Source organism: Magnolia sinica, chromosome 3 (assembly GCF_029962835.1).
Source record: "Magnolia sinica isolate HGM2019 chromosome 3, MsV1, whole genome shotgun sequence".
Classification (NCBI taxonomy): Eukaryota; Viridiplantae; Streptophyta; class Magnoliopsida; order Magnoliales; family Magnoliaceae; genus Magnolia; species Magnolia sinica.
Genome location: NC_080575.1, coordinates 124,082,451 through 124,154,539, shown reverse-complemented (window position 1 = coordinate 124,154,539; position 72,089 = coordinate 124,082,451). Strand labels below are relative to the sequence as shown.

General features: G+C 41.3%; 3 protein-coding genes across 5 annotated transcripts; 2 read left to right on the top strand and 1 right to left on the bottom strand.

Annotated features, from left to right (window-relative positions):
- The first annotated feature begins 12,045 nt into the window (after positions 1 to 12,045).
- LOC131241130 (protein transport protein SEC24 A-like) lies at positions 12,046 to 54,474 on the top strand. Of its 3 annotated transcripts, none has more exons than XM_058239805.1 (15): positions 12,046 to 12,126; positions 13,552 to 13,604; positions 26,533 to 27,556; positions 27,674 to 27,812; positions 46,556 to 46,746; positions 47,020 to 47,127; positions 47,291 to 47,494; positions 47,654 to 47,885; positions 48,137 to 48,286; positions 48,407 to 48,563; positions 51,795 to 51,922; positions 52,018 to 52,340; positions 52,487 to 52,684; positions 53,508 to 53,745; positions 54,081 to 54,474. In XM_058239805.1, the coding sequence occupies exons 3-14, from the start codon at positions 26,585 to 26,587 to the stop codon at positions 53,739 to 53,741; spliced, it is 3,036 nt and encodes a 1,011-aa protein (XP_058095788.1). In that variant the 5' UTR covers positions 12,046 to 12,126; positions 13,552 to 13,604; positions 26,533 to 26,584; the 3' UTR covers positions 53,742 to 53,745; positions 54,081 to 54,474. The 3 variants fall into 3 exon arrangements, with proteins under 3 accessions (XP_058095788.1, XP_058095786.1, XP_058095787.1); XM_058239803.1 differs by having other exon boundaries at positions 12,051 to 12,126; positions 26,533 to 27,586; XM_058239804.1 differs by lacking the exon at positions 12,046 to 12,126 and adding an exon at positions 12,215 to 12,302 and having other exon boundaries at positions 26,533 to 27,586.
- Positions 54,475 to 57,931: 3,457 nt separating this feature from the next.
- Positions 57,932 to 58,881, top strand: LOC131238752 (signaling peptide TAXIMIN 2). Its single transcript, XM_058236360.1, has 2 exons — positions 57,932 to 58,293; positions 58,509 to 58,881. The coding sequence occupies exons 1-2, from the start codon at positions 58,196 to 58,198 to the stop codon at positions 58,630 to 58,632; spliced, it is 222 nt and encodes a 73-aa protein (XP_058092343.1). The 5' UTR covers positions 57,932 to 58,195; the 3' UTR covers positions 58,633 to 58,881.
- A 2,126-nt stretch (positions 58,882 to 61,007) lies between these two features.
- On the bottom strand, positions 61,008 to 69,502 carry LOC131241128 (mediator of RNA polymerase II transcription subunit 15a). Its single transcript, XM_058239802.1, has 3 exons — positions 69,268 to 69,502; positions 62,763 to 62,874; positions 61,008 to 61,310 (listed from the first exon to the last, which is right to left on the bottom strand). The coding sequence occupies exons 1-3, from the start codon at positions 69,360 to 69,362 to the stop codon at positions 61,224 to 61,226; spliced, it is 294 nt and encodes a 97-aa protein (XP_058095785.1). The 5' UTR covers positions 69,363 to 69,502; the 3' UTR covers positions 61,008 to 61,223.
- Between the last annotated feature and the right edge of the window lie 2,587 nt (positions 69,503 to 72,089).

Genomic DNA, 72,089 nt, shown 5'->3' with positions numbered 1-72,089 from the left:
CTATATATGGACTTTGATTTAGGCCCTACACAAGAGCCAATGTCATACACAAGAACTTAGTCGAGTTTGGTCATTCAAACTCTTGTATCAATCTTACACAATGAAGGAGTGTATATGGACTCTTACACATGGTAACTTTCTTGTCGGATTGAGCTCCTTTTGTAGCACATTTTCAGGTTGCTTGATTGATGATCTTTCATGCTTTAATCAACTCTCATTTTCTCTACCGATCATGATGCTAATGTTTTACCAAGGCCTCAGCTTCAAGATCAAACACCTTGATGTGATGCTCCGATGTAGTGACCAAAGTAATTGAAGGTTGTTTATAATCTCTTGCAAATAATGGAAAGTTGTAAAGCTTAGAGGATTCTACTTGAAGGATATTTTAAATATTGCTAGACACATGGGTTTGTCGAAAGAAATGTTGTATAAACTCTAAAGATGGCTTGAGATCATGATTTTTTTACATAAGAGCTTTGAATGCTCATTAGAGTGAATAATCATTAAGAAGAGAGCATAGATCTCAATGGGATATAGACTAGGAGGTTTGGTAGAGCTTGAGATGTACTGAGATCTTTAAAATGCCAAAATCTATCATTTCCACAAAAATCGGTTGCTTGATTTATAAGAAAATGCTCCAATTAATTTATAATGACTAGTCTTTGGTCGCACTGAGTAGAGTTTCGGTTGAACTGAATTTTACAGGAAAGCTATTGGACAAATTTGAGCCATTCAATCGTACCGAGCATGGTATTCGGTGGGATCATAGGTAACACTTGGTTGCAATCGAATTACCCGAAATTCTCTCTTAACATGTTGTCTTGTTTTAACCATTTTCGGTGGGATCGAAGGTGGGTTCAGTGGGACCGAAGGTTGCTGAAATTGTGTAGTTTTCTCAGTAACATGAGATCTCTAAAGTCAATCTAATAATAGTTAATTTAAGCTCTCGTGGCTTAAGGGATGATCAGTAAAGTATTTACCCGCTAGGTTTAAGATCATTTAGAGGTTTGTATTATTTTGGATCAAGGGTTAAGGTCACCAAGGCACAATGTTTATTTGTCATTCGCTCCTTGATACTCTACATTTACCGGTGTCTTCTGTCTTCAACTTTCAAGGGCTTAACTGACTACATGATACGAGAACTCATGTGATTGATGAATATAATGCATAATTCCTTGCACTAGTAGGTTCTACTACAGAGATCTCTCTAGAAGAGCAACAACCATAACTCAGGGCACATATTCCCAGAGAATGTGGTAATCGAATTACCTCTATTTATTGTTCATCGTTGCAATTTAGCCAACTGGCTTGGCTTAAGTAATGGCTCGGGCATGGCTTGGCTAAAGTAATGGCTTGGACTTAGTAGGGTTTGGCTTGGGCTTAGAAGTGACTTAAGTTTTATATAGGATTTAGGGTTTATGTTTGGTTCCAAGGATAATTCATGCTTCATCAGATTGCTAGCTTAGGTGGGGTGTCTACAGAGACTTAGAATTAGAATAAGACACGTCTTTATCTCCAAGTTTGATAATAAAATAGCGTCAAGTTGCAAATCGATGCTCCTAAAGCCAATGACAAATAAGCAGGTGAGGTAGAAGTGGTTGACAACTGATAGATAGAAGTCACACTTGAAATTCAAACCACTCACTTACTTTCGACCATCTGTCTAATAGTCATCAATCAAATGCTTAAAATTTCTTGACAAATATGATTATAGAAATATGATCAGTCTACGTTATTTATAAAATTTAAACCGTCATGAATGCCACATGTAAAGATGATAAATCCCAATAACATTTTTTTTTTTTTATGGTAGGGAGCCCTTACATGAGAGGAGCCTGATAGGTTGACCCTACTGCAGATTGTGTATAAACCAAAATTTACACTTAGAAGGCAAAAGTTAGTAATCGTTTGATTATTTGCTTTGAATTTAGACCACTCACTATTTTACTTTTAACAATCCATTTGATAATGATCAATTGGACGGTTAGGGTTGCTTGATCTCTATTATCTATAAGATTTTTCCCATCTGCAATGCAACTCACAATTTGGATGGCCGAGATAGGTGTACATCACTGCCTACATGTGATAAGGATGGATTTGGGAACGTACCCAGTTAAGCTAGAGTGTCACCGTGTTTGGTCGGACCGTGATTGTGGGGCACACCTCGATGTGTGTTATATAGCCAGGTTGTCCATCCATTTTTCTAGCTCATTTAAGGCATGGGCTAAAAGTAAAGAAGATATAAATCTAAGGTGGATCACACCACGAGAAGGAAAAAAAAAAAGTGGTGATTGAAAGCTATGGGCCACAAAAGATGCTGGATCAAGCTTATATTCATGTTTTCTTTTCATATGAGTCTATGCTTATCAACAAGGTGGATGGCAAATAAACATTAAGGTGAACCTTAGGAAGGTTTTTATGATGGGAGTTTAGTCACCCTTGTTTCCCGTGATATGATTCACTTGAGATTTGGATTTACTTTCCTAAAATAAGCTGAAAAAATGGATGGATAACTTAGATATAAAAATGCATACATCAATGTGGGCCCCATGCCCATAGTCTGACCAAAGGAAGTGGATTGGGTGGTGACCCCAACACTAGTTAGGTGGTGTTTGGTGTTGTTGGGGCTTACCGTGACGTATGTGTTTTATCCAAGTTGTCCATCCATTTTGACAACTTATTTAGGGGTCGTTTAGCACCATGGATTGGAGGGGATTGGAGGGGGTTTTCAATCCCCCTGGTTGTTTGGCAGCATAAAGTAACCGGGGGTTTCAAATCCAGGGGGTTTCTAATCCCCTCTTTGAGGGGGTTTGCAATCCATGGTGAGAGCTTGGATTACACCTAAAATCATTTCAATAGTTGTAGTTGTAACATGTGTGTCACCATACACCATCTAACTATTGGGCACATGGCCCACAATGATGATCAGCACCGTCCAAATATTGTTCATGTAAATCAGCACCATCCAAACATTGTCCATATTAATCAATGATTAAAAATTATTGGTTAGTCACTCAGACATGATCTTGTGCTTGCAGTCCATCCAAGACTTAGAATTTCATCATTTTCAGGCAAAACATATATTTCAGCGGGCTTATCATAACTATAGTGTCAAAAATTATATATCTCACACTTATTAGGGATATTAAAGTTGATTTAGTAATTAAATTCAAATCCCTGTAAATATACCATGTATGGGTACTTTTGAATTAAAGTTGATTCACACTCTAAGGTGCCAAAACACACCAGGAGGATTGCCAATCAAGGGGGTTCCAAATCCAGGCTCCCAAATAGGCCCTTAAGGAAACGAGCTTAAACATGAGGGCCTGTTTGGGAGCGTGGATTCGGAACCCCCAGGATTGAAAACCCCCTGGATTTGCAATCCTCCCAGTGTGTTTAGCACCTAGGAGTGTAAATCAACTTTAATCCAAAAGTACCTATGCATGATATATTTATAGGGGTTTGAATTTAATTACTAAATCAACTTTAATATCTCTAATTAGTGAGATATGTAATTTTTGACACAATGGTTGTGATAAGCCCACTAAAATATAAGTTTTTCTTGAAAATGATGAAATTCTAAGTCTCAGATAGGCTGCATGTGAGGCCCGTATCTTAGCCCGTACTATTCCTTAGGCTTCCAAGGTCCTCTCAGTCAAATTCCGGCGACCCGCGATCTGTTATTGGTGTTTGTGCGCGATCCTGAGTCATGTCCCATATATCAAAGTCGGCTTGACTCGAAACTTGTACCCTAGCAATCGTGTCGTCGCCGCGGTTCCAATGCCGCGTCTCATGCGTCAATGCGACGCTTAGATCATAAGTTGTGGCCCATGCATTGTAATGACTGTAGACTGCACGTTGCAGGACCCACCTATTGCAATGACACAAATTTCTGAGCCATCATGGCGTGATGTGCTAAGTAATCATTTCCTCTCCTTTTCCTTAAAGTCAACACCCTTCCTTACCAAGAAATTAATGATAGCCTTACATCATTATTTCATGACATGACCTTTTCCTCTCTCTCCTATCTCTCTCTCTCTCACCCTCTTTCCTTTTCGTTCTCCATTGCAAGAACCACGGACGTCCAACCCATCCCAAAAATCCAGCCCTCTCCCACCTTAGATCCCCACCAATCCAACCTCTAGATCATCATCTTCACCGTTGAAAGAGCTTCATAGAAGCATTGGAGTATATGGGAAGAAGAAGAAGAGTAAAGTGGGTGCTCCTCTTCTTTTTTTTTTCTCTCTCCCTTTCTCTCTCTTTTTTTTCCTGGTTTGATAGCCCACCATGGATGTATATTTAAGATCCACGCTGTCCACAAATGGGATAGCCTTGCTGGACTGTCCAAGGCCACCTTGCTGTCGTTTTAGGCAGGCTTGGATGGTGGGGAAAACACCAACATTGGCTTGATCTCCAGCCGTGTGGACCCCACATGGACCCACCGTGATGTATGGGTTTTATCTACACCATCCACCGCTCTCCCTGATCGCCCAGACCATGGGATAGGTGGCCCATTTCTTGTTGACCCGCTGTTATCCAGCAGCAGGCGTTGATGGAGAGGGAAGCACAAATATCATCTTAATTCAAAACTGGTGGACTAGTGGGCCACACTGACATGGACCCCACCTTATTGGAAGTGTAGAGCATCCACATCATCCAGATCCATAGCCAGATGGGCAGATCCAATGGTCCAAAGTCAGGCAAATTCACTTGTTGCTAGACTGACGTCCAGCAGTTGTTGGATCTGCTGCGTGACTGTGGTTTTAATCCACTTTGTCCATCCATCGTGTGGCCCATCGCGTATATATGTGCTATATCCTAAGCTGTCCATCTGTACATCCAGATCCAGCCGTCTGGTGGGCCGCACCACAGCAGCAGTAGCAGGACCGTCCAACTGCTGACTAACTGCCTATTTAAAGGGAAACCATAAATATCAGCTTGATCCTTTTTGTGGGGTGGCCCATCGGTGCGGACCCTGCTATGAAGTATGTATTGTACCTCGCTGTCCATGTGGAGAGATCATTCAAAGCTTGGGCCCACGGTCTGGCCAGATCCAACAATGTAGACTGTCCAGCTTGATAGCCCTGTTTAAAGGGAAAGACACAAATATCAGCTCATATCCGAAGCTATGGGCCACACGTGTAGACCCACTTGATTTCCCATGTGTGACTTCACCGTCCAGCAGCCAGGACAGTGGGTCCCACATGGCAACCGTGTTATATCCAGACTGTCCATCAACGGACGTCCAGAGGCTGGGCGTTTGTAGAATAAAATACTCATACATATATAAAATATTATATAATTAAATATTATATTATATGTGGTGGCCCACACCACATGGGACCCACCTGAAGTGTGCATTGCATCCATGAAGCCCACCGTCCAGTAAGGGACGGTGGGGCCTGATGTGATGTATGTGAAAGCCTCACCGTCCATCTGTTTTTCTATGGAAAGGGGTGCACCATAATGTGTGTGTTGTACAGCCATGCCGTCCATCTGCTAGATGTGTGGACCCGACACGTGATGAATGGGTTGATCCCCACAGTCCACATCCTTTTGCTGACCAAGTGGTGGGACGCACCATGACGTGTGTGTTGTATCTACATCATCCAGGGGCCACCGTGATATTCATGATTTTCCCACACGTGGGACCCACCAAATACATGTATTTTATCCACTGTCCATTTGGACGTGGACCCACCTTTGTGTGTGGTATGAACCACACTGACCATCTGTTTGGACGATGCTGTGCAGAGGCTACCGTGATGTATTTGTTTCGTCCACACTGTCCCAATTATGCTGGACGGTGTTGGACTATGTTTGGAAAGTGCTGATCATCATTGGAGCGTCATGTGCCCCATAGAATGACATTGTACTGTGTTACACATGTTACACCTACAACTATTGAAATGATTTTTGGTGTGGTCCAAGCCCACTTGAGGCCCATTGGTAAGGCCCATCCATGAGGCCCATCATGACGTATATTTGAGGCCCATGTGTAGGGCCCACTTGTGATGTATGTAGGCCCGTGTGTAGGGCCTACCTATTGTGTATTTGAAGCCCATTGTAAAGTATTCGTGGCCTATGAGCAAGACCCAATGTGATCTCTTTATGGCCCATATGATGAGGCCCGTTGAGATGTACTTCTGGCCCATGTGATGCAGCCCATAATCATGTGTATTAGGCCCATGTATTGCAGCCAACTTGATGTACATGAGGCTCGTTGGTGCGGCCCATTGATACGGCCCATGGTGATTGTGGAGGCCGATTCCGATTGTTGAGGCCGATTTCGATTGTCGAGGCCGATTTCGATTGTCGGGGTTGATTATGATTGCAGAGGCCGATCATCGAGGCCGATTCCGATTGTCGAGACCGATTGTCGAGGTCGATCATCAAAGCCGACTCTGATTGTAGAGGCCGATTGTATAGCTGATTCCGATTGTGGAGGCCAATTTCGATTGTGGAGGCCGATTCCGATTGTCGAGGTCGATCATCGAGGCCGATTCCGATTGTCGAGGCCAATTCCGGTTGCAGATTCCAATCATCGAGGCCAATTTCGATTGTCGATGCCGATTGTATAGGCCGATTCCGATTGTCGAGGCTGATTCCCATTGTCGAGGCCGATTCCCATTGTTGAGGTCAATTTTGATTGTCGAGGCACATTCCGATTGTCGAGGCCGATTTTGATTAACGAGGCCGATTGCCGAGACCCATATGATGTATATGCGACCCGTAATTGAGGCCCATTATGATGTGTATTCAGCCCGTGTTGAAGGCCCAATGTGATGTATATGAGACCTATGTGATGAGGCTCATCGTGGTGCAATTGAGGGCCAGGCGATGGAGCCCATTATGATGTATATTAGGCCCATGTAAGAGGCCCATCATGATGTGTATTAAGCTCTTGAGTAAGGCCCATGGTGTTGTATATTAGGCTCTTGTGTAAGACCATGGGTCTACTATATGTTAGGCTCTATGTGAGTCATTTCTTGGCGACAATGTTCGTTAAATGTCCACATTGTCAAGGCCGATTGTTGATGCCAGTCATTGATATTGATTATGAGTATGAGATAGCATATCATCATGATATATGCCCATACGCATCATCTGCATGTATATTATGAGATATGATTGACCATTGCATATGTCATAGTACAGATGGTTTATGAGACTCCCTGATAGGTGGAGTTATCCCACATGAGCGGACGGTATGCGCAGGATTGATGCATGATTGGAATACATGACTCATGCATCTTGTATTGTGTGATTGTGATTACTGTACACCCTAGCGACATCAGGGCCATGACCTCCACAGGCATGTCGTGAATGATCAGATGAGACACCAAAAATGTTTAGGTTCGAGTATCTGGGCACTTTAGATGTCCGTGGGTGAAAGTCCCTAAACCTCCCAGGACAGAAGACGCCCCAATGTCTAGACCGGGGGATATATGAGCGCCCGAGTGCCGAATACCAGTAGGTCGCGTCTCCCACTAAGTCGTGGTCGGTTGGGAGGGAGTGTGGTCTTATCTGCCAGAGTGAGGAGGCTGCAAGCTAGGCTGAGTTTAACCAGCTCCCAAATGGGTCCGCTTTCGACGAGCCAGGTAGGCATTGGTATACTACTAGCAAGCGGGTAGTGAGGTCTTTTCCACTCGCTGGGCTACTCGGTCGGCTGGGGCGGTAGCCAGCTTGGAGTTTACTAGACCCTGGTAATGATCTCAGATATGTACAGTATTGATATGTGGACTTATTGAGCATGAGTTGCATACTCATTCATTCACTATCCACTCGGGTTGGTGGTGCGCAACTATTTGTTACATTTACTTTCGCAATGGTCAGGATTTTGGTTAGGGTGCGCGACTAACCTGAGATCAGGAGTTTACCACGTTGAGTCTGACTATCCAAATTTAGGTATGAGACTGGTTTGTATAGAAGCCCCTTGTGATGGACCTCATAGCCTGCGATACTACGTACTATCATCCCGACTTCACACGCAGCTTGGTCATTCCATTCGCACCACATATTAGATATTGTATTACATCCTCGACATATGACAATTTGGGTTGCTACATTTCTTCATTTATATGGCCTAAATACAGCTGACAATATTCCTGGACTCATCAGGATTTGCATATTGCATTGCATCATCGACATCTGATATTTAACTTACTGTCTTCATATTGCATAGGTAATCTACATTACTTTATCAGTATGCGATATTGTTTTTATTATATTTCTGCATCGCATAGCCTGGATAAGGCTGATGGTATTTATGGGCCTATCACTATGTTTGCGCAATACTCTGATATTGTATGATTTATGAACTTGCCAATATTTATGATATTGTATGATTTATGAGCTTGTCAGTATTTTCCGCTTACTCTGATTATTCTGACATTGCTTACTTAGCACTTAACCTGTGCATACACTTTCACCACCCACTAAGCTTTCTATAAGCTTATACATGATAGATGCATGCAAGTGGCGTTAGGTTGCAGCAGCTTTGAACTTTGAGCATGCAGCGGAGCTCTGGAGCTTTGATTTTCGATTTATGTATTTCCCTCTCAGCACTGTATTCAAATCTATTATATTAGTGGATATGTGATGATGATGCTACCTTTGTGAGTTGGGTAAACTCATGGTTATGCTTGTTACGAGTTAAATTGACATTGGAAAAAAATTCTCATTTTAGGATCCCATGATCGGAATATAGCGTATGGACGCTGGGAGCTAAGAATAGGGTACTACAGAGGCTGTCAGTACTGGATTCGATGATCGAAAATTTTGTGAGCTCGGTTTCCGAGTTCGGGGCGTGACACTGCAAGCATAAGATCGTGTCTAGTGACTAATTAACGGTTTTTAATCATTGATTAACATGGATAATGTTTGGACAGTGTTGATTTACATGGACAGTGTTTGAACGGTGCTGATCATTATTAGTGGGTCATGTGCCCAATAGATTGATAATGTATAGTGACACACATGTTACACCTGCAACTATTGAAATGATTTTAGGTGTAATCCAAGCTCTTAATGTGGATTGCAAACCCCCTCAAAGAGGGGATTGGAAACCCCCAGTTACTTTATGCTGCCAAACAACCAAGGGATTTGAAACCCCCTCCAATCCATGGTGCCAAATGACCACAAGCAAATCAAAAGCTAAAGTAGACCAAATAATGGTGATTGAATACCCACTATTTAAAACCTATTGGGACCACAAAAATTTTGTTAAGTTGATATTTGTATTTTCCTTTTGTCCATATTAGATCCATGTGACCTCATCAACAAGTTCGAAGGCAAACAGATACCGCAAAGGTTTCAGCGGTGACTCTCATTATCCCTTATAAGCTTCAAATGTGTCTCATTTTTTAGTGTCTTAAAATGAGTCTGCAAGACAGATTGATAACATGGATATAAACACATATGCATGCATTATGGTGGGCCTCATAATACCCAACGCCACCTAGCTGAGTGGTGGTGCTTGGATCAACACCCAATCAGCTTCCCTACTGAACTTGGCACTACCTCAGTTTGACCAAATCTGCTCAAGTCTAGCCTGGACTCAAATTGCATAGTACAATAGGTATCACCAATACCTAGGTAGTGGTCTATGCTGGAAAAGTTCTATCAGCCTCGTTGACTCGAGCTGATGAGTGGTGATTGAACGCCACAATTTAAAACTCTCATGGGCTATTACAGTTTTGGATCAAATTCATACTTATGTTTTCCTTTTATTCATATCTATGTGATATAATTAGCAGGGGGGATGTCAAATAAATAATACAGAAGCTCTTAGAAAGTTTTTAATGGTGTGCATTCAATTACCACTATTTTTTTATTGTGTGGTCCACCATAATTTTGAACCTACCTCATTTTTTACTGTCAAAATGGATGTATAGCATGGATAAAACATATACATGACTATAGAGTCTCTAAGGGGTCATTCGGCACCATGGATTTGGGGGGATTTCAAATCCCCTGGGTTGTTTGGCATCATAAAGTAATTGAGGGTTTCAAATCTCTTCAATCAGGGAGTTTGAAATCCAAGGTGAGACCTTGGATTACAGCTAAAATCATTCCCACAATTGCATGTGTAACATGTGTATCACTAGACTATTAATCTATTGGACACATGACCCACCAATAATATTTTAAAATAATTAGATTATCAATTGCATCACTATAATTACTTTAGTATGAAGATCAGCACTGTCCAAACATTGTCCATGTAAATCAATGGTTAGTCACTCGGACATAATCTTGTGCTTGTGGCCCATCCGAGACTTGGAATTTCATTATTTTTTGGCAAAGTATATATTTTAGTGGGCTTATTATGACCATTGTGTCAAAAATTACATAAGTTCACTAATTAGAGATATTAAAGTTGGTTTAGTAATTAAATTCAAACCCCTGCAAATATACTATGATAACTACTTTTGGATTAACACCCTAATCCATAGCTCAAGTGGTAGGCTGAGTGAAAGATACCTCATTTCAACACTGAGGTCTTAGCATCGATCCCTAGTGGGGGTGGCTAATAGTGAAGTGTGAATTGACAGTGGATGTACTAACAAGCTTAAAAAAAAAAAACCACTTTTGGATTAAAGTTGATTTTAGGTGCCAAACACAACAAGAGGATTTCAAATCTAGGGGGTTTCGAATCCAGGGGGTTTCGAATCCACGCTCACAAACAAGCCCTTATGAATGATTCACATGTACTTTCTTATAAGTTATTAAGAGATTGTATACTTGGAATACAAGTAATTCAGATTAAATTATCCAAATGATCTAACCTAATTTAGATGTGTTATTACCAAAAAAGTACGCTTTTTGGATCATCTATCTATTGGTGGACCATTATTGGACAGTCAAAATGAAATTTGAATGGTCCTGTTTCAAAAGTGCGAGATTAGGATTGTAATTTGAGTGTTTATTGTTTATAAGTACTGATGTATCAAGAGTCAATCGCATCCGCATTACTAAACCCATGCCTTTCCATGCATTCCGAAGAAAACCTTCCAAGAGAATAGTTCTCAGGACAAGGCGAGTTGATCACCAGGGGTGTACATCGAGTCGAACTGAGTCGAGCTGGTCTAAGCTCGACTCGGCTCGGTCACTAGCTGACCTCAGCTCGAACTTGGCTTGGCTTGGTCCTCGAGCCTGACTGGCCAGCTCGGCTCGGTTCGGTCAGCAGTTCAAGGCAGTTTGAGCCGAGTTCGAGCCATGATCGAGCCGAGTTCATCATTGCAACATTTTCACAAACACCTGGATAACACCTTCAAAATCTCAATGTATTTGAGACATCAACAATGGTTTTACAAATATTTTATCAAACATCTTCTAAGCAAGTTAAAAATCAAGAAAAAAAGGTGTTGGTTTCATATACCTACCTTCCTTGCTACCAGATATGCTTCCTTGAGTCATTTCATCGAATACTTGGTGAACAACATCGATATCAAAGTAACCATGTCACCGAACTAGCTCGATCTAAGTTCAATATGAGCCGAGCCGAGGTGGGGTCAGCTCGAACTCATTTTTGGGCTAAAAAAATCAGCTCGACTCGGCTCGAACTCGGCTTCAAACCAAGTCGCGTCGACCGAGCTAAACGAGCTAGCTCGGTTCGTGTACACCCTGATCACCAACAGGTAAGGTACATCAACTTGCGGTACCTTACCATATTTCCCGCCATCATGCTACTTGTGTAGGAAATCACTACCATTCAAGAGGTATGCTCCACCATGAAGATCATTTAGTACAAAAATCAGACGGATACGATCATCAGGTGCGCCATGCTGTTGGAATCGACGGACAACCGACGGCTCGACTCAACACAATCTCGGATCATCTAGTTAGCGCATCGTTGTGATTTTCAACTAAAATGATCGTCATTTTGGGGCCTATCTTCTTCATGGTACTGATTTCGTAAAAATTTTCCAAGCGGTCAGTAAAGATGGCGCGGTACCACAGTCGGCCTGTAGGTGATATTTCTCAAGTAGAGGAGCCGGCCCCCTTCTTTTCTTGATTTTAATAAAATGTCCACTGATAGGTGTGTGTCTGTATCTCTCTCTCGATTCCGTCCCTCGTTTCTTTGCCAATTCCATCTCTCTCTGACTCAGCTATTGGTGCCAGGTACTCTCTCTCTCTCTCTTGGCGTATCTTCCTTCATCCTCCCTCCCTCTCTCTCTCTCATGGCTTCCTCTCTTTGTGATTGGGGTTTTTGTGCATACGGTCTTACGTACGGTGGGACCCCTCAGATCTTCGCTTGGCCATGATGAGCTAGCGATCCAGATCGTCGATTTGATGAGGTTAGGAATTGCTGCATCCAGATCTTTGGTTGGGTGATTGGGCGGGGGGATCGTGATGTGGTGATTTGGTTCATAGATCCGATTGTGTATGGAAAAGGTGGCCCATCGATTCAGACTGGTGATCTGATGAGCCGCACCATGGTTTCGAGGAATTTTACAATATAAAGTTAGGAAGGTTGCACAGTTCGGTTCGTGTCTTCAGTCTCTGTAGGCCGGTGCTGGGGTTCTGTACTCCAAACTACTGATATGGCTAGTCGTCACTGTCGGTCGCTTCCTTGACCCTTGCTGTGTGATTCTGGGGGAAAAATCTTTTTTTTTTTTTTTAATTTGCAGATTTTGATTGTGGCCATTGGACGATCCTCGCCTTTTGGTTGATGCAGTTCTATCCCTTGTGATTATAAAGCTACTACTGCTTAGCTCAACTTGTTCTAACCGTCCACTCTCTGGCCACTAATGCAACCACCGTAGGGGATGCAACCTCAGGCCACATTTAGAAAAGCTCTAAGATCAGTGGCTGGGATCATCTGTTTTGGTTGATTTTTGGGTCCCCATTCTAGCATGTGGAGCCCTTGATTGACAGATGTCGCCCATTAAATCTCATCGATGGGACAATCTTAACCTCTGCAAGTGTACTGTTGAAAAGAGAAATACAACAACAGTCCACAGTCAAGTGAGGCAGGTTTAGCACTAAAGAGGATGATTTCAGTTGAATACCATGCAGTTGATTTAAAACTAAAACTAGGACCTAAATTCTCATATTTTGTTGCAATTTGTGGCCCTTAGTCTGGATTTGGATTTTGTGGCTGAAAATGAAAAATTGAAACCTATTCAAAGGCGCTGGTAGATTTTGATATCCCAAATGCTGGATTCGTCATTTTGATTCTGTCCTCTGTCTGGCTTCACATGCCGTAATTGCAGGTTACTGAAATTCGAAGGAGCTTGATTTATTTATTTATTTTTATAGAATGTTGATGTCCTGTTTTGTTGGACCTGTTTGAAAATGATCGAACCATTGGGATGATGGACATATGGTCCCTTGACCCCATCCATACAAATGTTAACATCCAGTCCTCACATAGAAATAGCAAAGGCTAGGGTTTTTTTTGGGGAAGCAGGTATTCCTTGTTGTGTGTTAGAAATTGTTACTTATATCCATGTAATGATGAATGCACCGCTTGTTGAATTTAGACTCGGTGATGCTATTGTCAGCTATTATTCTCTAATTTCAATTCGTGGTTTTCATTTTCAGGTTCCGGAAAGAAATTTTTGTGGTTATTAATAAAAAGAGAGAGAGAACTTTGGGTAATGGATGTATACTCCCTTTGCTGCTCTTATATTATACTATTTTATTGAGTTGACACTTACCGTTCTGTTTGGATTCTGAATCAAATTCAATTCAATTCAATTGTGAAAGTGAATAGTTGATTTAGAATTTTCACATTTTAATGTTAAACTGTGGAAGAAGGAAATTAATTGCTGTAGCTGCTTCCAACTTCAGCTTGTTTTCTTTACACAATAGAAGTAGCCGTAAGGCATCCTGCTTCTCTTCAGGATAACTTTTGACTGCAAGTCCTGCTTCTCTTCAGGATAACTTTCGACTGCAAGAAAAAAGGGAAAACAGAAAATAGATAAATGATTACCTCTAGTGGCAGCAGAATAACAGATTTGAAAGCAAAAACTTATAGAGAGTGAATCAAACCTGCCCGATTGTGCTTCAATAAAGATTTCAGAACTGTTCCAGGACCAACCAGTTGCATCTTGGATCTGTATTTTCAGCAGAAACAATCTAAAAGTAAACTTTTTCTATGCAGGAAACTCAAAATTCAGTTGCAGATACCCACTTTTGAAACCCATTCTTCCTCATTCACGGGCAAGAGGTGGTAATAATCAAATTCTCTGAAATTTGGTTATTTTATCATCTTGACCATCAAATGTACAGTGGCTCCACCGCAGAATCCCCTCCTTCATCACCGTCCAAACTTGTGGTCCTACAGAGAAACACATCCCTATCAAATGTGGAAAAATCTAAGAAAACATATGATTGGAAGGGGAAGATACGAAGAGAGAAGTTCGTAGGGATTACGATTTTCATGAGGGTAGCATTTGTGTAAAGAACTCTCTCTCTCTCTCACACATACACACACACACGCACGCACGCACACATGCATACTCCATTGATTCCAACACCTTTTGCCGTTCACGCTGGCAAGTGAGCAACATCGTCTGCCATTGAAGGGTTTGGTGTCAGAGAGACCATTCCTCCATTTCCCCAAATTCAAAGAGAAACAGTGGCAAAAGCTGATGCGGTCCCCCACCTCTAGTGTTATAATGATGGATGAGGCCTGAGGCAAAAACCATCATTCAAGATCCCAAGCCATTGCCTCATCCTCAATCCCGAGGCAGAAACTTCCATTCTAGGTCTAATGGTGGCTTGTCTCCCGGCCCTTCTCGAAAGATGACTCGAGAATCAACGAAGGACCATAGAAGCAACTCTCTAGGAAAAAAAAGATTCCGGTGAGTGTCTCTCTCTCCATCTCGCATAAGGAATTCCAGAAGCATAATCTCCCATGATCACCTCCATTTTCGAAGTGCTTGCCATAGTCTCTCTCTCTCTCTCTCTCTCTCTCTCTCTCTCTCTCTCTCCAGGACGATAATATATCGATGCTACTCCTAGGGAGGAAACAAAGGATGGTAAGCGTCGATCTCGAAAGTCTTCATCATTTAGGGAGTGGCATATTGTCAAGGGTAAAGGGGAAGCAGAGGAATCTTTCGTTTGTTCTCTTGTTCTAGAATAATCTTCTGGAAGAGGTGAGTAGTGGATTAAGTTGAAGAGTACAAAGAAGAAACCTCCTAACTATGCTCGAGGTTTGGCCTAAAATCCTCTCCGATCGTTCCCAGCTCTTCGTGTTAGCAACTTCCTTGAAGATTGGATGGATATCTGGTTTCCTAGGGTTTTCAGCCACTTTGGCTCTGTGAAAGAGGTGATCCTCGTAATTGTATGAGCTTGGGGGAGGAAATAAAAAGGCCATTGCAAGTGCTAATGGTCACAGTTTTGAAGGTAGGAAGATCAAAGTTCCGAAAGCTCATTTTGGCCTTGCATCCAACGGTGTCAAGGAGCATTCTGTGGTAGGTCCCAGACCACATATGAAGTTGACACCATCTCTAGCGTGTGCAATGGCGTCTGGGAAGACTATTCGGGGGTTGGATGTGACCGACAATTGGAGATCTTTCAAGGAGATTGTCCAATCATCTCCCCCCCTAGCCAACAGAGGGAGACCTTTCCTAATCCTGTGGGTAGCCTACCAATAATTGTTGCTTAGGCAGAGCATTGGGCCTAGTTGGAGGTTTCTCCACTAAGACCTGTGGTTGTGGTACATCCCCAGACGATCGATTCTGCCTGGCAAGGCTTGCAATGGAGCTTGGTTGCCAATCTTAAACCAAGTTCATCCCCGTTGGATCTACACAGGTGGCTCAAGTCTACTGCAATTTGGGGGAAGAAGATGAGGTCCCACGCCCATTTTCTCCATTGAAGTGTTGGATTTCCTTGAAGGAGATAGAGAATGTGGACAGAATCATCTTCACCAGCATTGTTCACAAAGATGGCCCGTTCATTTCTTTGGTCAAGTGGTTGAACCATTCCTTGTTTAGCAACTCAATGTTGGTTCGACTGGAAAATATTCCTTTCGAACTATGGTTAGTGGACCGCTAGATGGTGGTAGGCTCATGTTTGGGTGAACTCATTTCCATTGATTTGACTACGGAGAACTAGGAGGATCTCAGTGCCGCTTGTAGGGGAAGTTCTCATCCAAGACAAATTGGGAGGATCTCCATGCCATTCTCGAGGCTACCGGCTTCCATGGCTCTCAAGCTGCATTGAAGATTGTAGGTGAAGATATCTTGGGGGTTCTCCCGCAATGTACTAGATCCAGCGGTATCTACGTGTTCGACTATGATCCTTCCCCTCAACTTGAGTAGTATCCAAGGGTGGATATCATCTACAAGTGGCCCTTTGTCCAAGACAGTTGTATTGGTGCAAGTTAGTGCAAATACTTCTCGATGCATGTTAGAGTTTGCGTATGGTAGTAGGGGACCAGAGGCCAGGACACCTGGCTATTCCCATCGAATTAGAGTAGTCTTTTTTTTTTCATCCATCGTCAGAGTTGTAGGGTACGTGTTGGCTTAATAATGACTCCTTTGAGTCGCGTGAGACCCTAGCCTCTAAGGATCGAATGTGTGGGCCCTTTATTTTGAATTTGAATTCTCCCTCGAGTCCCGCTCTTGCTTCGATTCCCTTTCCCTTTGCAGAAAGAGACATGTATCCTATTGTCTGATTCGACTATGGAGAAATTGCCTTCTATGGTTGTGATGGTATCTAGGAATTGGGTAGGCGTTCCTTTTTCTAGCTCTGTGCTGGTGCCAGCTAAATGTTAGTCTCGTGCTATAATCGAAGCCCTTGAGAGTTTGTTGTTTTCTGGGTAGGATCTCGTTATCGGGCCTCGGTACATGACTCTTTTTCCCAAGGCTCTCGTACTAGTCTTTCTAGCGGAGCAACCGAGGGCCCCATGATCAAGTCCTGTGCAACGTCGAGCTCGACTTATGCTACAATTTTATCGCGGCGGAGGACCATCGAAAGATTCAAGGTAGGCCTTGGATCTTGGTGGGCTTGATTCCTGTATCTCTTTTGATGGGCCGGAGTCCTCTCCTTCTGGTGCTTTAGTTGCTGGTGTGGTCGAGATTCCCCTGAGTGACTCATCTTTGTCTGCTAGCTCGCTTGGAAGTTTCGATTTGGATCTAGCTTTTTATTGTCAATTTGCAGAATCGATAGACTCGGCATTCCTCTCGATGCTATGGGTGGGACCTTTGAGCCTTGAGCATCCCTTGACCACCCATCCCCTTGGCCCGTGTGATTCCTTCCACACCCCCCAAAGCTCAACTTGCCTAAACTGCATCCCCCCGTCAAACCCCTCTCCAACCCCTCATCCTTCTTTGGCCAATCTTTCTTCCCATCTTCTCCTTCATCCATCGTAGTTGCCCCCCTTTCCCAGGTTGACCCCAATCCTACCTCTCTTGCCTTGTTCTCAATCACTAAAGTTCAAAACATCTTAGTCGATTCCGAGTATATGGGTCTTTTGGATAAAAGTGTCAGGCACCTTCAACCACAAGATCTGGATATTCTATCTAACACGGTTTTTGTTCCTCCCGTCCATAGAGTTACCTCGGAGGATATGCTTAGGCCTAACCCCGGGATCACTCTGTCTTCCTCAAGGTGCAATCTTAAAGATAACGGGAACCTAGTATCTATTATCAAAGTTTAACATTGGATTAGAGATGCGATGGGTCATGTGGGTAGATAGTTGGGTATGATCTTCGGTGACAAAGATAGATTACATGGCCCTGTTTCAGCTTGTGGTTGAAAGAGGCTGGCAACAAGATCATTCACTCATCCCTAGGAAGAACGCAAGGAGCTCAAAAGGCTGTAGAGAACTCATTCGTCTGGACTCATTGCTTCAATCTGAACGTAAAACCAACTAGATGCGTGCGAAAAGTAATTGTTGGGGTAGATTAATTTACCAATGAAGCTGTTTTCATCTCATAGAACGTTAGAGGATTGGCTTGCTAGTAGAAACGGTTGCTTGTTTGGGATGTGTGTAAATGATTTAAAGCGAGCGTGATTATTATCCAAGAATCTAAGCTTCAAATGTTCGATTCGAAGATGGTTGATTCCACTTGGGGAAAAAGAAATGTCAAGTGGGTATTTGTGGATGCTCATGGCTCAGCAATGGGGCATCATTGTTATGTGGGATGCTGATGTTTGGGCCTATGAAGATAGAGCTGATGGTCAGTTCTTGGGTGCCTACTTGCCTAACTAGAGACCTTTGCTTTGGGAATCACTTTCACACAATATCAACAGGGGGGGCATCCCGGGTGTATTATAAGCGATTTTAATGTGGTTGGGTTCCCCCATGAGAAGTTGAATGACTAGGTTCCCCCATGAGAAGTTGAATGGCGATCGTATATCGAACGATATGATAGGATTTTCTGACTGGATTCTAAGTCACGACTTTGTTGACCTTCCACTTGCAAGAGCTCGGTTCACTTGGTCTAATGGACGAGAGCCCCTTTCTATGTTTAGAATAAATTGCTTCCTAGTTTCTCCTTCTTGGTAGGAGTGCTTCCTTCTTGTTATTTAGAGATGTCTCCCTCACCCCACCTCTGATCATAGTCCCATTCTATTAGGAGCTGATTTGGAGAATTGGGGTCTGAAACCCTTCCACAAGTAGAAGGTTTCCATGATATGGTGGTCCTCCTTCACTGTCGAGGGCCCACTAGGTGTTCGCCTGCTTCAAAAATTGAAGATGTTGAAGCATAATTTGAAGACATGGAACTGGGAAGTCTACGATCTTCGTCAGTAGGAGATCAACACCTTGTTCTAGCATATTTAGGTCCTTGACTTAGAAGAAGAACGGGCCCCTCTTCCTTTAGATGTCAAAGCTAAAAAAATCCTCTCATCCAAGATACAATAATCTGCTGAAGGAAGACGAAATCAAATGGCGTTAATGGTCTAGGGCTACATGGCTCAAGGAGGAAGACAAAAACTCCAAGTTCTTCCATGGCTTGGTGAGTGTGAGCGCTTGTTCAAACATAATTTGCTCTCTAATGGTGGATGGTCGCAGAATTGAAGACATTGCAGATTTCAGAAGCAACCACATCTACTTCTCTCTTCTATCTGGGAAAGATGTTGTAAGACCAAATCTGGATGACCTTCCTTTCGCTTCATTATCCGTATCTGAAGCGGAGAAATTTCAAAGGACAAGATTTGGGATGCCGTGCAGTAGATGGGTACCTGATCGCCTTCTTTCAAATCTTCTGGGAGGTAATCGAAATTGACTTGAAAGCTTTTTTAGAGTTCTTTTCCTTGGGGTCTTTGCCTTCCGAGTTGGGCCACACCTTAATAACTTTGATTCCGAAGACTGGAGGTGCTGAAAACGTTAAAGATTTCAGGTGTATTATCTTGATCAATAGCCCGTATAAGATCATTGCCAAGATTCTTGCCCAAAGATTTTGTGTCCTTCATCCGAAGTTTATATCCCCTCCCCAAAGTGCTTTCATAGTGGGCTGGCGGATTTTGGACTATGCATTGGTGGCCCACAAGTGTATCGATACTTGTCATCGAGCATGCTCTCTTGTCATAGTTTGCGAGCTAGACTTGGAGAGGTTGTATGACCATGTTGACTAGAAATTTATAGATTACATGCTAGATAGAGTTGGATGTGGGCCTATATAGAGGAATTGGATCCAGGTCTGTATTTGTTCAGCTCGTCTTTCGATCGTCCTTTATGGATTTCCATTCGGTTATTTCCCAGCTTCTAGAGGTCTCAGGCAAGGTGTGAAAATGCCCCTGCATTAATCACCCTTGGTGAGGAGTCTTGAACACAAGACCTCCCGATTTGATACCACTTTGATGCAGGACAATTAACCACTTGCTCTAAAAGCTCGAACTGATATAGCATGGCAAATCAATCCCCTTATCTCGTAGCCCAGGCCCCACATCACATGGGTTAGGTCCTCGACCGAACTCCCCTCGTGGGCTTCACTTCACATGGATTCCGCCTCACACGAGCCACCCGCCTTACACGAGCTGTTTACCTTGAGTGTGCCCCTACATCCCACAGGCCACCCCACTCAAGCCCGATGTGAAAATGCCCTTGTATTATAAACCCTTGTCCAAGGGCTAGGAAGTAGGGTTGTTCCAAGGATTTAAGGTGGAAAACGTCAAGTCTTGAGTATCTCATCTCCAATTTGCGGGCGATACGATTATTTTTTGCTAGGGAAATGATTATATGGTCGATAAACTTTGCAAGATTGTCACTTGCTTGAAGGTGAACATTTCTAAGGGCTTGTTTGGCATCTCTACTCTAATTCAATAAAAGCTTTTTCAATAAGAGCTACTCCAATAAGGTGTTTTTTGTTCTAGTTCTTGTTTTAAATAAGCAAAATTATGTTTTCAAGTCCAAAAAAAGCTCTTATTTGAAATAAGCATATTTGGTAAAACCTTGAAATAAGAGCTTTTTTAAGGGATAGTTGATGTCATTTTTAAAGATTACAACAACTTTATTATAAGAGCAATCCAAATGGTTGTTTTGGTGGATCTCACCATAGATAAACCATGCCCCTAATGACAAAAGAGTGAATGACTACAATTTTCATATTTTAAAACATTTTGGCCATCCATTATCTCATACATTAAATATGGATCAACCATCATATGGAGCTCACCTTTGATGTGGATCATCTATTGTGTGAGCCACACTTTAAAGCGGGCCGTCCATCATACAAGGCCTGTCTTGGATGTGGACCATTCATCATTAGGGGCCTACCTTGATGTAGGTCATCTATCATGTGGGGCCCACCATCATTGCTAATTGTCCTTTGTGGGCCCCTCAATGTCCACTACCCATCACCCATCACGTGGAGTCCACATTTGATGTGTCCATGTGTGGGCCCTACCTTCAAAGTGGATTGTCCATCATGTGGGACCCACTTTTGATATCCACCATTCATCATGTGGGTGCACCTTCAATGTGGATCATCCATTGTGTGGCCCACTTTGGATACGGGTCATCCATCATGCGAGACCTTGAATGCAGACCATCCATTAGGTGGGGCCCACTTGATGTGGACTATCCATTATTAAGGGCCACACTTTGATGTGGGCCATCCATCATGTGAAGCCCACTCCGTCCATTATGTGGTCCCACCTTGATGTGGACCGTTCATTGTGTGGGGCCCCACCTTCAATATGGGTTGATCATTATGTGGGCTCACCTTTGATGTCAACCGACCATCATGTGGGCCCACCTTCAATGACCATCATCTATCATGTGGGCCCCACCTTTGATGTGGACTGACCATCATCCATCATGTGGGTCCCACCTTTGATGTGGACTGCCCATCAAATGGGACCCACTTGATGTGCATGTTCCGTCATGTTGGGCCACACATTGATGCAGGCCATCTATCATGTGGGGCCCTCCTTTGATGTGAACCGTTCGTTATGTAGGCCCACCTTGATGTGGGGCCCCATGTTCTATATGAGTCGTTCATCATGAGAGGATGTCCACCATCCATCATGTGGGTCACACCTTTGTTGTGGATCTGTTATGTGGGGCTCACTTGATGTGGATAGTCCATCATGTGGGACCCACCTTTGATGTCCACCATCCTTCATGTATGTCCCACCTTTGTTGTGGACCATCCAACATGTGGGGCCCAACCTTCAATATGGGTCATTCATCATGTAATCCCACCTTTAATGTCAACCTTCCATCGTGTGGGTCCCACCTTTGATGTAGACCATTCATCAGGTAGGGCTTGCTTGATATGGATCGTCCATCATATGGAGCCACACTTTGATGCAGGCCATCCATCATGTGGGGCTCACCTTTGATGTGACCGTGCATTATGTAGGCCCACCTTCAATATGGGTTGTTCATCATGTGAGCCTACCTCGAAGGGAATGTAAAGAGAAGAGAAGAAGGTAAGATGGGAATTACTTGAAAAGTTTAAGGACAAACTTGTCTAAAAATTAGTCCAAAATGTCTACCCGCTTAAGCCAAATTAGCTTTGTTTAAAAAAGTAATCCCTTCCCAACTTATAAAATCGGATCTTAATTTGCTACTTTCTAAATAAATAAGCACTCTGATTAGACATTTACCAAACAGTCTAAAAGCTTATTTTTTTTCAAAGAAATAAGCGAATAAGCTCTTATTTGTAGCTGCGGTTTTTGTTGTTGGGCTGCCTCTATGTATAGGCAAACCTCCTGAGCATCTTTGGGACAAAGTTATAGAGAGAATGGTTTCGTTGTGGAAGAGTAGACACCTCTCCCTTGGGTGGAGGTTGACCTTGATCAAAACCACGCTTTTTAATCCTCCTGCTTTTTTAGTTCTCTCCATTTAAATGTCCTAAGGCTGTGCTTTCGAAGTTAGAAAAATTGAGGGATTTCCTCTGGTTGGGAGCTGTTTCCAAGAAAAAAAAGTCACATTCTTGATTGGAGTGAAGTCTGTGCTCCTATAAAGGACGGGGGAGCAGGTTTAAGACGGTTAGATGACATGAACCGGGCTCTTTAGGGCAAGTGGATATGGTGGTTTGGGTGTGAAGATGACAGTTTGTGGCGTTCCATTATTGGAGGTAAATACAGGACTTCGATCCACGGCTGGAGATCGAGACACTCCTCTTGATAGAGCGTCTTTCCTTTGGAAATCTATTATGCAATTGGATTGGAAAGTGTGGGGGACATTGGTTTTTCTTTGGGGAATGGTTCCAGAATCTGCTTCTGGGATGATCTTTGGATAAGGGACAGCTCATTGAGATCTATCTTCCCCAACCATGCGGCTTTATGCCCTATTGATAATATCTTGGTGAAGGGCTGTTTTTCTGGTTCTGCTTCTGAGGGAGTGTGGATCCCTTCTTTCAGGCGTAACTTGAATGATGTAGAGTTGGTGGAAATTTCCCAGCTTCTCTTTTTGCTTCAAGGCATCAGGCCAATCCAGGAGGAGTCTGATTCGTTGCATTGGCAGAGGGACAGTTCGGGTTTGTATGTGGTCAGATCACTGCATGATTCTTTTCACCCCAGAAGACCGAATTCGATCAGCTGCAACTGTGGTTATATCTGGTCTTATGGTGCTCCAACTAAGGTAGCTGCATTTGTGTGGTTAGTGGGACATAACAAAGTCCTCACTATCAACAATTTGCGCAAGCGAGGGATGATTCTTCCTGATGTTTACATCCTTTGCAAGATGGATGCAGAATCTGCTGATTGTCTTTTTGTCCGCCCTTTTGCCTCAGTTGTATGGTCCAATATTTTACAGTTTTTAAAGATCGCCTGGGTTAAGCTTTGTTCCACAGCAGGCCTTCTCTCCTATTGGCACGGCAGTATGTTAGTGGGCAGTGCCAGGACTTGGAGATTAGCCTTACTAGCTGCTTTATGGGCCATTTGGGGAGAGCGGAATAACTGCTGTTTCAGGAATATCAGCAGTTCTACTGCTTCGGCAGTTTCGAGTGTCTTTCTGTTGATTAGGGAGTTGGATCTTCAATTCTTCAGTGAAGGGTGCTCTGCTGTATATTCTTCTTTTTGTTTATCTCCTTGTTGTATTCTTTGCGGTTTGGCTTCTTTTAATTTGATTCTTTACCTTTCAAAAAAAAGAAGAATAAAAGCTGCAGATGAATCTGTTATGTGTATAGCAGAAACTATTCAGCCGAAAGTTAAGCAGAATACTGTGCCAGAAAACAGATTGCCTGAAGAAACCAACTACCCAGACTTGAAACAAGTTTCCAAAGAATGGAACTTGCTCTGATACCAAAACTGACAGGAAATGTGATGGGCAACCCCAACCACACATCCTAGACCAATTCAGCCACGTGAATTTTATTAACTTGGGTAGAAACAATTAGTTTCCTTTTCCCAAATTATTTGTAGGGCTCGTGAATAGAAATGAAATGATTTAGAGCAACTGATCTATACTATATAAAAGTTCAACTTTCATGTACTCTGTACCTTCTTACTATGACAACTGCTTGAGCGGAACTAAATCATCACCATTAGACTTTGAGTCAAAATAGTTCATGGGTTTTCTGTATGTGCTTTATTTGATATAGAGTCTTGAATGGCTATTTAATGTATCACTGCCTTTCTGTAAATTCGATCCTTTTTAGGGTACATGGATTTTGTATGTTACATCACTCTTACACAGCTTGTGTAATATCTAATTGGACTGTTTTCCTCCTTTTTGCATTGTTCTTTTGCAGGTTCTGTAGCTGCTAGTTCCTTTTTTTTTGTCCAAGTTAGTTCCTTGTAAAACTCAATGACACCATAAGCCTTGTACAGCTAATCAGTAATCTCTAAAATTCTCTTCATTAGGCCACACTAGCAATTGTACTCTGTATCGATGTGTTTGCACAAGTGGGATCTGCATGTGGCCCACCTGATGTTTGGATATATGTGTCCATCGACTGTTTGTTTTACAGATGTGGAGCCATAGCTTACACCAGTTGTCTGTTGTACATCTGTTGCTTATGGGTTACCACATGATTAGACATTGTTTTGAGGCACATTTCTCATACCCGCCATGGGTTACCGCATGATTAGATCTTGCTGTGAGGCGCATTTCTCAACCCAGCCACCTTCAATATTGCATGCATATGTGTTGACATGTGAACATGTATAGGCGAGCTCCCTGCTATTATGTACATCTATCTACTTGAGCACAACCCTTCATGTGTGTGGGCTTGTCTGGCATTGCACGCTTCTTGTTGTTTTGTGCTCAATGGGCTCGTCTTATATGGCATGCTCCTTGCCATTTTGTGCTTACTGGGCTCATCTGGCACAACATGGCCTAGACATCAATTATTCACAAATTCCCCTTTGTGGCTAGTGCATGCTAGTTGGCTAAGGTGCAGTATGGGGCTTGCCTGTGCTGGCTTGTGAATTGTCTTGGTATGCATATTGTTGACTTCCCTACGATTTTTTTGGTAGTCAACTCCTCGAGCATGACCTTTCATGTGCAGGGGTACCTAATGATTAGCTGTTTGCTTGGAAAACTGCCCCTATATGAACCGACTCTGCTTGCTCACCCTTAGAACATCTCATTTTTGGGTTGTGGTCAATACTGGATGAGACTGTTGTAGAACATCTCATTGTGAGTCTCTGCTATGCCTAGTTTTCAAAGCCCGATTAAAAAAAGAGGAAGGTTGGTGTCTAGAGGGAAGCTAATAAATGTACCATTTGAAAGCCAATGCCAGATTCCTTGCAGGGGTACCTAATGATTAGCTGTTTGCTTGGAAAACTGCCCCTATATGAACCGACTTTGCTTGCTCACCCTTAGAACATCTCATTTTTGGGTTGTGGTCAATACTGGATGAGACTGTTGTAGAACATCTCATTGTGAGTCTCTGCTATGCCTAGTTCTCAAAGCCTGATTAAAAAAAGAGGAAGGTTGGTGTCTAGAGGGAAGCTAATAAATGTACCATTTGAAAGCCAATGCCAGATTCCTTGGAAAAAGGCTAAGATGATGATGATTATTATTATTATGACGAGGAGGAGGATGGGTTGAAGTCACCACATTGTAGTTACCTTCCTCAATATTCATATTTAGGGAGTAGGCAGTAGATTGCAACCATGTTATTTGAATGTAATCAACCATCATTTCAATTTGTTTTTCCCTTGATTGAATGAAATGTTCAGACTTTAATTCAGTTATGCATGCAAACTCCTCCTTAAGTTTGGAAAAGAAATAAAAAATAAAATAAAAAGTTAATGTTGAACTAGAAACATATGACTGTTTGTTACACGTTTATTTGATCTGTAATGGTGTAACCTCGTAGGGGCAAAATGGAAAAAAAAATAATCATGTAGGACATTTATTGAATAAAATGTAGATTAGAAGCTGTTCACTACGGTGCGTTGAATGTACTTTTGACTTTCATTGCAATTATTAGTCTAGTGGAGTGGAAATAAACAAATTGTAGTTTCCTACCCGAGCATTCATACTGGGTTTCTAGCCTCCAAATTGCAATCAGGTTAAGACTTGAAAGGAATGCAACTGCAATTTGAAAGCAACCCTCTCATTATGAACACTAGGAAACATCATTAAGTTCTGTAATTTCCTCGTGGTAAACTGAATCTCTGTGATGCAATCCAGTATTGGTTTATCTTTGCAAAGTAACAAATATTTTAGTGAAAGGTTTGCACCTGATTACTGTTGGTACCATGGGACCCCTCCTGGTTGTTGGGGCTGGGGCATCCTTATAGGGGTGGATTGAAGGGGTGTAATGTGGAGCCATGGAGAATGGCTTTTATCTGTGACCAAGTCAGAGAATTCTTGTCAAGTATGAACATCTTGTACACTGCCCCCAACCAACCATTGTATCATTGACGAGAATGGTGATCACCCTAGCCAAAAGTGAAATGACTTGTGTTTGGTTTTCTATTGGGGATCCTCTGTGTCCTCTGTAATTTTGTGTTTCAGAGCTCTCTTCATTTACTCTAAATAAAATTTCATTATATAGCAAAAGAGAAAGAAGTAAATATTTTACTGAAATGTCTCTGGTATCATGCCCATTAAATTCATTTTATTTATTTTCTGATTTTTCTTATTTTATGCTCTTCCTCTTCATTATCCAAAAGTTGAATTTTTTTTTTTTCATTCTTTCTTTCTTTTGATGTTGCTTTCAGGTCTAACAGGTTTGGTACATGGAACTGTAACTAAGACTGATAAAAAAAAGACATGCAGCCCATGGGGAATGAAAGACCTGGACCTCCAAATTTTCCTGGAAGACCTGCATCTTCCCCCTTTGGGGCTGCTCCTCAAACTACAATGCCATCTCCTCAAACTACAATGCCATTTTTATCGTCTGGGCCAGTTGTTGGTTCAGATGCTTTTGGTTATAGAGCTGCAGCTGCCCCACCAGTTAGGTTTAATGGTCCATCAATGTCTTCCCCGCCAGCATCTTATCCTTCATCGAATTTAGGTGCTTATCAGCGCTTTCCATCACCAAATTATCTTTCAACTGCTCAATCCCCAGGTCCCTTGCGTGGTCCAGCATACACTGGCCAGCCAGGATTACCGCCACCGACACTACCTTCTATGGGCCAACAACCAGTTTTAGCCCCAACTGTTGCTGCTCGTCCATTCCAGATTCCCCCGGTGCCAATGGGACCTCCTACTCAAAATGTAAACCCTACACCACCTAGAGGTAATATACCTCCATCAGCGGAGTCATCGTTTCCTGCTTTGAGGCCAGTTTTGCAGTCATCTTTGCATGGATACCCCAGTAGGCAACCCATTCCTGTTGCACATGTTCCTCCACCACAGGCTTCCCCTTTCCATCCACAACAAGGCTTTGTACCACCCCCACCCGGAGGAACTCCTGTAAGTCTGAATTCCAGGGAACATGTGCCATATACCAGTGCAGGACCTCCTCTAGGTGCCCTTCAAGGCTTGGTTGAGGAGTTCAGCTCACTAACAGTTGGATCTGTTCCGGGATCAATTGATGCTGGAATTGATTCCCAAGCGCTGCCGAGGCCACTGGATGGCGATGTGGAGCCAAGTTCCTTTGTTGAGATGTACCCCTTGAATTGCCATCCTAGATATCTAAGGCTGACGACGAGTGCAATACCAAATTCTCAATCATTGCTGTCCAGGTGGCATTTGCCTCTTGGAGTAGTGGTTCATCCTCTGGCGGAACCTCCTGAAGGGGTCAGTAACACTGTTCTCAGAAGGGCCAAGGTTTATTGTTATTTACTGCCTGATGTACCCATTGTATGATGTCATCTAATCTGGTTGCTTATCTGCAGTTTGTCCTTTGTTTTTCAGGAAGAAGTGCCCATTGTCAATTTTGGACCGGCAGGCATTATTCGCTGTAGAAGATGTCGAACATATGTGAATCCATATGTGACATTTACGGATGGAGGAAGAAAGTGGCGTTGCAACATTTGCGCTTTGCTTAATGATGGTAAATCTTGAATCGAATATTCTTTTTGCTTGCAGCTCTTTATTTTGTCCCAGTGAATCATGGTTGCTTGGTTAGGCATGCATCTAAAATTTCCAGTTGTGTTTTACTTATTTCAAATATCATAATGGTCTGAATATTTATTCTTAATGAAACCATTTTCCAGCTAAAAGTAATTACTGCACCTTGGATGATTTCTCAACCAAATGCAATAATTGTCTTCCAAAAAATTCACATTGTGCGGAACGTTTGGTTTAAGATAGCAGCTTCTCTTTTATTTACTATGTTTGTCAGAATTTGTACTCTGATTTGTTAAAAGCATGTTGTTATGTATTACATTTATACTTTTATAGCAGCTAGTGAAATGGGACTGGGCTCCTTGAGCACAGGAGTGCTGGTTAGAGATGAGATTGGTACTATTTCGTACATGCTTTTTTTTTTTTTTTTTTTTGTGTTGTGGATGAGGAGAGTCCATTCTGCGGAAGCCAGAGAATTAAGAGGGGCTTAAAAACCTCTGCAATTTTATCATTGAAGGCGATTTCTTGGGCTAAGAAGAATGTTTGGGACCTTGGGAGCATGTGTTCGTCTTTGATGAAAACCCTCTCCTCTCCTCTGGTTAAAGATTCCATTGATGAGCGTCATTGCTGATATGCTTGTGAAGGAGTGTGACTATTGAGAGACTTTTTGCAGGGACGTTTGGCCACTCGTAGCTTGCTCCACTGTTTCTTGTTCTCTTTAATAAAGTTCTACAGATCCGCGAAAAAGAAAGTGTCAAATGGGACTGGGTTTTTTTTAATGTAATATGACTCAATTTTTACATTGATTGGGATGGCTGAATTGCTGTTTTTGCAGCCTATATGTGTAGCTCAGGATGGTTTGACCATGGTGTCAAATGATAGGCAGATAACAGATTTTCGGATGTTTATGTAAGCATGAAATAGTGGTTTAGGATCAACTCAGACTTCTTTAAGTTTGATTTATTAATATTATTTTTTTCATTTGCAATAAACTACTTACTGGGTGCATGTACTATGTCTGAAAATGAAATCAAGTTTAGGATGGTTGCATAGGTTTATGTCCCACCACCAATAAAAAAAGGGTTTAGGATGGTGCATATAAACAAATAAGGAGGTGGACTTGATAAAGTGAGTGATGTTGATAGTAGCGACCTCTAAAATCTTGGTTCTGGATTTTCCTTGATGTTTTGTAACCAAGATACTTGGTGATCCCGAGTTATACAACTCATAGTCCTCACTTTTCTTGTTTAGACAAATTAAAAGATGGAAAAATAGGAGAAAAGGGAATAAGATGTGGAATTAAGAAACACCTTTTCATTTGTTAGTGATTGGTGGTTATGTTAATAACTTACAAGCTACTTCAGTTTTAGATTTTATTTTTATTTTTATTTATTATTATTATCATTTAAAAAAAAAATAAAAATTTAAACAACATTCAGTTTTAGGTTAGATCTGTGAAAAATATAAATATGAAGTTAGAAACTTGCCAGAGAAAATACTTAGGTTACACTAATTACAAATAGAAAGTACTATCTGCTATTTAATGGCTGCATATGACTGTTCTGTTTTTTGCAGATTATAGGTTACTGTTCTGACTTGTGACATCAAAAACCAGGTTGGTAGTGCATTGGTAGGCCCAGGCACTGCAGCACTGGTGACCATTCAGATATCTGCAAAGTGCAGAATCTGCAAACCATAGGTGAAGTGATATCTGTGTACTTTTTTTGTTCTTTTTGGTTCATCATCACCATCAAAGCCTTATCCCAACAAAATGGGGTTGGCTACATTAATACCATTCCACCATTCCACACTATTTTTTTTGAAAGATAACAGAAACTTTCATTTAGAGGAAAAGAAGCGCAGAGATGGCGCTAACTACAGCCCAAGCAGAAACAAAGAAGACCCAGAAAAAAAGGATAAAGAAAATCACATCTTTTCAAAGCAGCCTAGGCCCACAACCCATTCAATTACAAGAAACATTACTCTATTAGCAACCCACTCCTCTCGACTGCTTTCATTTCAGAAGCGCCTTCCATTTCTTTCTTCCCAAATCATCAATAAGCCAGCCAGTAGCAAAGTCTCTATAAAGCCTTTACTGAAGAAAGCCCATGCCATGCCAAGCCAATAAAAGATCTCTGATGTTGAAAGGCATGAACCAAGCTACATCGAATCTTTTGAGGATAGCGGACCACACTCGGGTTGCGAAAGGACAACGGATGAATGGATTTGGGCGTTAGATATATACACAAGGCATATATTAGGGATGATCATTGATCTTTTTTGAAGATTATCAATAGTCAAAACTCTTTTTCTACCCACAAGCCACCTCATAAAGAATAACATCTAGTGAACATGGTATTGCAATAAATAGCAAAGTGGGCCATCATTGGAAATCTGATATGCAAAGGTAAGTCACCTCTCCAAACATCACCCAAAAGCTAATCTTCTCCCCATTTACTAAAGAGAATCCCATGTCTTTCTTGAATTTAGCTTTTCTGCTAGATTTCCCTTTCCATGCTGCCAAAGCTCTGTATAGTGATGAGTCCCTTGCTGATGGGGACATCAGGCGCACGCCAGTCCACATGTGCACGCACACCACCCCCCCTACGCTCGTACGCCAGAAGGAGGGCCCCACCATTGATTTGGATCGATGACAACGTTCAGGGAGGGCTTCCTAGCTAGAAAACGGCGTTTTGATTCAAAAGAGTGGGCCCATTAGTCAAGAAAAGCCCATCATGGGATCTCATGATCGTGACCCACTAGTCAGATTGATTTTATATTTTAGGTTTTGCTTATTAATGTTATTTAGAACATCATGGACGCTTTAGATTTATTTGATTAGTTTTTATTTTGGTTTCCTTCATTGCCAAGTAATAGGTTGCGCACATGGCGCGAGTTTTGGGGTATAGGGTTTTCTTATAAATAGGCATCCTTTTTATTTTTTTTTCCATTTATTGAAGATTAATAAAAATTCTGCGTTTTCCTACTCTCTGAGTTGTGAAGCCTAATTTGGTGCGAAGTCCTTCCTTCATCGAAGGGTTAAGTACTGTGGTACGAAACCACATCTATCCCGATTCGCCCCCATCCATCGCCATCTCTACTACCCATCTTCTACTCAGTGTTTGAGTTGTCGGTATCGCTACAAGTTTCGCTGGCTGGATATAAAGATATAATATCGTTATCGTCGATAATATCGTCGATAATCAGAAATGTAGGGAAAAAGGGAGAAACATGGAGAAAATGGCGGAATTTTTTAGTGAAACTTCAGGACATGCCTAAATACACATATTTATATATTCAAGAATGAAAAAATTGCAAAAAGAATGCATTAAATTAGAAGTTTCCATTTAATGGGAGCCAAAAAGCATGCGTTGTCGTAAAAAATAGCTCAAATAGTAACCAAAATGAGTTCATATAATACAAATGCAGCTGGTATACAATAATTAAGACATGTAAAAGTAAATGAACTCAAAGATGCCAAATCAAGGTGGATTAGATTATCCAATCAGTGTGGTATTTGATACTTTGGCTGTGTATGATGCTTGATACCTAAAATTTGAAAATGGTACATGTGGCAAATTTTAACATAATCTAAACCGTGTTTTCGCTTCATCAAGATCTGTGTAACCTAATCAAGAGGTTGGATGGCAAAAAAAAAAAAAAACCATTACAATGGCCCTATGAAGTTTTTAATGGTGAGCATTTAATCACCACTGTTTCCTTTAGTGTGGTCCACCTGAGATGCAGTCATGCAAATCTGTCTCATTTTAGACTCATGCCTTAAAATTATCTATCAAAATAAATGGACAACATTGATAAAATATTTGTCATTATGATGGCTCCACATAACATCGACCCATCAATCCACGGATACAAACAAGTGACACGTATAAATCAGTACGCTTATCACTGTGTGGGGCCCATTGTGATTTATGTATTTTATCCACCCCATCCATCCATTTTACAAGATAATTTTAAGGCTTGATCCCAAAGAAGAAGCATATCCAATGCTCAAATGGACCACACCACAGGAAACGATGTGAATTGAACATGCCTACCATTGAAAAATTATTAGGGGCTACAAAAGTTTTAGATCCATGTCATTTTTGTATCTTACCTTCATCCATCACCGTGTGATCTTATGAACAACTTGGATGACAAATAAACACCACTGTGGGCCATGGTGCCTAGGAAGGTTTCAACGGTAGGAATCATTGTCGCCATTGCCTTGGCGGTGTGGTCCACCCTAGCTTTGGATCTGCCTCATTTTTGGGTTCACTATCTAAAATGATCTCGCCAGGGTATCCCAAATCGGTTACGTATCGGCCGTTACGGTGGGACCCGTTACGCGATACGGGGTCGAAACGGCCGTTACGGAATTCTGTGACCGTAAAAAAAAAAAAAAAAAAAAAACAAAAAAAAAAACTCACCTTTTTTTCCTTTCTTTTCTTCTTCTTCTTCTCTTTCTTCTTCTTCTTCTTTTTCTTCTTCTTCTCGAGCAGCTGCGGCTGCGCCCTGCTGCGGCTGCAGCTGCTTCTTCCTCTTCTTCTTCTTCTTCTTCCTCTCTCTCTCTCACTCTCTCTCTCTCTCAATCTCTTCTCTTCCCCTTTCCCTCTTTTTTTCTTTTCTCTTCCTTCCCTCTTTTTTTCTTTTCGTTTCCCTCTCTGCCCTTTTTTTTTTTTTAATAATGATGTAGGAACGTGTCACGCAAAGACGAGCGCTGACACTCCTCGAGCTCCGAGTTGTACGAACGGTTAAAAGGAGATCAAAGTTATATGGGCTCCACAGTGATGTATTTATTACATCTACACCGTTCGTCTATTTTCAGAGATCATTTTAGAGCACCGCCCAAAAAATGACTTATATCCATAGATCATCTGGACCACACCAAAAATAGCAACAAAGATAATGATTTTCACGTTAAATAATTCGTACGCGCACGGTAACGTTTATTTTCCATCCAATGTGATCAGACCCGAGTGGGCCCACTATGATGTATATTTTCTATCCATATCGTCCATCCATTTTGCCACATCATTTTATGTTAGGATTCAAAAAATTAGTAATATTCAAATCTTAGGTGGACCACACCATAGGAAAAAATGGTTATAGAATGCTCACTATTAAAATTTTCTTAAAGTCCACTGTAACGTTTATTTTCAATCTAACTTATTAAGTGGGTCACATTGACGTGGATAAAGGGAAAACACACATGTCAGCTTGATCTAAAACTTTTCTAGCCTTCAATAAATTTTTAACGGTGAACATTTAATTATTGTTGTTTTTTATGGTGCAATCCACCTGAGCTTTGGATGTGCCTCATTTTTGGGCTCATGCCTTAAAATTATTTGGCAAAATGAATGGACGTTATGGATATAACACATTCATCACGGGTGGGGCCCAAAAAACTTTGACACCTGTTGCACTTTACATCTGAGTCCCTCCTAATTCAAGCCTTAAAAAATTGTACACGAGACATATATTAACTTAAAATTTGACAATTAAATTATGGACTGCAATTGCTAACTCACAATGCCAAAATCAAATTACTTAAATAGTTTTAATTATTAATTTGTGAGTTTTTATTTTTTAAAATAGGGCCTTTTGATTTTATTTTATTTTTTTATGATTCACTATCCAATAAATGTCCACCAATTTATAAGTGGGATAATGACAATAAATGACATGAATTTGAGGCTGATTTGGAGAATAGATTGGTCCTCCAAGTCAGCCCCAAATTGGTAACGCCATCTACCTGAATTTAATTTCATTTTTTTTTAAAGAACTATAGGGAGAAATAATATCAAGTTGTTAAGTATATAAATTACATATTTAAAAAAAAAATTAAATATATGAATTTTGTAGTCAAATTCAAGTTACCTGGTTAAAAAATTAATCAGACAGTCCGATACAACTTCTCACCAAATAGTGGACCGTTACACCACCATAAACATGTTCCAATTTATAAATGAATGCATATTTGGAATGCTTAGAATATTCCGGATTTAATATTTTTTCATATTTTTTTGGCAAAAAAAAAAATTTGCGCCGTTACGGGCCGTTACGCCTCCGTATCGCCGTTACGCCCCCGTATCCGTATCGGTTTCGGAGGGTACCGTTACGCCAACCGATACCGATACGGGACACCTTGGATCTCGCTAATTGGATGGACCATGTGGATATAACACATTCATCATGGTGGGGTCCACAAAACTTGGTGACGTCCACACACCACTTATGTTAAAAGGAAGCGGATTGCGTACCGAGTAACTCAATAGGTTAAGCGTACTGTGTAAACTCTGTGGGGTCCACCATGATTTATGTATTTTATCCACTCCGTCCAACCATTTTAATAGATAAATTTTGGGCTTGAGCATAGAAATGAACTATATCCAAACCTCAAGTGGAACACATAATTGGAAACCGTGTGAATTGAACATCTACTGTTGAAAATTTCTTGGGGGCCACAGAAGTTTTGGATCAAGCTTGTATTTGTGTTTTCCCTACATCCATGTCTTAGTGATCTTATGAACAGGTTGGATGACAAATAAACATCGATGTGGGCCCAAGAAATGTTTCAACGGTGGAAGTTATTATTCCAACTGTTTCCAATGATATGGTCCACTTGATCTTTGGGTATGCTTAAATTTTGGTCTCAACCCCTAAAATAATATGAAAAAACGGATGGACGGCGTGGATGGACCAGATGCATTGACGGTGGGCCTAATAGAGTTTACTCGATACGATAAGAGCGTATAACTCAGTACGCAATCTGCTTTCCATGTAAAAACCGGACGGGGATTAGATACTGACGTAGCGACACTCGCTACACGTCACCAGGTTCCGTGGACCCTACTAGGATGTATATGCTGTATCCATCATGTCCATTCATTTGGAGATATTATTTTAAGGCATTACCCAGAGAATGAGGCAGATCCAAAGCTTTAGTGGACCCCACCACACAAAGCTGCAGGAAGATTGATGTACACCGTTGAAATCTTCCTAGGGACCACCATAACGTTTATTTTCCATCCAATCTGTTCATAATGTCACAAAGACATGAATGAAGAGGAAAAACAAATTTCATATTGATCCAAAACTTCTGTGACCCAAAAACGTATTTCAATGGTAGACGTTCAATTTCCCACTGCTTTTTGTAGTGTGGTCCACTTGATAGTTAGATCTGCCTTATTTTTCTTCTAACTCCTTAAGACGAGCTCACCAATGGATTAACGGTCTAGATATAACACATACCTCATCATCAGACCCACTTAACTTGCTGACGTCAATACAACAGGTATACAGCTGGTGTAAGGTACACCAGCCAATCCGCGTCCTCATATCGAGCCTGAAATAAAGAAAAAAAAAAAAAACAGAAAAAAAAGAGGAACAAAGCCCTGAAACGTCGTTCGCGAAGGATTCTTGCGGAAGAAAGGGGGTTTTTGAGGGAGGGTTTCGAAACCCTATATCATTCCCAAATTGCGAGGAAATTCCCAAAATCGCTGATTTTTCGCCGAAATTTCAAGCTTCAAATGGAAAAGGGAAAGGGGATTTTGAGGTTTTTCTTACTTCTTTGCAATGTTCGAAGATCGACAGGAGGCATTCTTCCGAGCTGTGAGTTTCGATTAACCAGGTACGCTATCACTCACGTATTTACAAAAACAGCGAAATCAAAGCGATTTTTTGATTTTTTTTCCCCTTATTTTTACCTATTTATCGAAAAAATGGGTTGTTGGCTGCATGGTTGGTGGCTACGGTTGATATTCTCGGCGATAATCCAAAATTATCGACAATATATCCGATTTTTCACTGATAATAGGAAGAGAAACGAAAAATTGGGGTTTCGGTATCGCTAGACTAGCGACACCGATATTATCGCCGATAATATCGACATTTCGTCGACAATTTGAACACTGCTTCTACCATCTCTTTTTCTTATCTCACCTCATCATCTACACTTCGAATTAATCATCTATTGCAGCAATTCTCCTCCCCACAGCAGAATTTCAGAATCTGGCCGTACAGGAGGGATGAAACTTTGGCGGAGCACTACGCACAAACCGGACATTGGATCGAGCTGAGATTTGGGGGTTTTGGAGTCCATCCCTGGCTGACAAGGGCCAAGGTGGCCTTTTTCTGAATAGTGGGCCCCACCTACGTACGGCTGGGATCACAAGCACGTGTGTCTGGGCCATTGTTGTTGTCCACGCGTGCGGTACTTTTCTAGTTCGTTTCTATCCTCTCTTTCACTCCGCTTCCACCCAAAATCCCTAAACCTAGCCCTAAATTACTCAAATCTCCAATTTTATGCCCCTTTTCTTACCCTAGGGTTCCCCGAATTGGAATTTCTGAATCCCTTAGATTAGGGACTGATTACTATACATGTGTGGATGATTATTTCTTATCTTTGAGTATCGTTTGGTTTATAATTTTTATTGATCCAGCCCTATCATGTGTAGGCTTGGACCCGCATAGATTCCCCTTAATTGAATGTTTGGACTTTCGTGCGGGATATGGAATTGGTGTAATTGTTTCTAAGCAAACGTGATCTTAAGCCTGAAATCTCGCATATCATATTTATCTCGCATATCATATTTAATTTTCATGTCCTGCATCAAATTTGGTATCAAAGCCTAGGGTTCTTGTGGGGGAATTCATTACATGTTTAGGGTTTGGTCGTTTATGTCCATTACACATCAATTCTCATCATATATGGCTGTTTAGAGGTCCATAAACCCTGACGTAAGCTGCTGAAATTTTCTGTTATCCCCTTATTTGAATTATTATAGAAATTAACTTAGCTTTCTATTTGTAGGTTTAGAAACTTTCCTTTTCTGTATTTTAGATACTATTTTTTTAGAAACTTTCTTAATCTGTTTTTAGAAACTAATTTCCTTTCCTTTTTCTTTTTTAGAAACTAGTTTACTTTCCTTTTTCTTTTTTAGAAATTTACTTTCTATTTTTAGAAACTTTCCTTCTTCTTTTTCTTAGAAACTAGGTTGTTTTTTAAGAAATTTTTCTAATTTGTTTTTTTTTTCTTTAGAAACTTTCCTAATTTGTTTTTTTAGAAACTCTCCTAACTTGTTTTTCTTAGAAATTTTCCTTTTTCGTTTTTAGAAACTAGGTTGTTTTTTTTTTTTTTTTTAGAAACTTTCCTAATTTGTTTTTTCCTTTTTTTTAGAAACTTTCCTAACTTGTTTTAAAAACTTTCCTTTTTCGTTTTTAGAAACTAGGTTGTTTCTTAAATTTAAAAAAAATAAAAAATTCTTATATTTTGACAACTATATTACTGAATTTTGGTTGACACCCTACACTAAACTTGGAACAATTGCAAGAGTCACTAAATAAGCCGTCTCAGAAGTTGGAGTCTTTGATTAAGCGCTTGGAAATAGACCAATGCTTGGAACAGCTTGATGTACGCATTACTTGACTAAAGACCATCTCCAGGACAAACCCCACCATTGGAGTAAATGTCTAATCTCAGGCAGGTGGCCTGGAGGATAGTCCAATGAATGGAGTTGGTCAAGGAATCAATTATGGGTGTTCACCCGTGCATCGACCCTATGAGAGACATCAAGACTACTATTTTGAGGGGTACAACATATACGGCCTTGTAGCTGGAGGGAGTGCACCAGAGGCTAGTGTAGAGTTATCCACTAAGGCCATTTCGGTAATGGATGAGTTGCGTGATGTCTTTCTTTATGATCTACCGGATGAGTCTCCCCCTAGGAGGGATATAGAGCACACCAGAACATGGGACACCGTAATACCTGCAGCCGAGTTTGCGTTTAATAGTTCTGTCGATAGGTCCACAGGTCTCGGTCCTTATGAAGTCGTTACTATTTATAAACCTGGGAAACCTATTGATCTTGTCCCTATGTCACTGTCCCATAGGGCGTCAGAGCCTGCAGAGTCTTTTGCGCATCACATTCATTCATGGCATCAAGAAATCAGGCAGAAGATCACTATTAGTAATGAACATTACAAATTTTCTGCAAACCAGCATAAATGTTTCAAAGAATTCAATATTGGGAACTCTATGATGGTCCGCATCTGGCTAGAGCGGTACCCTCCAGGGGCCGTTCGTAAGTTACACGCGCGTAGTGCTGGACCCTTCAAAATTATAAAACGGAAGGGTTTCAATGTGTATGAGGTAGATCTTTCACCTTCCATGGGAATTAGTTTTACATTTGATGTGGAGGATCTAATTACTTTTCAAAAGACCACTCATACTTTGTCTGGCCCTTCACCTACCCATCATGATTCTCCATATTTATCGCTTAAACCATGGCTCCTTCCCAACCCATTTTCCCAACCTCTACCTCCCATACCTATTCTTCTTGACCTTTCTTCCTAGTCTCTACCTCCCATACCTACCCTTCCCGACTCATTTCCCAGCCTCTACGTTCCATACCTATCCGTCCTGACCCATTCTCTCAGCCTCTACCTCTCATACCTACCCGTCCTGACCTATTTTCTCAGCCTCTACCTTCCATACTTACTCTTCCTGACATTTCTTCTCAGCCTCTGCCTCCCATACCTAACCTTCACACACTTAGAGAGGAAATAGAGGATATCCTGGACCATCAGATAGTTTCAACGTTGGATGACGGGTTTCAGAAGTACCTGGTCAAGTGGAAGTTACGTCCAGCTTCAACCAATATGTGGCTTGTTGAGGAGGAGTTTTAGAGACTTGATCCTTACATCTCGGAGCAGTTCAGGAATTTTATTTCCCTACTGGCGAAATCTTCACAGCCGGGGATAATTGATAGGGACATCACGCGCACGCCGTCCACACGTGCACGCACACCACCCCCCTACGCTCGTATGTCAGAAGGAGGGCCTCACCGTCGATCTGGATCGATGACAATGTACAGGGAGGGCCTCCTAGCTAGAAGACGGAGTTTTGATTCAAAAGAGTGGGCCCATTAGTCAATAAAAGCCCATCATGGGATCTCATGATCGTGGCCCACTAGTCAGATTGATTTTATATTTTAGGTTTTGCTTATTAATGTTATTTAGAACATCATGGACGCTTTAGATTTATTTGATTAGTTTTTATTTTGGTTTCCTTCATCGCCAAGTAATAGGTTGCGCACATGGCGCGAGTTTTGGGGTATAGGGTTTTCTTATAAATAGGCATCCTTTGCAGCTTTTTTCATTCATTGAAGATTAATAAAAATTCTGTGTTTTCCTACTCTCTGAGTTGTGAAGCCTAATTGGGTGCGAAGCCCTCTTTTCATCAAAGGGTTAACTACCGTGGTGCGAAACTACATTTATCTCGATTCGCCCCCATCCATCGCCATCTCTAGTACTCATCTTCTACCATCTCTTTTTCTCATCTCACCCCATTATCTACACTTTGAATTAATCATCTATTGCAGCAATTCTCCTCCCCACAGCAAAATTTCAGAATCTGGCCTTACAGGATGGTTGAAACTTCGGCGGAGCACCACGTACAAACCAGACATCGGATTGAGCTGAGATTTGGGGGTTTTGGAGTCCATCCCTGGCTGACTAGGGCCAAGGTGACTTTTTCTGAATAGTGGGCCCCACATATGTGCGGCCGGGATCATACGCATGTGCGTCTGGGCCATTATTGTTGTCCACGCGTGTGGTACTTCTCTGGTTCGTTTCTCCTCTCTTTCACTCCGCTTCCACCCAAAATCCCTAAACCTAACCCCAAATTACTCAAATCTCCAATTTTATGCCCATTTTCTTACCCTAGGGTTTTCCGAAATGGAATTTCTGAATCCCTTGGATTAGGGACTGATTACTATGCATGTGTGGATGATTATTTGTTATCTTTGAGTATCGTTTGGTTTATAATTTTTATTGATCCAACCCTATCATGTGTAGGCCTGGACCCGCATAGATTCCCCTTAATTGAATGTTGGGACTTTCATGTGGGATATGAAATTTGTGTAATTGTTTCTGAACTAACGTGATCTTAAGCCTGCAATCTCGCATATCATATTTTATTTTCATGTCCTGCATCACTTGCCCACCACCCCTCCTCAAGGCACCCATATTTGCTTTCAACGACCTCCCTCTAAAGAGCCCCCCCTTCTTCGAGCCAAAGTGCCATCAACATTTTCCCAAGAGAGCCAAGTTCATCAATTCCAAGTCTCTTATGTTGGCATCGTCTTTGTTGTAGGATTTGCACACCTTAACCCACTCTAAAAGATGGAATTTTTTCTCTCTTCCGTGTCCTTTTAAAAAAAAAAAAATCACATCTTAACCTTTCCAATCAAACTAAAACCAATTTTGGGCATTTGAAAAGTGACATGAAGTGAAGTGGCAAATTTGACAACGCCGCTTTAATAAGGGTAATCTGGCCTCCAAGAGACAAATATCACCCCTTCCATCCTGCCAATTTCCACTCAAATCTTCTACAACTTTGTCTGCGAGTGTTACAAGCAGTGCTTTCGAACACAGAGGGGAAGCCCTAGGTTGGTCGAGGGGAATAATGCCACCTTGTATTTGAAAGACCTAGCCACATGGCCTATTTCTTCTTTCTCCATGTAAGCTTCAAGCACCTCGCATTTTGCCAAATTTACCTTTTGCTCTAAGACCACTTTAAAACACCTTATAATCATAGTCAAATTGTCAACCGTAGCCCCACCTTAGCCTTGCAGAAGAGAAGTGTGTCATCTGTAAATTAGATGTGGTAGACAGGGGGGCTCAATCTTCTACCTTGAACTTGCAAAAAAGACCCTCCTCTTGGCCTGTAATCATCATCCTTCTTAGCCCTTTAGCAATCTCCACAAAAAGGAACGGGGAGAGTAGGTCGCGTTGTCCAATACCTCTTGAGCGTTTGAAGAAACCATATACTCAATTAAACCATAGGTCATCAGGTCTTTTCTTACTACCTGATATGATTTCATCGGATTGTGCAACAAAATTCGATTTTCTCGGAAGAGAAGGATTTCTTCAGCCATGGAAGTATTCTCTGATTGGATCCAATCTCATGAATTGGTTGATCTATCCTTATCTAGGGCGAGATTTACCTGGTCTAACGGGCGTCAAAAATCCAATTCAATCCAGACTCGACAGATTTCTTTTATCCATTGACTGGATAGAGGCCTTTTCAGCAGCTTCTCAATTGGCCCTTCCTAGAATTACATCTGACCACTGTCCTATTCTGCTTACTCTGGAAGAAGAGAGTTGGGGACCCAAACCATTCAGGTTTAATTCCTCCTGGATTAACCTAAAAGACTTCTAGCAGCTTGTCTCGCAATGGTGGTCCTCTTTTTAGGTCGAAGGTTTTGCGGGCCATAAACTTTTATGTAAGCTCAGAATGCATAAGGAGATCCTGAAGAAGTGGAAAACAGAAGAACTGGGAAAGAGGGACTCGGAAATGGCTGCCCTTCTATCGGAGCTCCAAAGTTTGGACTCGGGAGCTGAGGAATTTGTGTTGTCTCCTAAAGCCCAAGAAGACGCATCCAGATCATTCAAAACATTTCCGTAAGATCGCTGCAAGATGAAATATCCTGGAAGGTGAAATCCAGAGTTAGATGGATCGCTGAAGGTGATAAGAACACTAAGTTCTTCCATAGTATTGCCAATATGCGTAATCGCGCCAAAGCTATTCATAGCATTTCGGTGGATGGAGTTCGCACTGACGACAAACAGGAGATAATCGACCATGCCGTTCACTATTTTAAATCCCTCCTAACCTCTGATGGCCGGAGCAGATCGGGCCTTGATGACATTCAATTCAATTCATTAGAACCCTCGGAAGCAACTCTCTTGGAGGCCCCCTTTTCTGAAGAAGAAGTCAAATTAGCCATCGACTCGCTGGGCAAAGATAAATCGCCGGGTCCTGACGGATTCCCAATCGCCTTTTTTCAATCTTTCTGGGATTCCATTCGTCCAGATATCAGGGAATTTTTTGCTGAGTTCCACAACAAAGGGATTCTTTCAAAAGGGCTAGGCACCTCTTTCATAGCCCTTATTCCAAAGGTGGCAGGTGCGGGGAGCTTCTTTGAATTTAGACCCATCAGCTTAATTGGGGGTCCCTATAAGATCCTAGCTAAGGTGCTATCCCAAAGACTGTCCAAGGTGATAGGTAATCTCATCTCTAGCAACCAATCCGCTTTCAGGGGAAGACAGATTAGTGCTCTCATAGCCAACGAAATCCTCCACTCGTGCCACAGATCTGGTGACAGGGCAGTTTTTTTTGCAAATTGGACATTGAGAAAGCTTATGACCACATGGAATGGGACTTCCTTCAATATATGATAATCCGAATGGGGTTTGGTACTAAATGGAGAAATTGGATCCGTGCCTGCGTCGAATCAGCCCACTTCTCAATCTTCTTAATGGCTCTCCCTTCGGTTTTTTCAGCTCCTCCAGAGGCCTCCGCTGGGCGGATCCCCTATCCCCTCTCCTTTTTCTCCTCATTGGCGAAGCTTTGTCCCAAATGCTGAGTAAAGGCCAGGCGTCCGGAGTTCTTGGTGGAATCAAGATGCCTGGGGTTTCCCCCGCCATTTCCCACATCCAGTTCGCTGACGATACCCTTATAATATCTCCGGCAGCCCAGTCATACATCGACAATCTGCATACAGCCCTTAGATGCTTTGAAGCTGTGTCTGGCCTTAGAATCAATTTGGCCAAATCGAAACTTCTGGGAGTTAACATTTCAGACGTTGAAGCAGCCTCTTTTGCTAACTCTCTTAGCTGCATTCCAGCTTTTTGTGGGGCTTCCTCTTGGACTTGGCCCACCTCCGAAACATTTGTGGAATAAGATCATTGACAAATTTTAGAAACTCTTAGCTTGTTGGAACTGCCAATATCTCTCAATTGGAGGTCGTCTCATGCTCATCAAAGCAGCCCTCTCCAATCTGCCCATTTACTTCTTGTCCCTTTTCTGATGCCCTTCGTCTGTCATGACAGCCATTGACAAGCTGAGACGTGATTTCATGTGGAGTGGAAAGGGTAAGCAACACAAGTTTCATATTCTTGATTGGCAGGAAGTCTATAAACACTTCCAGGAGGGAGGGGCGAGCGTTAAAAATCTCAAAATCATGAATCGGGCCCTCCTTGGTAAATGGATATGGCGTCCCAGGAATGAAGAAGGATCCCTTTGGAATGCCATAATCAAAGGCAAATACGATCGTTCTCCTTGCGGTTGGTGGACCAAAGACTCATCACAGTACAGGGCCTCCCATATTTGGAAAGGGATATTGCGTTCGAAAGATGATCTTCTCAAGCATATTCGCTTCCATCTCGGTAATGGCCAATCCATCCATTTCTGGGAAGATGTGTGGCTTGGAGAAGTGCCCCTCAAAATTTGGTTTGCAAACATTTATCGGTTGGCTCCTCTCCCTGACGTAAAAGTGGCGGAGTGCTTCTCTATCGTCGCTTCTAATTGCGTTTGGAACGTGAGATGCTCCAGAAACCTACATGACTGGGAATGCCCAGAATATGTGGACCTCCTTGAACTCATCTCTAAAGCAGCGCCAGAAAGATCTTCTTCTGACAGGATCATTTGGTCCAGCGATAAAAGTAGCAAATTCATGGTCAGATCTTTCTATACCCTTCTCGCCTCCTCTCTCCTTCTATCATATCCTTCTACGCCGTTCCTTTGGAAATATTCGGCTCCCCCTAAATTCATTTGTTTTGGCTAGTGGTGGGGAAAAACAGAATTCTAATGGTTGATAATTTGAAGAAAAGACGCATGCAGCTCGTGAACATATGCCTCTGTTGCATGAATGACGAGGAATCTGTGGACCATCTCTTAATTCACTGCCCCTTTGTATCCTACATTTGGGCAGATTTCTGCTATCGATTTAAAATCAATCGGTGCAATCCTAATTCTTCAAGCAATTTTCTAATGGCCTGGCATGGAGTGAAAATAGGCAAGCAAAGAACTCGTCTTTGGAGATTGTCTATCCTTGCGATTTGTGGGCAGTCTGGGAAGAAAGAAACGATAGATGCTTCAACGACATTTCCGCTTCGCCTCGAACTGTTAGCTTTAGAGCTAAAACGCTAATTTTTGAATGGGTAGGGTTTGTAAATATTCTCAATGGTTATGATCTCTCATTTCTAGGTTGCTAGGTCCTTTGCTATCTCAGCAGTGGCCTTCTTTCTTTTCGTACGTTTTTCTCTTCTTAATATATTTCCAGTTATCCTTTTAAAAAAAAAAAATCGATTTTCTTCGAATTCAAAATTGAAATCTTAATCCCAAGATTTTTCGAATACAATTATATATATATTAGAATCAAATAACTAACTTGAGAAAATTAGATCATACTTGGAATCTGACAATATGCGTTGATCCAATGTCAATGATGGTCCTCCAACCCAAGAGGTCTGTCCCATATCTGTCCCAATACCTGAGATATCTAGATAGCCCAAGGAATTTCCTCTGTTAGGTGCCAACGAATCCCACAATCATCCACAAGGATGGACCACACAGAGATAGAGAAGATGCGAAAAAGGATGAAAAACTCTTTTGCTCCCTCTACATACTTTTCTCTCCCTTCTCTAATTCACACGCCCAATGGAAAATGGTGTCTAGGGCTTCTCGTATCAATTCCTTTGAGATATGATCAAATCAATAAGAAGGAAGTTAGGGTTTCAGGGGAATACCAGTATGATACTTCACCCTACCCACAAATTTGTAACCTAGGGAAGTGTGTTGATCCGCCTCAACTATACATATACTCATGATCTAATCCCTCCACTGCCATGGCCATCCACTAATGATCATATCTTATGCTAATCACGTGAACCATTAGATTTGGACCATCAAATTATCATCAAGTGTGATCAAAGCAGTTTTAATGGTTAAAACAAAACTTCAACGGTTATAAACTTTTGAAAAACCAATTAAAACAATTAGAGTGTTGGGCCCAACGGAAAAATCACTTGATGATTCCTCGATTTATCCAGATCAAAGCCATAAACATATTCTTAGACAAACCGGTGGATCCCTTGTTGGACCGTGCAAGAATCAACAACTCCTGATGAAAGTACTTAGCTACAGCCAGTTTATTGGCCCCTGCATGGACCTCGTATGAAGAGCCAAAGTGGATCGATCAAGATTGTGACCCTTACATGTCCTCAGGTCCAAGGAATAATCATCTTTCATGCATCAAGTCCTGATCTCATGATCACAATCCAGGCTAATGGGCTCCTAGGTTGTTGACTTGATCTCGATCCAACAATTAAGTGACTAAAGATCTAAACTTGGATCATTTGTTCGTGGCACACTCACACTCTTGTGCAAGATAAGGGTAAGGCATAAACCCACACCAAGTCGGTTCCTGGTGGTGGAGATTGTCCATCCTGACCCAAGTTAGTCCTCTCACACAAGACGACCGTATATCTCATGAACTGATGTCCACAAGTGTGTTCCATGCACCTGTGATGGTCATGTCTAACAGGGTACTGAGATCCATGGACCATGACTCTCCTAGGTCAATGACCGTTGTGTCCAATCTCAAGTTCCCATGGATCGATGGAGGAATCACTCCTCAACAAACCCATAATGAAGATTCAAGGCAACTCTATACACTGAGGATCAATAGGGTGTCTACCAAGGACTCATGGTCATCATGATCTACAGTTGAGATCGCCTTAATCACATCCACACGATTAATTGATTAGAGCTGACATTGGCTTTTTAGGGCACTGGCTTCAACACTCCCCCCTGTATCCTTTTGGGCCTTCCCCTTTCCCTTTTAGAGCCTTCAACTTGATCCCTACTCAGTCCTTCTAATGTGTGCAGTTCTTTGTCTCTATTGCACAAGGCCAAACCATCTGTCTACTTTCCCTATCTTATTACCTATTGGTGCTACTCTAGAGTTCCCTCTAATGCATTCATATCTAATTCTATCCTCATCTTGCCACTCATCCATCTCAACACCCTCATTTCAGCTATGCACATCCCATGAACACGTTGTTCTTCAACCACCCAAGATTATGTCCATAAAGCATGGGTGGTCTTATAGGCATTATATAAAATTTCCCATTCAGTTTGATTGGGACGTGGTGAATGGTGATCATATAAAACCAGAGGCATGTCTCCACTTCTTCCACCCAACTTGGGTTCTGTGAGTAACATCCTTCTCAAGCTCTCCCATGAATCATTAACCCAAGATATTAAAAATGGTCATTTTGGGGCACTTCTTGGTCAACAATCTTAACTAATTCCTCTTTTACACAATTTTTTATTATAATAAATAGTGAAATATTATTACTGACATCTGTCTATGTTGAAGATGTGCAAGTGCCAAATCACTTGATTTTGATTCTGTCATGGATTCACTTGAAAAGAATGTTGGTCTAGAGAAGAAAAGATGACCTTGAACTTGAGATTCTGAAGGACATTGATATCTGCTACAATCCATTAATCCGCACTTCAATCTAATCTTCTTCTTCTTCTTCTTCTTCTTTTGCGATTTACTATTGAAAGGAATCTCACAACCTCAAATCCCTTAGTATCATGTGTGATTCATGTTGGTTGAAATGTTCCGACTCAGTTGAAATGTCTTGAAATGCATCTGAGTTCTATTGTTTGGGGTGATTTTAAACCATGGTAGAGAGCTTTTATCATATATGTTTTATCTTATGGATTTAATTGAATGAACAATTAGCAGTATTTTTGGAGCTAAAAATGCGAGCAACATTGCTTGAAATTCTGGTTGGTTTTCTTTGATTGATATCCTTATTCCTCTGTTGCAAGATACATGTGCTAATCCAATTAAACTTTCATTTCAGTTCCTGGTGATTATTTCTCCCTTTTGGATGCAAGTGGTAGAAGGTGTGATGCAGATCAACGACCTGAGCTTACAAAGGGTAGTGTAGAATTTGTTGCTCCGACTGAGTATATGGTGCGGCCTCCAATGCCGCCTCTATATTTCTTCCTCATTGATGTATCGTCATCTGCTGTTAGAAGTGGGATGCTTGAGGTAATCATCTTAAACTTTTAAGGCATGTCTGGATTTTGGACCACCCTTATGTACACCTGGACTTTTGGCAAACCTTTGTTCCCTGTTCACAATTAGTTGGAGAGTGTGAGCATGTGATGCCCTTTCTTCTTCTTCTTCTGCTTTTTATTTTTTATTTTTTTATTTATTTTTATTTTTTTATTTTATAAAATTGGAAAAATGTTGTTTTTGGTTCTAATTGTGTTTTGTTTGGAATAACTTCAGTTTATGTTTTCTTTTGATATTCTTTGACAGATAGTGGCCAAGACCATCAAGTCTTGTTTGGATGAGCTGCCTGGCTTCCCTAGGACACAGATTGGATTCATAACTTTTGACAGCACTCTACATTTTTATAATATGAAGGCATGTTATTCTTTATACTGAACCATCTGAACTTAGATTGTTGTTTGTTACTTGATTACATGGGAATATTGCACCTCAACCTCAATTTCACCCAAGCTGATTGATAAACATATGCTTAGATGTAGCAACCATATTATTAATTTATAGCTTTTGTCTGTTGCAGTCATCTTTGACTCAGCCTCAGATGATGGTGGTGTCAGATCTGGATGACATATTTGTACCTTTGCCAGATGATCTCCTAGTCAACTTGTCTGAATCTAGAAGTGTGGTGGACACATTTTTGGATAGCTTGCCTTCCATGTTTCAGGACAATGTTAATATAGAATCTGCTTTCGGGCCTGCACTTAAAGCGGCATTCATGGTTATGGTGTGTTTCTCTATAGCTATTATTATTATTATTATTTTTACTTATTGACCATTTCTGAGAGTTATTTAAATACTTCGTCACCAAGTTTCCTTGATGCATTTTGGTGTCCATTTGGTTGTTGAATTACCCTACCCTCTACTGCGGCTGCTCTGTCTACAGAGTCGACTTGGAGGAAAGTTACTGATCTTTCAGACCACTCTACCGTCTCTTGGTATTGGTCGCCTAAAGTTACGTGGAGATGATCTTCGTGTTTATGGAACGGATAAAGAACATATGTTGAGATTACCAGAAGAACCATTTTATAAGCAAATGGCTGCTGATCTTACAAAATGCCAGATTGGGGTGAACTTATATGTTTTCAGTGACAAGTATTCGGATATAGCTTCACTAGGTACATTTTTTAAAATATTATTATTATTATTATTATTTTGGAAGGTAATGCAACTTTTATGAAGAAAGCCAAACAGCAAGAAAATTATGTTAAGCTATCCTACTCAACCCAATTACTGAGGTTGGTGGCTAGGAAGCAATTAACCCATTCAAGAACACTAGCCTTTACCATTTTTTATTATATTAGCAGCAGGCTAGTTTAATCTTTATGGTGCTGATCTTATCCTTAACATTTTTTTGGGGGGGTTTCAGGAACTCTTGCAAAATATACCGGTGGCCAGGTATATTATTATCCATCTTTTCAAGGGGATGTTCACAAAGAGAAGCTCAGGCATGACTTGGCCCGGGATCTCACGAGGGAGACTGCTTGGGAGGCTGTGATGCGCATCCGATGTGGAAAAGGTGTATGGTTAATATACATGTTTTTCAATGCCTGGACATCTTGATCTTTTAGTACCTGCGGAAAGACAGCAGCTTATGTTACTGGGATATTGATGGAGTTTTTATTTTTTGACTTTTCAGGGGTCCGGTTTACCACTTATCATGGGCACTTTATGTTAAGGTCTACAGATTTATTGGCTCTTCCAGCTGTTGACAGTGATAAAGCCTTTGCATTGCAGTTATCTCTAGAAGAAACTTTATTGACAACTCAGACTGTATATTTTCAAGTTGCTCTGTTGTATCCTTCACTTACTGAGATAGCTAATAGTGGATTGGGGACACAGTTTGGTCGTAGAATTTGTTCAAGTGTTACCCATAGTATGTGTTTCCTTTCCCCAACTTAGAAAGTTATAGTATATCTGGGTTACACTCTTCCTTCAACCTATTCAATGCTTGAACCATATTGTAACTTCTTAATCACAAGAGACTACATTGTAGAAACTCTAACTTATTTATTTAACTGAAAATAACACGAATATATATATATATATATATATATATATATATATATATATATATATATATATATATAAGATGGGAGATCTATAGAGATCCGGAGATATCATAATAGATACACATCTTAAGATAAAAGAAAATATTCTAATCTAGAAGATTACCCCAATCTACTGTAGTCTCTTCCCCCTCCCCCTCCCCCTCCCCCTCCCATCTCTCCCCTTTCTTTCAATTCAAGGTGATTTGGAAGGAGTAAAGGTACGATGAACATTTATTTAAAAGCAAAAGAAAAGTGAAACTGTAGCATGAGGTGATGAAATGACACGTAGCATGAGGCAAGCAAGCACTTTTGATGATTTCTAGGATGTGTACCATTAGCACTTCTAAGAACTAGCGATTGACCAATTGCCACTTTCAGTGGCCTCGTTTTTTTTTCAGTGGATACACACTTCTGGTGGCTGGAAGTTCAACTGTTGTTCTTCTGATGGTTCTAGATATTCCAATACTAAAGAAAAAAAATTCGATCCACATGCTTGGCACAAATGAAGTCCAATCCATATGCTTGACACAAACAAGTCTGGTCCATCTGCTCAGCAAAAGAGCAAGAAACACATCTCATCAAAACGTACGATATGGAGAAGACGCATTGTCAAAGGTGATACAGAGGTGGTGATTGATCGACGAGAGACTAGTACAAAAATCGATGAGAAAGCGACCAAATCTGCTTTTCAGGAACTCGAAGATGATAAAACCACATGGAAAACCATTTCTTTGGTGGCCCGAGGACCAAACTGCCCTGGAAACTCCCAGATCTCAGATCCAATTCACCACTCCCACAAACTGGACCCATCACTCCATCTACCCAGCGCTCGCATGGAACTCTTGCAAATCCAATTCCACCAGAATCAAAGCTGAAAACTGCCCCGGAAAGAAGATATCTGATGGCGGTGCGATGAAAATCGGGTGCTGGAATGCAGTAGGGTCGGAGCTGTGATGGGTGCAGATCATGGAAGAAGCAAAGTCTGGTGGTGATGAATGGCGGAAGGGCAGTATATTACTACTGATTTGGACAGAGGCACTGCAAATGGCAGTTTGCAATGAAGATCCGATGTAGGTCGGTGGTGCACGCAGTATAACAGGCAGAGTGGATTCCGTTGAAGACAACGGGTTCGGGAGTTGAGATCAATGGTGCTGGAGAAGATGACAGGGGGATTTTACCGTAGAGATATGGGGCTTCTTTTGGATTGACATGAGATGACTACCAGATTTTCGGTTGCCTTGTGCTTGATTTTTCCAGTATGAGATGGCTGCTCTAATCTGTTAAGGCTGCTGGATGGCAGTGTGGTAGGGGTGTTGTGGCGACAGCAGAGGTAGAGATCTGATTGAATGAAGGGGCCAACAGATTGTCAGATCTGTTGCCAGTGATGAATCGATGCTCAAGGGCAATGCTTGGCGATGGTACCACTGTTGTACAATGGTGGAGGGGGCAGATTGCATATGTTTAGGTACGGTGGCCATGCGGCTGCTGCCGGCGAGAAGGAAGCGGGACAACATGAAGCCGGAGGAGCAGAAGCGGCATTGATTATGCTGGCATGGAGGAGGAAGCAGTGGTTCTTCAGGATATTAGGGTCACCGGTGTCAGATTCTGGGGGCGGCCATTGCAATGGGATTGGGGTTGTGTGGCAGTGCAGGGGGTAGCAGCGGCAGTGTGACGGACAGATTTCGTGCGGCGGCGATGACGATAGTTGTTATAGCATGCGGCGGGAAGCTGTCCTCGAGCAGTGGTTATAGAAAGCCAGAGAAGAAATGGTGAAGAAAGAGAGAGATGGGACTTGGGTTTTATCCCATCTTTGACACCATGCTAATCACAAGAGACTACATTGTTGAAACTGCAACTTATTTCACTAAAAATAACACGAATATATAGAAGAGATGGGAGATTTGGAGACATCCTAACAGATAAATATCTTAAAATAAAAGTTAATATTGTAATCTAAACGATTACCCTAATCTACTCTAACAGAACTATTTGTTACCTCTCGTGCTTCCATATGCAGGTGAGCCAATTTTTGGATCTTTATACATTCTTTATCTCGAATTAGATCCTATGCATGTGTGTGTGTGTGTGTGTGTGTGTGTGTGTGTGTGTGTGTGTGCACGTTTTAAACAGGTTGGATGTCATACACATCATGTGGGTCCCACTATCATCGTAGTTGTTTTTAAGATATAGGCGCTGCCACATGAGCATAGTTCCTGATAAAATGCCTTCTATCATCTATGTTGAGGCGCTTCTTATTGTTTTATGTGTGTGTGTGTGGCAATTGCACCAGCCATGTAAAGGAAGGGCTGATGTCAGGTAGGCAGCCAGTCATCAGACATTTTCCAAACTACCATGAGAAGCTGACCCCAGTCACTGGCGCTGGAGCATAGTTCTTGAGAAAATGGCTTCTACCATCTATATTGAGTGCACTTCTTTTGTTGTCAACTCTAACCAGTACCAACTAGCAACTACTCCAGCTGGTCAGCAGCCCGGGTAAAGGAGGGTTACCAAGCACGAGAAGCCAGCCGCAAATAGCTGGGACAAGGCTATGGAGATTATGATGACGCATCCACACTCTCACACAGGTCCGTTCCCACTGGTGACTCCTGGTCATGTGCATATTGCAGATACATTTTCTGCTGTTAGTTAACCAGTTTACATGTTAGTAAGGATATTGCAAGGCCCGTATAATGGGAAATGATAGTGTATTTTATGTCAATTCAATCTTGTCCTGGTTCCTGTGAAGTGTTTAATTTCCCATTTCAGCTTTTCTTATAAATTTATTTCCTTATCATATATCTCTCCATTTTGTATCTTTTTGTCTCATTGCTGTTTTTGGAAAATAGTTCACACTCCTGGTTCCTGATATGCCAAGTTGCCAGCTAAACATGATGCTCTTTGAATTGGAGGATCTGCATATGAAATGAAACATCCCCTTGCTTTACTATAAACATTAGTTTCCTTAGCCAGTAAAAGATACACCTCATCTTCTGGGGAAAGGCGTATCAGAGTCCATACTGCAGCAGCACCTGTGGTCGCAGATCTTGGAGAGATGTACCGCCAGGCTGACACGGGAGCCATTGTCTCTGTGTTGAGTAGACTCGGTATGATCAACATCCCTTATGATAGCTTTTAGAACTGTGATGTTCCGTCATTAGCAGGTTCTCTAGTCTCTTCTAACAAAACCAATAATCTGCAGCAATTGAGAAAACATTGTCCCATAAGCTTGAAGATGCTCGCCACACCGTGCAGCTAAGGATTGTGAAGGCCCTCAGAGAATATCGGAACCTCTATGCTGTTCAGCACCGGTTGAGTGGCAGGATGATATATCCAGAATCACTGAAATTCTTACCTCTGTATGGACTAGCATTGTGTAAATCTATTCCCATCCGTGGAGGATATGCTGATGCTCAACTTGACGAGCGGTGTGCTGCTGGTTTCAATATGATGGTTTTGCCTGTTAAAAGATTATTGAAGCTTCTCTATCCCAGTTTGATGCGGCTTGATGAGTACCTTGTAAGGGTATGTGAGCTTGTTGCATGTATCAATGTTCCCGAGGTTCTTAGTGTGTGCATTTGTGTGCGTGTATGTGTGATAAACTAAAGTAAAAGTATTTGGATTGATGATTGGTTGTCGACTTCCACTACAAAACTGTCTCATGCTTGCAGGCTCCAGTAGCTGATGCTGATGATTTTAGGAACTTCTTAAAGCGGTTGCCTTTGACTGCTGGGAGCTTAGACCCTAAAGGCCTTTATATTTACGATGATGGATTTCGCTTCATTATTTGGTTCGGCAAAATGCTATCTCTTGATATCACTGCCAATTTACTTGGGGTAGATTCATCTGGGTATCCTGAGCTGTCCAAGGTAATAGGTCCTCCATGACAACCTTAAAATTTCTGATGTCAAGTTCACTCTGTATTTCGGTTGCCAAACAGTTACATTGTGGTTTAGCCTTTTGTGTGACGGGTTTTTCTTTTTCTTCTTTTTAGTCTTTTTTCATTTATGGACATAAAAATTTCAAAGCGCATTAACACTGTATGAGATAGATGAACCCTAAATGCTTTGCATCTACAAACAAACAGTCAACCTAATACTTACACAGATAATAGAGGGGAAAAAGAAGTCTAGCTATGTTTGCAGTTAGGGGTGCTACTCGGGCAGCTTGAGTTGGGTTGAGGGTCAACCCGACCTCTAGAGGACCCCAACCCAAGGTGTCCAACTTGAACCCAACCCAAATACATGTGATTTTTCCCAACCTAATCCGACCAGAATTTCCTCAACCCAAACACAACCCTAATTCAAATCGGGTTTTGGTGTTTTCCAACCCAAACCCAAACCCAACCTGAGGACCTTGACAACCTGAGCCCTATCTGCAGTAGAAGATAGGACTATAGGAATTTAGATCCCTTTGGAACCTCATTGCCTACCAGACCCTTGGCGTTGTTTTGTTATGCATAATTTCTCTTATATTGCATGAGTATGAGTTATCCAATCCTATTAAGAGACTTTGTCGAATTTGCAGAATTGAAAGAACCATGCCTAGCTGGCCTCCTCATCAATTCTCTGTCTTTCGAACCCACCTCACCGATAGGAAGCATTGGCTATACCCGCATGACGAAGTCTTTTGGACTGAAATCCGGACTTCTATGCTATACAAATAATCCATTTGTTTTGTTCTGTATTGCAGTTTATCCTTCCTGAGCTCGACAACGGAGTGTCAAGAAAGCTAATGGGGATTCTGAAAAGATTGAGGGAGAGTGACCCTTCATCATATCAGTTGTGCCATCTCGTGAGACAAGCCGAGCAGCCAAGGGAAGGTTTGTTGCTATTTGCCAATCTGATTGAGGACCAGATTGGGGGTGCTGGTGGCTATATTGATTGGATCCAGCAAATACACCGCCAAGTCCAGCAAAGTGCTTAAACAGGTAATGGCTCTTTATTTTATGAGGAAATACACAATTTTGAATTAAGCTTGTCTTCACCTTCTCTTCTGGGTCCCATAGTAGGCCCCATGATCATTGGGGGACCCAACGTGCATACCACTGCCTGTAAATGTTCATTTTCATAAGATGGCAAGGATCTGACAGTCGAGACATTTTGGGTGAGACCCCCCATAATGGGACCTGCCAGTTCCACATCCCAGGTTTGCTGAAAGAGGGTGGGACCCCCCTCCATGCACCACCGGGCCAAGCAAAAAGGTATGTTGTTTCTGTGGATCGTGCATCATGTAACTCTCTTTTTTCTTACTTACCTTTCGCAGATGACATTGTATACTGTGGCCCGCTGGTTAGACTGAAAGGCATTGGATGCTATCACCTGAAGTGGTGGTCCGTCGGCTTTGGATCAAGTAGCAAAAGTAGCCCTACCTTGTCATGACTTCTGTTTGTGATGTTTGAGTCAGGGTTAGTATGAAGTTTACATTGGGTTTCTTGTGTTGATCCCCTAAATTAAATTAAGAATAAGTAGGTCTCTGTTATCTTTCTATTTATGAGGAATTCCCCTTTCTTTTTCTTTTTCTCAGATATATAAATTTTGTTTTGTGGTTTCCATTGCCGCCAGTGTGCAATTTGTTGAATCATAAAATAAGGATTGAATCAGATATTGATCTTGTGGGGTCTGTGGCCATTCGACGGCTAATTCTCCATTCTTACAAATTCCATGCCCCCAATCTCCATTCCGATAGATTTTCTTGTCGAATTCATTTATAACATATAAAACACTATTGATTTTCTTGTCGAATATTGATAAGCCTGGCAAACTATTATTATTATTATTTATTTATTTATTTTGGGGGGTGGGGGGTAAATTGTGACCCACTTATTTATGACAATTGATCAGACTATTTTTTTTTTTTTTTTAAACACTTGGCAAACAATACCTTAAATTAAACTTGAGTAAATTGTTGAAATCATTGTCGCAAAATACTAGTCCCAAAATCAAATTGGTGGGACAATCCTAAACTTCGATATGTAGACACTTGTTTGTTGAAATGGAACTGTTGTATATTTTTCACTTTTAATTGTCTAAAAACTGTTCAGCAATCTAATACATGGATAATCAAGCAAGCTTACTGTTTGGATCATTCTACATTTAATCTGGGGCCCCAAATTTTGGATGTTTTATATTTTAATTACTTGTACTCCACTTGTGCAATTTCATTGTGATCGTTTTAAAAATTTACTCACGTGATGGACTAAAAATAAATGAAAAGGGTTGTTTTTAAGTTTTTTTTATTATCTAAAATTGCATGCTAGCATGTTATATTTATGTCTTTCTCCAGTGGTGTATGCATACGTGTATAAATTTTTTAATCTAAAATCATAAATGGACACTTGAAATAGCAAAAAGTTATTTATATTTTCAAAATTCACATGACTGGGATGTAAAAAGGCCCATCAGCCCAGCCCGACCCCTTGGGCTTTAAAGCGGCATTTTAAATTTTAAATTGAAACCGTTCCCCACGTTTCACGAGGGAAAAGTCAATTAGGCAAAAGGGGGTTGCTAGATGGACTGGGCCCCACTATGGTGTTTATGTAAAATCCACCCTGAGGTGTGGCACCCCATTTTACACCTACGACCCAAGACTCAAAACTCCGTCCTGTCCGTGTTTCAAGTGGACCTCACGATTGGAAAAAATGTACAGGGTAAAATTCACCCTCCAACCTGTATCCCTTTATGGGGTCCACCTTAATAACTTGCATTATGTTTGGCACTCAGTGCTAAGTTTTGTTGTGGTATCTGATGGCTGGAGTGGATTTTATTTAATAATCACGGTGTACCTTGTAAATATCAATGGTGGACATCTCTCTCACTTTTTCTGTTGGTGTGGCTCACTTGAATCATGGGTCAGCCTGATGTTTTATTCATGGGCCTAACTTAAGATGGCACATCTAACAGTTGAAATGGATCTCAAAGACATATCAGGGTTGGCCCCCAAAAAATAGAGGGCCATCTTAGGATAGCTTTTTTTGGTACACAGCACCACAGCACGAACACAGCAATCATTATTTAACATGACTTTTGTGCAAGGGGATGGGCAGCTTGAGTAGGCCCCACCTTGGTGTTGATCCAAGATTTACCCCGACTATCAGGTGTGTCGCATCATATGGCATGCCTAGTTTCAAAAATCAACCTCATCCATTTTTCAAGTGGACCACATACTGGAAATAGTATAAGGGCACAATCAACCTCCAAACTGTTTCCCTGCCCACCTGTTTAATTAATGAGCCTGATACCTGGTCTTCAGCCCTAAGCTTTTGTGTGTTATCTAATAGTTGGAGTTGATTTTATACTATTATTATGGTGGGCCCTGTAAATATCCAAGGTGTACATACATAACTCACTTTTTCCCTTGATATGGCCAACTTAAACCACTGGTCAATCTAATATTTTTGCCACCGGCCCAGCGTAACTTTACATATCTAATGGTCGGAGTGGATCACACATACACATCAGGATAGGCTCTAAAAAATAAAAGGTGGTGTCCACGGGAGAGTTAATTTAGGTACCGGCACAACATAACATAACCACGCATTGCCATGACTTCTGGGAAAACGGATGGGTAGCTTGGGTGGGACCCACCTTGGTGTTGATCTAAGATCCACTCCGATCATCAGGTGTGGTAAGCCATGCTAGGCTTATTGCCCAAAAATCAGCTTTATCTGTTTTTCTAGTGGACCACAAGATTGAAAATAATTTACAGGATATGCTCACCCTCCAAACTTTTTCCGTTCAGGTGGCTCACCTTATTAACTTATGGGCCTGATTTTTTTTAAAAAATAAAAAATAAAAAAATCCATCACGTTGCAGAGGAAAGGACTCGGGGTACTTAGCTAGAGACGGACGGTTATGTCAGGGGCTCTGTGTGAGGCCCACAGTGATCTATTTGTTTTATCCACTCCTCTCATCTATTTTGACACATCATTTTAGGGCATATGTCCAAAAAGAAGACAGATTAAAGGCTCAAGTGCAGTGCACTACATCACATGAAGAAGTGGGGATTTAAATCCAATTATTATTTTATTTTTAATCTCTTGTCTTAAAATACTCTGTCAAACTAGATGGATGGCACAGATAAAATATATATAGATCACAGTGGACCCCACAGAGCCCCTGACACGAAACCGTCCCGGTCCGGGCCCACTCATATTAGCACATGAGCCAAAAACGGGCAGATCCAAAATTCAACGGCCCGCACGACATGAAACCGTGGGTAGGGAAATGCCTACCGTTGAAACCTACCTGGATCCACCGTGAGGTTTATATGCCATCCATACCCTTCATAAGGTTATTCCACTGTGATGAACTGAAAACACAAAAGTATTAGCCTGTTACAAAACTTCTTTGGCCCAAGGAATATTTCAACGGTGAAGTTCAATCCTCCCTGCTTCCTGTCATGTCGGCCACTTTAGTTTGTATCTGCTTCATTCCTCGGCCCTTGTCCTGACATGATCCGGCAAAACGGATGGATCGTGCGGATTTCTCACAAACTTCAAGGTGGGCCCCACCTAGTTTTCCTGCTAAAGGCTTTCGCAGGCAATCCGCGTCCCATGGGAAACGCATATGCTAGGTCAGATCAATGGTCAATGCCTGTCCATTCAAGTGGAACACAGCGGCAGCACAGATCATGTCTGTGTGACACAAGCTCCTATCCAACAGAACCTTCGTGGAACAGATTCACCCGTCCATCAGTCACGCTAGCTCGTGTTAAGAGGGTAACCCAAAACTTACTTAGATCCAAAATTCAAGTGGGCCACTCCAAAGGAAGATGCGAACGCCCATTGAAACCTCCCTGTGGCCATCACTATGTTAACATGCCATCCAAACCGTTCATAAGGTGAGCCCCACCATGATTAGGGAAAACATACAATATCAACTTGATCCATAACTTCCATGGACCGAAGAACGCCTCAATTGTGCGCATCTCCATCCAGGCCGTTTCCTGTGGCGTGCAAACCACACTGGACGGACTGGATGTCAATCATACACGATTATGGGCCCCACAAAACATTATAGGTGATTCGGATCCTCAATTCTACGCGCTTTGTCTTTCGTAGAATTCAAGACCATATGAAAGACGGAAGTTTCCGAGTCCTTACGTTACCACCAAACCTAGCCAAGGTCAAAAACAAACAACCCAAGAAAATTACCATATTATCCCTATAGTCTTTAAATTGAATGAGGCCGTCCAAGGGTGTTTTGGTGAACTACAGAAGCGCAGATTCGTCAACGTTTAAAAATTAAAACCGCGTGGCCAAAATAGGGAACCTTTCGAACAAAGCACCGCTTTAAAATAAAACGGTTAGATATCTCCTCACATACACCGAAACCACCCTGTGTAAACCGAGAAGACGGAGAAGACAAAGAAGAAGAGCAATGGAAGACTGCAGACCGTTGGGCTTCTTGATTGGTCTACCCTTCGCTCTTGTGGCATTGATCTTGGCCCTTTTGGGTGCAGTTATATGGGTCCTCGGGTTAGTATCTTTCTCATAAACATTATACACCATTCTTTCCATGTATATTCTATCATCTACCATTGATTTTCTGAAAGAATTCTAATTGTGTATGCACATATACACCATTCTTTCGGTGTATAATCCATCATCCACCATCGATTTCTGAAAGAAACTTGAGATGGGCACTTTCTTATTATTATTATTTTGTTTTCTTTTTTAAATTTTGATTGCAGGACGTTGTTGAGTTGCCTGTGCCCATGTTGCATCTGTTTCGCAGGACTAGCGAATTTCGCAGTCAGTCTTATAAAGCTTCCTGTCAGAGTGATTAGATGGTTCATTTATCAAATCCCTTGTTGAAATTTCTCATGATTTTCAGCTTTCTTTTTTTTTTTTCTCTCCCTTTGAGTTGATTCTTGGAAAGATTTATTTAATTAGTTTTTTAATTGGATCTTTTGTGATTAATTGAATTTTAGACAAGTCTATAATATTATTTGTCCTAGGTTTTGTGGACAATCCAATCTTGTATCAGGAAAATTAGAAGATGGTTGATTTTGGATCTTTAGAAAAAAAATTTCAAGTGTGGCCCACCCTATGATTTGTATCAAATCGAAATTCGAAAGGGTTGATTTTGTTTACTGATTGATTTAGTAAAATAGATGTGAAAGGTTGGTGTATTGACCCAAGAAAAGAAATCTGTCTAAATTAGGGTTGCAAACGGGTCTCCGGTAGTTCTGTTCCAGCCTAATCGATGGGTTGGCGGTTCCTTTATTCAAAATTCGGACTTTTCACTGTCCAATCACGGCCCTTTTGCCACCTACTCGATATCATGTCTTAATAGGATTTTGAAGAAGAGAAAGTGGCTATGGTGGCAATCTTCTACGGAGGTTGGTTATAATCCACTGACGCTGATTAGGTTGTGTGGTGATGTGGCTAGATTTGATTGGTGGGCTGTGCACTGTCAGATATGGGTTGAACATGGCTAAAATGCTCCTTCTTTTTCTTTTTAAAATAGGTTTTTGCCCATCTCTATAGCCCACTTGTTAAATCTCACTACAGTACCACACCAATGTTGAGGATGGTAAGCTCCTCACTTTCAATACCGGGCATTCAACTGTGGTGTGGTGACATGCTGAGATTTGAATGGTGGGCTGTACACATGGCCCAATCCCTTTTTAAATTTTTTTGGCAGAGTATGTACGTTGCCTATCTCGGACAGTCCACCAATCAAATCTTATCACGTCATTGAGAATGGTGAGCTCCTCACCACCCGATCGGCCGTCCCAACATCCCCCAAAGCTATCGAACTGCCCATTCATTTATACAAACAGAGCAACCCATGATGCAAAGATCAGGCCAATTAAATGATCCCAAACCTCCAGTCATTATCATGGGAATAGATGTCAAGATTGAGTGGAGAAACAAAGGTCTGATTATCATCTTGAAACATCTATTTCATATGTCCAATTTGTATTGTCTATGATTTCAAAATAGCACTTTGGCTTGATGAATCTTTGAAACATCTATTCCATTTATCTACGAGTCATTAAAAAAACAAAAACAGATGGTTATAAGGAATTAGCTTCATTCAGAGGGTTAGGATGGTCTAATAGCGTGGATCTTGTACCATGGCATACTCACAGTGCTATTGAATGCACCATCTGGATTGATGCAGGCTTCCAATGTTTCATTCAAAAGATTTGGGGTCGTTCCCATTTCCCATTATCATCGGATCCATAATCACTTTGCCGTAGGACAGGATCAGTGACCAAAACTCACGCAGATGGGACAATCCTAACCATCTCCAACAATAGCCTATAAAACAGGCGGTCAAGATTGTTTATGGATAATAAATCCAATAACATCTCAAACACATCCTTCATCCGACGCTCATCATGAATTTCTATGGTACAGTGGGGCCCATTTTGATCAGATGGTACCGTACGATGGAACCACTTTTGATCAGATAGCTATGGGAGTCTTGGAAAATGGGATGGATAGGATCGTCTGATGGGTGGGATTCTTGGAGCTGATTTTTGTAGTGAGGCTTGCGAAGCCCAAAAGCGGCGTATAGCCCCGTTCATGTACACGCCAGATCATGTGCAAACATGGCATAGCGTGCAAGATCTTGGCTTCTCATTACGTGTGCCGCAATGTCCGGTTCATATGGCCCAAAAATAGGTCGGTTCACTCCTAATATGGAACAATTGGACAACCAGAAAAATAGCCATCTCAACCATATGTTTGTTTCGCATAAGAAAGTGTGGCCCATGTCATGGAAAGATCAGATCTTCTACACATATTGGCACGTACAATGATGTGTGCACGAGCAGGATTGTAGACTTGCAGGGCCTTGCGGACGTCCACCTCTCATCCTCGAATGTTCCCGTTGATCCAGACCGTCTACTAGAATGGCCGCCTCTTGGACAGGTTACTACTCAAAACCCAATTTTTGGTGCATGAGAAAAGTATGTAACATTGTCTACAACGTGGATGGTCGATATAAATCTAGACGGTATTTTTACCCACTTTTAGGCTAAGATTACATACACCGTCCAATTAATGGGCATTTTAGGCTACCTTTTGCAAGGTTCAGGCCATCCAATCAATCTGGGTTTCAAGCAGTGGTCTCTCTAAGAGATGGCAGTCCTAATGGATGGTCCAGATAAAAAAGTGGATTCGCCAACAAGGGTTGGTGAACTGAAGCTTAACACCATTCACCAATGAAAGGAAGGTTAACAGAAACCCTCACCTCGCTTAAAACATTTAAAAATAAAAATAAAGTTACTGTCTTGATATGTCAAAACAGTAAAATAAACAGAGAATATACAATAATCCAAATGATCCAATAACACACACAAAAATAATAATAAAAAAAAACCAAGGTTTTCCTATGTAGACACGGTCCACTGCACATGGCAACTGGCTTTTAATGCCAGGTAAATAGAGTATTAGTTCGACATTGTTGCGCCGCTGGTCTGAGATTTTGTCTCCTCCATTGTAAGCAGCTTCAGAGATATTTTCCGCAGATAATCAGACTGAAAAATGAGAAATTTAGACAATCACAACCCCCTATATTAGTAAGTTTCATACTAAGGACCTATATAATTAAGGGGGAAAACAATTCTGAGTACTGATGACTACAAATTAAAATCAATTCGGCGATGAACAAGCACGAACAGATTGATTGATCCTATTAGATCAGCAAGCAACAAGTTCTGAACTGTTGTTCTTGAGTTATATTTTCTGTATGTTCTGTAATCATTGAGGGGGGCATTTGGATGCAGTATCAAATAGAATTAAAACAATTCGAATTCACATTAAAGGAATCCGGACCAAATAGTAATTTTGCTACTTCTAAGGGAAACCCAACTGCAACTTGAGCACCACATCCAAGCGATGAATACCAGGAAAATTTGTTAGTTTTTTGTTATTTTCTCTTGATTGAGAGTTCACAATTCAATTCACTTGTGCATCCAAATGCAGCCTGGATGTCGAGAAAAACATAATATGTCGACAAAGATTTTGCTTCAAAGAGTCTACTTCAATGTTCAGCTAAAATTCAAGTTCCAGTCAGAGAGAGGGTGGTACACTTATCAGGAAACATGTGTCAACTATCAATGCATCACAAATCTTAGCACCCTTTCAAAATTCCATCCAAATCCACAAACATCAACAGAAGAAGTCTGATTCTATAAATCTTATGTATGATTGTCTCGTGTGCTGGATTCAATTATTTCTTTATCCCAGGGGGGCTGGTAATGCAAATGGGTACGCAATGGCCAATCTCAAGGTTTTAAATTGGTGTATTGGTTATCATATCATTCACCACCGATACAGCCCCGCACCGCCCTCATGTTGGGCTGTTTTGGTCAATACAAGGCGGTACAGCCATATCATTCATGAGAGGATGGTTTTTCTTCTTCTTTTAACAGTCTAGCATGAGTTGTTTCCCAATCTGGCACACGTCTTCCAAATAATACCCGCTCCTCCCCTTTTAGCTCTAGAATCAATAAGCTCATTTGCAATCAAGGTGCCATCCAGAAAAGGAGATCAGGGGAAAAGGCAATTATCTCAAATGCAAATCTACTGACGGTTCTAGTACCCATTGCAGCGGTTAGGAGACCAGGTCACATGTGATTATGTGGAGCCCACACTTGTTGCCGTTGGGACCCACACGTGTTCAACTGAGGAACACACATGGAACATGAAATCTTCTTACATCAGTTATCAATTGGGATATGGGTCATAACTCTTAAGGTCTTCCATAGTTGTAGTGGGGAGTCCTTTGATCTATCTGGGGGATGCTTTTGGCCTTCTCTCTAGATGATGCCATCTCAACCCTTTCTCCTTGCCATTGAAAGAAAAGGGAGAAGAGTCGTAGGATAAACTGACCAATGTTTTACTTTTTTTTCCAAAGGATAAAGAAAAGAACTAAGAAATGCAAAACCAAAGATACAAACAAAAAGCCCATTGAGGGATGGATGTACCTGGCTTGTGGCAGAAGTATAAATCTTTTCCTCATATCTTACAGCAATTTTCTGGAGTTCAACTAATCCCTCGGGGCTAGTAATTGGTATGTGCCCCTTTAAACCTTCTGTTCTATAGATGTGAAAAGGCAAATATTAACAGGTTATTGAAGAGTTGGAAAAGATTTGTGTCAAAAAGTTCGTTAAGCACGGACACTAATATGGAGCTCTGCTCATCCACATTACACCCACATGTCCAATATGTCACACCTGCACAAGATCTGAGCTTGCCATCAGGTGGGGCACACTGCTAAGACCTTATGGTCTAAAAGTCCAGGCCATTTTACTACTCTGGCAGGCCACACTGAACAAAAGAAATGTACGGCTAGAAAAATTTCCTTTTGTTTTTGTACATCGTGGCCCACCTAATGAGTGCAACAGCCTGATTTTTAAGCCAGAAATCTTATCAGTGAGGTCCACCTGATGGAGGCTGATGTCTCACACGTGTGCCATTTTGGCACATGCTGTGTGTGGGTGGGAAGGACTCCATACACGTAGCCTTAGGAAACCTCAAACCTCCGCATATTATTGACGGGCAAACTCAAGAAACTCATTACTAATGGATAAATCATAAAACAAGAGAAATTATTAATAGTTAGCAAGTTTATCAGCTTTTGCATTAGCTTCATGATAATCGCAAGAGATGCAAGTCATTCATCCCGAGGAGAGATCATAAAAGATGTGATTTTTCCTGTACTTTAGAGTTAAGTCTACAAGGAGGCAGATCAAATCCTCTTAACCATTTGATAGCATTAAAGGAGTGGCTCTTGATTCAAACCGTTGATGATACTAAAGATGATCTTGGCATTAATCCACAAGGCTGGTTAATACCTTGACCTCACATAGCAGCATTGTTCCCATTGGGGCCTGCGAATGCTAAATCAACATGACCACTTTAAGATTTATCTTTGATTTAAAAATATTTAAAATTCATTTCTCTGAGTATATACAGACTTATAATACATGCAGTGTCAATTAGGAGAGAGCTAGGTACCCACATCGGTGCATATTATTCTCTTATGGAAGGCATCTAGCATGAGAAGCACACTACCAGTTTTGTAGAAGTAGGAATAGAATCAGAAACAGTAAAAATTGTTATGCTGATTCTGTGTTTGAATGCTCCATTGAATTGAATTGTGATAATAATTTGATACAGAGTGGAAATTACCAATTTGTGATTACCTTAGTATTCATATTGGGGAAGTTGCTCTTTTGCAGATGTATTATTCCTTTTAATTTCAACTTGAAAGCAATAAAATTGTAATTGATACATAATCCATTAAATTTAATGTACTAACAAAGTTAATTGCAAGATAATAGTTTCTGCCTGATTGAACTCATTATCACAATTAGAATTGACAGTGCATCCAAATAATACACCAGAAACTCGATCTAGTGTATCTGTCACGAAGAATGAAATTTGGGTCTGAATGGATAAAGTGAATCGGTGCGGGAATATCATCGCCTATTTTTCGATCCTCTTAAACAGATCACGTGTGGGAATTTTCAAAAGCTCTAGATGGTTAAGACGGGGGATCCCCTCTTCCCATTTCTCTTTATTATAGTGGTAGAGAACTTGAGTAAGTGATTATGCAAGCCATGGATAGAGATCTCTTGAGGAGATTCATTATTGATGATGCCAATATTAAGTTGTCTCATCTCCAGATTGTTGACAATACGATCATATTCTGCAAAGTACAGGATTTCATCATTTAAGGAATCCTCCATTGTTTTGAAGTTGTATCCGGGCTTCAGCTTGATTTCTCAAGAAGTGTAATAGCACAGAGATAGATTAGGCGGCTCTGACCCTAGGATGTGGGGAGGCTACCGTTCCCATGATATATTTGGGGCTTCCTTTGGAGGCTGATCCTCAGGTTTCTTATGTGGGATCCAGTCCTAGAAAGGGTGGAGAATGACTTTGGGGAAGGGAAGTATTATATTTTTATGGGTCATATCCTCTCCTAAGGCTGCAATTTTTTGTCCCATATGTACTATTTCTCTTTGTTTACAGTTCCTCACAAGGTTGTCAAGAGAGGTTCCAAAGAAATTTTCTCTGGGAAGGGAAGGTAAGTGGAAACAAATGTCATTTGATTAGTTGGGTGTACAGTTGGCAATGCGCCGGGCTTTGGCTAGGCAAAATCAACATTTTTTAATAGACCTGGCCCGAACAGTTCAAAATCCGGGTCTGAACAAGCGCCAGACCTAGTTGGGAGGAAGTACAAAAGCTTGAAGGTGAATAAGGGAATTGGCATTAACAATATTAGGAAAAAAACAACGGTCCTTGTTATCGATGTGGTGGCAGCAATAGAGAGAAGAAAGCATTGTGGAGGAAGATCATTACAAGTATGGTGGAGGACATCCGGGGGTGAACTCTTGGCACTAGAAGAGGAAGAGGCTCGATAGTGTGGAAAAATATCTCGGCTTTCAGTAATGGGGAGAGTGGTGTGGGTAAACCTTTGTTGTAGCATGCAGGAGTCGTATTTAACATTGACATGGGAGATAGAATTAGATTCTAGGAGGATTTGTGGACTGGAAACTCTACTTTGGCTAAATTATAAAGGTTATCTCCTAGGGGGATTCTGATTAAGAAATGCTACCAGTGGGTTGAGAATAAAGTGGTGTGGAACATGCCAATTAGATGGAACCTCCTCAACAATAATATCGTTCTGAATTAGATTTGTTGGGCATCCTCGATGTTGTCTTGATTTGCATGACTGATCACAATGAGAGGATATGGCTCCATGCTTGCTTTTTTTTTGGCCAAGGAATTGTTGAAGGCTTAAGCCAGATGATCCATCTTCGCACCCTAGCATAAAGGTTTGGGGAACTTGGGTGCCTGGGAGCATTCTGTTGGACCACAGAGGCTAATAAGATTGTAACTACTGAAAAAATTAAAAGAAAAGAAAAAACTCAAAAAGGAGGAACCGGGTGCTTGCTTTACACACACACACACAATCAGGAGTCTGTTGATCTCCCCATGCTTCACTATAATTTTTCTAAAGAAATTTGGGCCAATTTCTTTTGGTTGCTTCGGATTGAGTGGCACATCCCTACTTTTGTGTTTGACTGACCATTTGCTGGGTTGGTGTGGAGGGCCATTCCATCAACAGGGAGAGTTTTGCAACAAATGGTTCCTCATGCAACAATGTAGTGAATTTGAAGAATACAACAAAAGAAATTTTGAAGGTGCTTCTCGCCCCAAGGTGAGAATTAAGGCGACAATCAAAGCAAATCTAATTTCTTGTGTCTTATAGCTAAAGAATTTTCTGGTGTTTCTTTCTTGAACCTCTTTAGAAATTGGTGGGGGATTATAAATGACCTTAGTATCACACCTAAGATTAGGGCAATGTGGCACACTGCTCTGACTAACTGCTGGAGGCTGGATGTGGATGGTCCTTCACATGGTAACCTTGGTCAGTCGGGTATAGGAGGAGGCATTGTTCGGGACAAGCTTCAGGTGTCCAAATGGACTTCCTCCAGGCTGATCACTGAAGGAGATTCTAATCATGTCGAGCTAGAGGTCATTCACATGGGCATTAAATTGGTAAAGGATTCCTTCTTTCGTCAGCTTGTGATGGAAGGTGACTTGAAAAATGCTATTTCACGGGCAGCCGGCCAGCCGCTCTATGCCTGGCCTTGTGGAAGAGACACTGAGGTTAGATCCAAAGCCAAGGCATGGCCTATAATTTTTTGCATAGTTCCAAGGGGTGTAAATTCTACTGTGGCCACAGGTGCAACATTGGGTAAAGATCACAGAAAAAAAATCATGGGGAAACGGCACAAACCACTGGCCAAGTGATAGTGATCATAACTAGTGTTTTAAATATCGATGATATCAGCCGATATATTCCACGATATATCTTGTATCCCACCTGTGCGAAACGAAACGCACAAGTAGTGAGATATATCCCACATGTTCGATCCGGTGAGTATTTTTTATTTTCGATCCTTTTTTTTTTTTCCCCTGTAAATCATGTTAAATCGGTGTCAAATTGTTACAAATCCATGATTTTTCATGTTTTGGATTAGAAACTTCGCTTTCGAGATTTTGAGGACATGGGCCGAGTTGCGGAAAATTGAAAAAAGAAAATCCAATTTCCCCCAAATCAGTTGCAATCAATGTTTTAAGTATCGACGATATCAGCCGATATATCTCACGATATATCTTATATCCCACCTGTACGATACGAAAAGCACAAGTAGTGGGATATATCCCACATGTTCGATCTGGTGAGCCTTTTTTATTTTCAATCTTCTTCTTCTTCTCTCTCTCTCTCTCTCTCTCTCTCTCTATAAATCATGTTAAATCAATGTCAAATTGTTACAAATCCATGATTCTTCATGTTTTAGATTAGAAGCTTTGCTTTCAAGATTTTGAGGACTTGGGCCGAGTTGTGAAAAATTGAAAAAAAATAAAAATAATCCAATTTCTCCCAAATCAGTTGCAATCAGTGTTTTAAGTATCGATAATATCAGCCGATATATCCCACGATATATCTTGCATCCCACCTGTGCATACGAAAAGCACAAGTAGTGGGATATATCCCACATGTTTGATCCAGTGAGATTTTTGATTTTCGATCTTTTTTTTCTATAAATCATGTTAAATCAGTGTCAAATTGTTACAAATTCATGATTTTACATGAAAAATCATGCATAGGGTGCTTCGAATTTGAGATTTGGAGGAGATTGGCCGAGTTCTAGAAAATTGAAAAAAAAAATCAAAATTTCTCAATTTCTCGCAAATCAGTTGCAATCTTTGTGTCCAAATATAAAATCAAACATGCATGTAACCTTATCTAGTGATTCTTTTTTTTTTTGCTTTTGAATGTATTGCTTATGTTTCTACACATCTTTTTACATTTATAAGTTATATGAATAGACTTTGAATATACTTGTATCAATTCAGTTAGACAGCGCATAGATTAGGACCCTATACAAAGAAAACGTATTATGTGCACCTGTTTTTTGTAATGTTTTGATTTATAAGTGTGTATTGATGTCTTTTTTAACAATCACTGAAGTTTCATTGAAAAATTTGACCAATTTCCCAACGTTTCCCCATGTTTCCAACAACAACGATACATTACGCAATACGACCGATATATCCCGTGTGATAACCGATACATATTTGTATCCCAAGGGTGCGATATGTAATGCGATACCGATATTTCGAACAATGATCATAACTTCCAAAGCACATAACACCCAAAACTTAAAACACTTCTTATTTCCAATGCATAATAATTTCCATGTGTTCTCTAAGGAGGCCTTATATAGGCTCAAAACGAAAGCAAGAAAGCCCTAATTTATGAAAAAACTAAAATACCCTTGAAAATCACAAAAACCCTTGTGGGCCTTCCTCATCCAAACAGTGTCGGAGTTGCAATTTTAGACTTGTTTGAAAGCTAGCTCAATGGGTCACTAAATGGGCAATATCATGTCATTCTAACATTGTTTGATGCCCAAAAAGTAACCCCTTAAAAGAGTGACCAAAATACAAAAGGGAAATTATCAAATAAGTCATGACTAACCCTAACCCTAAAAACCATAGATATAATGAATTTGAGATCCATTTGATTGATCTCATAAGCCCCACAATGTAAGCTGACCATTGATCTCATGAGATTTATCATCAAACTATGGATCTGGTCCAGGCAATCAAGGCAATATGGATGGTTGGGTCATCAATTCTTTGATCGACCACTTGTTTGCTCTCCTGTTTTTATCAATTTCTATTGCTGACGTGCTTGCTGAAGATGGTTGTGTGAACTAGTATGTCGTTCATTGAGTATCCACACACATGGAGAGAGAAGAAGAAGAAAAAAAGCATCCAAACAAGGGTTGTAGCTATTCAGACACAGTGGTGCTGAATTTAAAGATTGCCATTGAGGTAAGTCTGTGTTTGGATGCCCAATACGATTGAATTGCAATAACTCAATCCAATACGATCATAAATTATTGCTGAATTTAAAGATTCTCACTACGGATCCAGAGACCTCCCTCTCTCATTGAGATTGCATGCACTTAAGAGTTATTACTGGATTTAAAGATTCTCATTGAGGTAAGTTATTGCAATTCAATCGTTTCTTTCAAGAAAAAATACGATTGAATTGCAATAATTCAATCCAAACGGTCTAAACATCATCCGAAACCGAGTCGACTCAGCCTTGGCAGAATCCAAGCCGACTCGGTTTCAGTAGGCAACGAAACGAGTCACCAGAACGGAACGGGACTGAAACGGAACGAACTGGGCCAGTCATGCGGGTTTCAGTCTCATGGATTGTCGCAATCTAAAACAGCTATTTAAAAATGAATAAAATGGAAAAGACCATCCCTGAATACTGAAATTAGAATGGTTTCAGTTCCAATACGAAACACATAGAACTGCAATTAGGGTTTTCGATTCAGTTCAATTGGGCATCCAAACACACCCTAAACAGAAAAGCAAGGGTCGGAAACTCACATCTTATTGACGATCCTTTGTCGAGAAGCATCCAACAACTGGGCCCTCCAATCAGAGCCGTCCATGTTGAAATCCCCTTGATTGTTTCCAGCCATCAAACTCCAAACAAGCAATATCAGGTTTGGGTATCGGAGCACGCCCAAATGCAAAATCCACTCTCTGCCGATATAGGAACTGAGAGCATGCCTGAGGGAGCGGATTCGGTGTTACCCGGGTAACACATTTTAGTGGGTCTTACGCGGAAGCGGATTGGCTAGAGTACCACACACCAGCTATATAGGGTGTATTGACGTAAGCAAGTTCCGTGGGTCCCATCATGAGGTATGTGTTATATCCAAACCGTTCATCCAGTTGGCGAACTCGTCGTAAGGCTTAAAAAGAAAAATAAGACAGATATAACTATCAAGTGGACCACATTGAAAAAAGCAGTAGGGGATTGAACGTATACCATTTAAATCCTGCTGGGGTCACAGAAGTTTTCGATCAATATAAAATTTGTTTTTCCTCTTCATACAGGTCTTTGTGACCTTATGAGCAGATAAAATAGAAAATAAACGTTATGGTGGGTCCTATACATTATCTCTGCTGGTATCTGCGGTGTGGATTTAATCTTTGGATATGATTCATTTTTTGAATAATGCTGTAGAATGATCTCAAAAAATTAGTGAATGGTGAACGGTGTAGATATAATAAATACATCACTGTGGGGCCATGTAACTTTGATCTCCTTCGAACCGTTCGTACGACTCGGAGCTCGAGGAGCGTCGGAGCTCGTCTTCGCACGACACGTACCTACATCAGCTACCACACACCAGCCGATCCATTTCCGTCTTACGCTTGCCGCGTGGGACCCATCTTGATTATTATTATTATTATTTTGTATCCACGCCGTCCCTCCTCCTCCTCCTCCTCCTCCTCCTCTTATTATTATTATTGTTATTATTTTGTATATCCACGCCTTCCCTCCTTTTTTCCATATCATTTCAGGATATGATCTAAAAAATTAATTATATCCAAATATCAGGTGGACCACACCACTGTAAACAGTAGTGAATAACCATTAAAAGCATTTTATAGGCGACAAAGGTTCTGATATATTTTTCCCTTCATCTAGGTTTGATGGAAAGGAAACATTACGGTGGGCCCTACAAAATGTGTAATGGTGGGCGTTCGATCACCGCTGTTTCCTGTCGCATGAATTATGATCCACCTGAGATTTCGATCATATTAATTTTTGAGAACTCGTTCTAAACTAGGCTGGAAAAAGGGATGGACGGCGTGGATATAGAATAAATTCATCAAGGTGGGCCCCACGGTAACACCTAATCCGTTTCCAGCAAGGAAGGGTGGAACTTTTGATACTCTGGCGGAGTGTTGTGTTTGATACGACCACGCTAAGAGATCGTATGCACGGCATGTGATTAACTCATGTTAGGCCGTCCAAATGCTGGGTCGCAGATTAGCCGGATCATAAACCCATATTTAGAGTGATTTGTTTATTTTAGTGGAAGATCAGTGGACACTTATTGGACGATTAAAATGAAAAGTAGACAAAGGAACAGGTTCATTAGACAGTGTTCACTAATCAGAGGTTAGCATACTCTAATCCATCTGATTTTGGAACGATGGCCTGTTTTTAGTATGGCCCAGGCCCACTTACCACTCACAGGGTTCTCATGCGTCAGGTCATGATGTGCCATATCTAGGAATTGGGACCTATAGTTCATCCATCAAGACCGTTAATCTGGTTGGGCGTGCCATGGACAAGCTGAAACCATCAAAATCTCCAAGGATGAGATGATCTATCCATTATATTAGGTGTCTAAAGGACGTTTAAGAAATCAAACCATCGTTTTGGTCCCCAGAGGCCTTACAACTGACTGGCTTCACCGAATACAAGTGATGGGTGAGCCAATGGGCCGAGCTGGACCTTATCCGAGCCCCAGTATCCTGAACCCTGGCCTATGTCCCTCTTTTAGCTGAAAAGACCCTCACCCTGTAGGCCCGGGCTAGAGCCAACGGCGCAAGGAAAAAAGATTTAGATGATCAATGGTTTCAACGGTCAAATTATTAGGTCACATTTCCTTTTTTTTTTTTTTTTTTTTTTTTTGGGGATGGGAATAGACGGACGGGACTCTTCCACCATTGGCGTGGATACGTGGAAATTGCAGCATGTGTGGTAAAAGAGAATGGATTGGAAGTGTCTTTAAACTCTGTGATGAGGGCCCACCTGATGATTAGACCCGGCCAATTGACCAGGCTGGTTCATCACGAGGGCGTGGATTGGATACTACCCCTACCAGGACCTAGCTAGAGATGGACGGTCTTGTTTGGGAATCTGTGGGCGTATCTATGGGGTCCACGGTGATATACATCTGTTTTATCTAAGCTGTCCATCATTTTGAACGTAAGCATAAAAAGGAGCAAATCGGAGCTTTGAGCAGACCACACCACAAGAAACTGTGTGGATTAAATGCTTATTGAAAAGCTCTTAAGAGGATAGAAGTTTTGGATCAAGCTAATATTCATCTTTTCTTTACATCCAGGCCTATATCACATCGAGAACAGGTTTTTATTTTTTATTTTTACACGCGCACACACACCCCACATACGCACGCCGTGGGATTTCACCACCGTGGGTACTCGAACCCCCTCATGAACGATTGTTGCCAACCCTTCTGTGGTGGTTGTCCACTTGAGCATTGGATCTACTTCATTTTTAAGCTAATCACTTAAAATAATTTGTCAAAATGGATGGATGACATGGATAAACCACAAACATCATGGTGGGTCCCATAGAGTCCTTGACGGTACCATTTGTC

Excerpts from the sequence above, each read along its gene's own strand:
- LOC131241130 (XM_058239803.1), top strand. The coding sequence starts at position 26,585 with ATGCAGCCCATGGGGAATGAAAGACCTGGACCTCCAAATTTTCCTGGA. Across the intron at positions 27,587-27,673 it reads CTGTTCTCAGAAGGGCCAAG|GAAGAAGTGCCCATTGTCAA; the intron begins GTTTATTGTTAT and ends TTTGTTTTTCAG. Across the intron at positions 48,287-48,406 it reads GCGCATCCGATGTGGAAAAG|GGGTCCGGTTTACCACTTAT; the intron begins GTGTATGGTTAA and ends TTGACTTTTCAG.
- LOC131238752 (XM_058236360.1), top strand. The coding sequence starts at position 58,196 with ATGGAAGACTGCAGACCGTTGGGCTTCTTGATTGGTCTACCCTTCGCT. Across the intron at positions 58,294-58,508 it reads GCAGTTATATGGGTCCTCGG|GACGTTGTTGAGTTGCCTGT; the intron begins GTTAGTATCTTT and ends TTTTGATTGCAG.
- LOC131241128 (XM_058239802.1), bottom strand. The coding sequence starts at position 69,362 with ATGGCTGGAAACAATCAAGGGGATTTCAACATGGACGGCTCTGATTGG. Across the intron at positions 62,875-69,267 it reads CAAAGGATCGTCAATAAGAT|AACAGAAGGTTTAAAGGGGC; the intron begins GTGAGTTTCCGA and ends TCACATCTATAG. Across the intron at positions 61,311-62,762 it reads ATACTTCTGCCACAAGCCAG|TCTGATTATCTGCGGAAAAT; the intron begins GTACATCCATCC and ends CTCATTTTTCAG.